At 43.0% G+C, this 72089-nt stretch overlaps 1 protein-coding gene across 1 annotated transcript; it reads left to right on the forward strand.

Annotated features, from left to right (window-relative positions):
* The first annotated feature begins 590 nt into the window (after positions 1-590).
* On the forward strand, positions 591-33402 carry TRIM36 (tripartite motif containing 36). Its single transcript, XM_059493129.1, has 10 exons — positions 591-653; positions 11919-12153; positions 19946-20271; positions 23501-23647; positions 24660-24755; positions 25618-25871; positions 26469-26593; positions 27383-27676; positions 27953-28250; positions 32323-33402. Exons 1-10 carry the CDS (start codon positions 591-593, stop codon positions 32675-32677), a joined length of 2193 nt encoding a protein of 730 aa, XP_059349112.1. The 3' UTR covers positions 32678-33402.
* The last annotated feature ends 38687 nt before the right edge of the window (positions 33403-72089 follow it).

Consider the following 72089-nt stretch of genomic DNA (forward strand, 5'->3'; position numbering starts at 1 on the left):
TGACAGGAAGATTTCTTCCTGTTTGAGTTACCCCACAAACACATCACCAGTAGAGTGCAAACACACGAGAGAGATCATGTATGCAATTATGCACATTAGTAGGTGTTCTCTTTTGAGACACGATTTGTCATTTAAACAAAAGCTTAGAAGATAAGAAAGCCAGATGGACCCTGAGTACAAATGAATCATTCTGTTCCTCAGCATACATCCACTACAACCTGTGCTTTGAAAGGAGGCATGCTCACCCCGGGTGTTGCCCTGTGGGGCATGCACAGCCACCAGCCCCACGCCACAGGCTCGGTGACTGACGCAGCCTCGCTCAGCTGGGACGAGACCTCCAGCAGGTGCAACTTTGTGCACTTTGGCACAGCGCCCGCACCTGGGCAGAGGCGGTGCCAGCCGCCAGCCCTGCCGGACGCTCCGGGATGAGGCGTTCTCGGCAGCATCCCGAATCCCGTGCGCGGGTGGGCGGGCAGAGCATCCGCGGCTCCGGGGCGGCCCCTCCGCGGAGCGCCGCGGCACCGGCGCCGGGCACCAAGGGAGCGCAGGGGCGGCCCGGGAGCGATCCCGCCCGGAGCGATCCCGGGGCCATGGAGGCGGCCGCGGACAGCGCCCGGTTCGCCTACATCCTGGAGCTGCTGCGGCGGGACAAGGTAGCGGGACAGCGCGGGGCACAGCGCAGGGCGGGCGGGCAGAGCCCGCGGGGAGAGACCGCTCCCTTCGCCAGCGGTTTGTCGGGTTTTCAGGGGAATGTCGGGGGAGGAATGACTCGTCTGTACAGCTAATGTACTCTGGAGGCTCGACTAATATTTGTCACACACTTCCGAGGCTACGGGGTGAAAACGTTAAAAAACAATTTCCACGCGAAGTGTCCCCCAGCCCAGCCCAGCACAGCTGGGCGCGCATCTGTCGCGTCCCAGCCGCGCTCCTGCTCCGTGCGCGGGGAATGCCCCGCTCCAGCGGGATGGGATGCGTCTGCCCGGGGGGATGCTGCTGCTGCTGCTGCTGCTGGCCACAGCCTGCGGGCAACGCTGCAGAGAAAGCTGCCTTCCCCAGGCTCCGATTCAGAGCTGGCACGTATCTTGAGGAAAACTTGTGCGCGCATTTCGTAGGAAAAAAAAAAAAAAAAAAATAAAAAGAAAGAAAAAAGAGGAAATCCAAATTCTTGTACTGCTGAGATGCTGATATGTGTGAAAACTAGGGAGCACCAAAGATTCAAGCACAGTGTTTTTTGGTTTTTTTTTTCAAAAACTGAAGCAGCCACAAGTTTAAACTATTGTTTAATTATTGTTTGCCGCAATTATTTTTAAACTTAAGAATAATTGTGGCAAACAATGATGCTATCAGAAATATTGCTTATTCCAGACTCATCCTGGTGGCTTTCCAGCATATCTCTAAAGGCTGCCTTCACAGCCAGGTGTTTGTGCACATCCTTCTCCCTCTCCCTCTCCTCCACTCCCTCTTCTAAAAGTTCTGGAACAACCTTTAGAGCAGGTGAATGAGGAGTTTCCTGGGTGATTTTCTGCTTCTCCTTGCCTGAGCATAATCATGAAAAGGAAAATTCAGTCTTGTTCTGTCCATTTTACACACCAAAGAAAATAATGAAGTGTTTCAGGCCAGAAACGCCTTGTGCCTGCAATGTCCCTGCAATGGGACAGTGCTACATCTGTCCCTTATTCCACAGTTAAGCAGTTTGTACTTAATTCAGACACCCTCTGCAAGAGCATATGGCTCGATAGACAGCAGAGTTGGCACAGTAGTGTGAAATATGCATGTTTATTACAAACAGTGCTGTTGTTTATACACAGACAATGACATTGCCAAGTCCCATCATCACAGACACTCGATGTACGTGAAGAAAAGGGGAGCAAGATCAGTTGTGTGACTCCCACAGACTTCCCATGGTGGCAGTCACTCTTGGAGCTTCTCCAGCTCCCTGCTCTGAGACCTTTTGCTCTCCACATTTTCCTTTTGCATTTTTTGAACCTTCAGACCGGGGTTTTAGATTACAGCCTCTTTGTAATTTATTGATGTTATCCAGCAGCTTGGAGGTATTCTGCTGGGATAATTAAACTGCTTTCTCAGATGACATAAATCATGCCAGCATGCTAAACTGTATTTGCTTGGGGTCAGGGTATTGCAGCTTAGAGGTTTCAGCACTCCAGTCTTCCTGTTCCCTCTTCCCCCCATCAATAAAGCTTTTTCAATAACGCCTGGAAGCATTAACATTCTCTGAGTTAACTGCTAAGCATCTGGCTTTCACTGAACAAAGATCTATTAGAAAATCAGGACACAATAAGAATACTTTACACTTGCACACTCACTCTCAATGCACGGGGTCCCTGCAGTACGGTGCATCAGCTCTTGAATCCTGGGCACATGACCCCTTTTGGCAAGCATGCTGTTTTTCCACTTAGCTGGCAACCTCCCTCAGACCTCTCAAACAGGGCAAATCATTATATATCACTTTTCCCCGGGGGAATGTCACTTCAAAAACCTGTTATCCCTTTTAATGATCTGTACTCATTATTCTCCTGTGACTCCCCTTCGTACATACAACTTGCACATAGTACCTAGAACAGAAAGATGCATGTAGCACTTTTAGTTCCAACAAGACACTCCTTGTGTAATCCATACATCCACAACATCTGTTTAGGCTCACTACAATACTCTCTGAGATATTCTGGGCCTCCGTGGCACCTGTCACAAATGTCACAGTAGCATCTGAGAACTCCAAAATACCCCTGAGAGACAGATTAACAACTAACTGTGTTTTGTATCAGAGGCACTGGTGCAGAAAGAGATTGTGTGACCTTCTTTCAGGACTCTGAAATCTCAGTTCAAACCACAGCAAGGACACTCATCTCTCTCAAAATGATATGTCATTCCAGAAATGGTCTCAGGCTTCTTCCAACCCTGCCTCTTCCCCACACTCCCCCAAATTATTCCCTGTAAGTTTACTTTTGCAGTAGAAAAAATACACTCACTCCTACCCCAGCTATTCACCCAAACTCCAATTCAAATTGGTTTACTTTCATAGGTGTATGTTTTCTTCTTTTGAAATGCATGGGATTATCTCGTAGCATTAACTCCAGAGAATTTTTAGATGTTGTAAAAAAACAATCATATCTGATGGGCTAAATGATACCAATGCTTGCCATCTGTTCCGTAAAACCATTTTTGAGCATTTTTCTATAAGCAGAATACAATCAATAAGCTGATATAAACCAATGGGAGTTTCAGATGGAAGCTAACGACGTGCTCGATTTTAATCAAGGTCCTCACTTGTTTGCTTTGTTTTACCATCTTTTCCTACACTCCACACGTTTGCAGAAACCAATAGTTTGTTGTGGGATCTCAGCACCTCAGGATGGAGGTGCAGAGTGGCCGAGAACACCCTTGGGGGCTCGGGAGTCCTGGAATGTTGCCAGAAGTGTCTGGTGGCTGGACTTTGATCCGACACAGGAGACGACACCTGTATGAGGACTGGGAAGGTTTCACTGGGTGAATGGTGAAGGGATAAGTTAGTCAAAGTGTAAAACACAGGGTTTAGGATTTTGGTACAGGGGGGTCTAAAGAAGTAAGATGGAGGAATTGGGGCGTGTCCTGTTCTTCTTCTTCTTCTTCTTCTTGGCCTCCATCTTCTGTGGTGGTGGTGGCACTTGGGGATTGGTTATTACTAAAAGTGCACCGGTTAATAAGGGTAGAGGGTATTGGGGAAAAATGATAAATATTGTACACGTAACTTCGGGTATAAAGATAAGTGACCGCCCAGGGGCTTGTGAAGTGTGCCCATGGCTGACTTGCTGTGCAGACCTCTGTTGGGCTGAAAGAAAATCTTTTAGATAAACAATTAATAAACACCAAGACCGAGACAAGATCAGAAGTCTCTCCTCGTCCTTTGAAGCGCCGGGCTCTTCAAGGCCATCCCTGGGCCTTCCAGGCCACCTAAACAGCTCACAGAAAACTTACAAGCCTAAACAGCCGAGAAACTGAACAAGTGGCATCCCTGAGATATCGCCGAACATAAATCAGCAAAGAGAAGAAAAACCTGAAAGTTACAGTTTGTTGTTTATAAGAAACAGCTTTAAAGGCTATTCTCCAGTAAAAGCATTTAGAGAAATAGATACTACTGGAAACAAGCTCTAAGCCCCTTATGTTACGAGCATGAGAAATATATAAAAATAATTTTAAGAGCATTTTAAATTGTGCATGCTCTCTACCTGCAACCTGCAGGTGACACTGATTTCTGTCCCTGCCTTCTGCCTGGTTTCATATAATGACTAATGTAAAATTCTCTTGTGGTAGCATTTCACCTTTTGTCCAGGTGACAAAAAGGGACACAGCTATACAGAGGTTCAAACTGAAATCACAGTGAGGAGCCAGAGAGGAGAAATGAAACATTTGCTAGTGGTGGCTAGCAGGTGGCTCTGGGCTGCCTGATCAGCCAAACTGGAGCTCTGCTCCACATGTGAAAGAAGATAAGGCTTTGCATATTTCTTGCTTATGTGCAGGAAAGTGCTTCTTTGGGATTTGGGCCCCTATGAGGAGAATTCTCCTCTAACAGCAATTTTCTTTCTTTTACAGAGTATTCAAAAGCATGCCAGAATATGTGGTATTTGTGCATTTGCACAAAGAAGTGACTCTGGTTAAGAGAATATGTAGAGATAACTTGGAGTTCAGTGTCAGGCAGCAGCATTAAGTCAGATACTTCAGGGGGGTCTGAGATGGAGATCTAACCAGTCAAGAGCAGTTAAAATCCAATTTGCCTTTCTTCACAGCTTTTAATCAGTTACTTGGCTGGGTTAGTCAGCCTGTGTGACAGAGGTGTGTTTCCACATTTTAGACATGTCCTCATCACTCCAACAGTTTTCCTGAAGCACCTAGAAGCACATGGGATGTGACATGGCAGGGGTGAGCTGCTGGCTTTTTCTTCTGTCTTTTTCCCTGCCAGCTTTTTCCCTGTCTTCTGTGACAGGGATATCCAAAGTCTGAAGCAAAGGAGAGAAGCTCCCCATGTGCTCCATGTGTACTATACTATTTATTGTGTCACATCTTTATAGCGTCAGAAACTGACCCCATGACTGATTTGCTTATATTTTTTTTTCATGTAAATGGTTTATATTCTAAACACTTTTCAAAATAACCTTACATTGTCTTTCTGCTAAACAGTAATAATATCTTTAGAGATAGGACTGTCTCTAAATTTAGAGCTGGGAGATATTTTGATTTTCATGTATTGTATTTTTGGAAAGCTTTTGCATTAGAATTCTTCCATTGCTTGGCAAGTGATTGCAAGATATGGAGGGAAAGAGCAGAGTCCTCTGTGTGGACTATTGTGTGTAGTTGGTCCTTGGATCCTTTTCTGCTTTCCAGGCATCGTGGAACTGAAGCAGAGTGCTGTGTATTTGGCAGTCTGTTAAAAAGTAAAGACACACTGAACCCGTTTAGTACACTTTGAAACATGCTAGCTACAAATCCTACTCAAAGCTAATTGCAGACCCAGTGTACTGGCAGTTCAGTGAGTGCAGTCTTTATTGCTCAGTCCTCTCTGCAAAGCAGTGGCACATGGGACATCCTGAACTTGTCCAGTCCTGCTGATCAGGTTATGGGATCTGTTAGGAAACCTGCCCAGCCTTCAGGATGATGGACCTGTGGCACTTCTGTGCAGAGAAGACAAACAACCCTGAACCAAGGGATTAGGATATTTTTATGATGAGATACTCTGGCCATAGTTATGTTCACTTTGAAACACCCAAGGTCTACAGATCCACGCTAGCTCTTCAAGGTCACACAGTTGAAGGGCAGCCTTTGTGAAGACAAAACTGAGCCTCTATTCCTGAGCCAAAACAGACACATTTCTCTGAGGCAGCATAAATTCCTGCCTTATTGCTGCCTTATTTTTTAGCCTGCGTGACTGGAAGAAACCTGTGGGTAAAAGTCATCTTCATTAGGTTCAGCTGTTCAGGAGAAAAGAAGTAAGTAGAGAAGCAAATTGCATCGCTGACAATTTACAGAGAGTGGAATGAGGGCTAACACCCCTCTGAATTCCTCCTGGAAGAAAACACATTGCACAGGGAGAAAAGTGTTTGTGTGTCAGGACAGTCAGTCATACTAGCTCAGGAAAAATTCTGTTCTCATCCTGCATATCTCCACAGTGATGCACTGGCTCCAATAATATTTTCAGGCAGAGGAAGACAGACCAGCAGGAAACGGATTCAGTCTCAAGCTGTGGTTGCAAAATCAGCACTAAAATGTCTTGAAAAGCTTTGGTTTGAGGACCTTCTGAAGGCAGGGGAGGTGTTGGCAGAACCTTTCTGGTGCTTTGGGACAGGCTTTTGTTTTTTCCTGCAGTAAGACTCTAGCTGCACTTTTTAACAAGTGTAGGATTTTTACAGCTTGTTGGAAAGCAGTGCTGCATCCTTCTTCAAACTATCTTAATAGTCAATGCAAATGACACTTGGGAGATTTCTGCATATCAATTATTTAATTAACAAGCATATTTAACCTGAGGTAGGGTGGAAAAGAGGATGCCAATGCCCACCCATCCTAGTTACTGTTTTCTTCTGCTGTCTTGGCAGCGCAGGGCCTGGTGTAAATCTTGGTCAGGCCCTGTCTGCCAAAGCAACTGGGCTGAATTTTGAGGGATGTGTAGAGCTGCTTAAACACTACCCAGGCATTACTCCAGGCAAAAAGTGTCCCCTGTGAGCAGAACGGGTGTACAATTGATGCACATCTTTGGCTGGAAACAAAGCAGAAAGATAGGCCTGACTTCTGTAGTCATGCTGATCTTATTAACCCCCTTTTCAGAAGCCAAGGACAGGAGTCTTTTCTGACTTTGGTTTGTGCTCTTATCTTTTTAATGTATCAGTCATTTCTAGCTTTTGCTTTTCCTCCCAACACTTGAAGCTAATGACAATTTTGGCACTGCAAATTCAGTAGTCCTGAGCTAGGGGAGGATCAAAGGCTAGTAAAAAGGTGTGTCCTGGTTTAGGACAAATTAGGGGAAATCTCCAAGAGGGAGCCCCCCAAAACAAAACAAACCTCCAACCACCCCTCCCCCAATACCGGGTTCGGGAAGGAATTTCTCGGAGGAGCAAAGTGGAAAACAAAACCTATTTATTTACAAGTAACAAAAGAACGCTCCCCAACACAAGAAAAGAAAAGAAACCAGGCAGTGTTGTGGAGGGCGCGGAGCTTCTCTCGCAGACTCCGGGGCGGGTCCTGGACGTCCCAGGTCAGGTCCGGAGCCGGTCCAGTATCTTCAGGGGAGGGTAAGAAAGAGGGAACAAAAGAAAAGGAAAAAAAAAAAAAAAACAGCGCAGAAAGCAGAGAGCAAGCAAGCAAGCGGCTAGCCAAGCCAAGCAGCCAAAAGCCAAAAGCCAAAGTGCCCGGTCCGGTCACACCCCCTCCTCTCTTCCCCGCCCCGCCGCAGCAAGACGGCCGGGGGGGGGAGAGAGAAAAGGCACAGCTGCCAGACACAACACACGACATTGGGATAAAGGCTGCCACCCCACGACAAGGTGTGAGGGCAGAAGAGGGAGTTTTGCCCTTTGGAGACCTTCAAGGACGTTTTCTTCCATGTAATGGAGGTGGTAATTAAAATCTTGCTCTAAACCACCCTGAAGCCAGAGCAAACAGGTACACAAACAAGATAATACCTTACTGACCTGTTAAGAGGTTGAACAAGGAATAATTCACAAGTCCTGGCAGTAACAGTAGCTGGCATTTTGGTCCACCTGAAGACTTCAGGAGGCCAGGGGAAAATGTGTGCTCCACGTTTGTCTGCACCGGCAACATCCACCTGTGCTGGCATCTACACCTTTGGCACGGAGCTCAGAATGGTTTTCCTTGCTGAGGCACCAAAGACAAAAGTTCATCCTACTGTTTCAAAGGCAGCCTTAGAGCCCAGGGGTCTTTGTCCTCGTCTGGGGGTGATTGTTTGTGTGGCCCTGCATCAGCCACAATCAGGGGTGGGTAGCGTGCTAGTGCAGACAAGTGCTCATTAAAAACTGGTAAGCCTGCTGGTAAGGAAAGCTGGAATCAAGGAAGCTGGGGAATAGCAGAGGTAGGGTGAGAGATAATATCCTTATTCAGAGGCTTGCAAATCAGTATTCAAAACATAGTTGGAAGGCTGACAACATATGACCTTACCAACCTGTTCTCCCCACGCCCAGTTAAGTGACATGTATCAGTTTGAATACACACACTGTACATTTGCTGGCATTATCAGAATAATTTCAACCAGAGCACTCTGTATTTTTATGAAACTGGTTACTAAAGTAAATGCTAAATAATATCTTTATAAGTCTTCTGTAGAAAGTTCTTCTTTGTTATACTGGAGATGTAAAAATATCACCTCTGTCTTCATGATTTGTGAGTGTAAATTTCCATTCAAGTTTCACATCCAGGCCCCAAAACCCAGGTGTAAATAATGTCCAAGCAAGGCATGTCAACAGTGTTTGTTTTATTGACTCATATGAAAAGTAGTTTTCAGGGGATAAGGGAACTTCTTATCCTGATGTTTTTCTTCAAATAAGCAAGTAGGTCAAATTTGGTGTTTGTCAAACTGGCAACATTTCATCATTCATATAATCCAGGGTTCATGTATTTTAATTAACTAAACCTCCTTCCCCTGTGTAATGTGAGGACAGTGCATGCTTTCACTCAAAGCTCTCTAACTGGTTCTTTCTCCCTTAGCTTAAGCTATGTTAACTATTGCCACTGCAATGGTTGTGTGTGCACCCTTGCCAAAACCTGAAAGTGCTGGAAATTTAAAAGTATTTTTAGTTTGTTCTGGTGGATGGTGAAAAGGGTATTTACTACCCCTTTTCCAATGGCAACGCGCTGTAAGGGAAGGGTAGGAGGTGCTGGCCATCATAATCACTTCTTCACCTCTTTTTCATCCTAGCTGCCACAAAACCTGCCTGGTGCATGCCCCTGCATGATATTTGAGAACTCAGGGCAGTCAGGCAAAGCCCCCAGTGACAGGAAAAGGGGAAACACCACACCTATTTTTGATTAGGGGATGAAGGAAGGTCTGGGTAATTACAGACTTTGAGCCTTACCTTGGTGCCTGGGAAGACCATGGGACAGGTCCTCATGGAAAAATGTTAATGCACACGAAAAACAAGGAGGTGGTCTGAGACAGCCAGCACAGCTTCAGAAAGGGGAAATTGTGCCTGATCAAACTGGTTGCCTTCTGTGATGGGGTGACTGCAAAAGTTGACAAGGCAAGACCGAGAGATGATCTCTGTAAGGTCTTTGACACATTCCCACATGACATACTTATCTCCAAATTGGAGAGACATGGATTTGATGGATGGACTATTCAGTGATAAGGAATTGGCCAGAGAGCTGTGGTCAATGGTTCTGTGTGCAGGTGAAGGCCAGTGATGAGTGGTTTTCCTCCGGGCTCTCTCTTGGGACTGGTGCTCTTCAGCATCTTTATTAATGACATGGACAGTGAGATCCAGGGCACCCTCAGCAAATCTGCAGATGGCACAAAGCTGAGCAGGGCAGCTGACACAAAAGAAGGAAGGGATGCCATCCAGGGGGACCTGGACAAACCAGAGAAGTGGGGCCATGAGAATCTTACGAAGTTCAGCAAGTGCAAGTGCAAGGAGCTGCACCTGGATCGAGGCAATTCCAAATGCGAGGACAGGCTGGGAGAAGGAGTCCTTGAGAGCAGCCCTGAGGAGAAGGACTTGAGGGTTCTCAGGATGAAAAGTTGGATATCAGGCACCAGTGTGCACTTGCAGCCCAGAGAGCCAATTGTATCCTGGTTTGCATCAAAAGAAGTGTGGCCAGCAGCTTGAGGGAGGAGATTATCCCCCTCTCCTCTGCCCTTGCTCTATCCACCCAGAGTACTGCATCCAGGTCTGCGATGTCTCAGCACAAGACAGACACAGATCTGTTGGAGTGAGCTCAAAAGAGGGCCACAAAAATGATCAGAGGGCTATAGCACCTCTCCTGTGAAGACAGGCTGACAAGGTTGGCACTACTGAGCATGGAGAAGAGAAGGTTCCATGGAGACCTTACTATGGTCTTTCAGTACATAAAGGGGGCTTATGAAAAAGACGGAGAGGGAGTTATTACATGGCCAGGTAGTGTAAAAAGGCATCATGAATTTAAACTTAAAGAGGGCAGGTTTAGATTATATGTTAGGAAGAAATTCTTCACTGAGAGGGTGAGGAGACACTGGCATAGGTTGCCCAGAGTAGCTGTTGGCGCTACAACCCTGGAGTAAGGCCAGGTTTAAGAAGGATTGAGCCATCCATTCTAGAAGGTGTCCTGGGGATTGGAAATAGATGTTTGGGTTGAGAGGACAATATCTGAAGCTGCATCAGGAGTAGTTTAGCTTGGACATGACAGGGAATTTCTTCAAAGCCCAGGGAGGTAGTGAAGGTATTTCAGGAAAGACTGGATGTAGCTCTTGGCACCAAGGTCTAGTTGACATGTGTCAACTCCGGGGCGCGGAGGCTCTAGGACACAGAGTGGACTCGATAGCCGCAGAGGTCTTTTCCAACCTGGTTGGTACTGTGATTCTGTGATCTTCGAGGTCCCTTCCAAGCCAAGCCGTTCTACGACTCGGCGATTCAATCACACGGGTACCACGGGGGGTGATCAATGGCTGAGCGGGAGAGCCCTCAACACTGCCGGGACGGGCGGCATTTCCGGCGCCGCCTGGCGAAGGACAAGGACCAGGACAATAGCAGGGCAGAGCGGCGGTGTCCCGCGGGGCGCGGGCGGCGGGGCCGGCTGGACAGCTCCGCTCTGCGGCGGCAGCGGCGGCCGCGCCCGCCCCGCCCCGCCCGCGCTGCCCCGCGCCCGCCCGCCCGCGCTGCCTCCGCTCGCCATTTTGCGCCGGGCGCCGCCGCGGGCGCTGCTCCTGCGTGTCCCGAGCGCCCGCCCGGGCTGACGGCGCCCCGGCGCAGGAGGAGGAGGCGGAGGAAGCGGTGCAGGGATGGAGAGCGATCGGCTGGAGAGCCCGGTGAGCGCGGGGGGAACCGGCGGGGCGCGGCCGCCAGGGCGGGGTGCGCCGTTGCGCTTCCTGTGCTGCGGGGGGCTGCGGGGTGTGTGCCTGCCCGTCAGTCCCTCAGCCCGTCAGTGCCCCGCGGTGGGCGCCGGCACGCCCGTCCCCGCGGGGCTGTCGGCGCGGCCGGGACGCCGGGCAGGGCTGGCGGGGAGCTCCGACGGGCGCGGGGCACGGAGGGGAAGCGCTGCCCGAGGGCGCCGGGCGGAGCGGGCGCTGCCGACACCGCGGCTCGGCTGCCCGGGGCGGCCGCGGGGGTCGCGGAACTGCTGAAGAGCCGCACCTACCCACGGGCGGCTCTTTGTGCGACAGATAAAAGACGTAAATAAACATATAAATAAATAAATAAATAAATAAATAAATAAATAAATAATGTTCCTGACCTCAGAATTGTTACCCCAATGAAGTCAAGACAGTTTCAGCCCTTAAACGTGAATTACACGTCAGGAAAGCCTGTTGTTTACCCAGTCTGACACTTAATTTCCCTTTTTCCCCCCTTCTCCCTCTTCCTAAGCCAGCGAGCAAGCCAAACATATGGACTCCTATTGTTGAGACGTATGGTTGCGTTCGGTTGCATTTCACTAGGTCCTTGAGTGGAATTAAGACTACTCCCCTCCTTTCCTCCCCTGCAATGCAGACATGACCTAAAGATGAACTGAGTTTGCCTAGTGGCAATGTTCACTTCAGTTGAAATGAATGCTGTCAGTGCTTTCATAAATGTTAATTGATATTTGTTTTATCCAAAGAAGTGCCTCAAACCAGATAAAATTGTGTGTATTTGTTCTACAGATCTGGGGTTTGGTGACATAGAGTAGTGCCATAAGTCTTGGTGGCTCATGTTTTCCTGCACTTAGACTTGTTTCTCCCTCTTTCTATCATGAAGATTGCCATTAAGGGTATTGAAAGAGAGCTTATCTGCCCAGCCTGCAAGGAATTGTTTACCCATCCACTGATCCTTCCCTGCCAGCACAACATCTGTCACAAATGTGTGAAAGAAATACTTTTTGCATTTGAAGACTCCTTTGCTGATGGAGGCTCTGAATCCTCTAATCAGAGTAGCCCTCGAATTAGAATCACTGCTTCTAGCGTGGACAGAATTGACAGGATTAATAGAGCAGGTATGTAAATTATGAAATTGTGCATGTTTTCCTGATTTTATTATTAGACTGGCATGAGTGGAATGGTGTCTGCATTGGTAAGTGTCTTCCTGGTACTCCTGATGCAGTTATAGAGATAACTTGGGGATAGTGCTACTCTTGTTAATTTTGTGTCCAGAACAATGGGAATATTTTTAAGGACAATGCACTCTGTTCGATCTTTAATAGATTTGTCTTTGTGGCATTCTGTAAGTCTTTATAACCATTGTGTTGTTAATTTCTGCATTTCAGTTACATGGACATGTAGTAGCATCATGTTCAGTAGCATGGAGATGTAGATTTTGATGATTTCATTGCCTGCCATGGTTTGCTCTGGTTTCAATGAGCCCCAATGCAGTACTTCTGACTTCCTTCTGAGCCTGTGTAGACTTTGCAAGCTAGTTTTGTCCTGCCCACTTCATTATGCATACAGTAAATAATTTTCCATTGGTTATGATTATTGCACGGTTGCAGATTTGAAGGGCAGATGACTGGAAGCAGACAGCCCTAACAGCCTCCTTCTTGCTTGAAGATTTAAGGAGTGCTTAGCTTTAGGACTACTCATGCTCTTTGTGGTATCCTGCTAGAAACATTCTTGCAGTCTTTGTAATCCGTGGATGAGTTGGTCTGCTCTCCTACAGATGCATTGAAAGTGCTTTGTGCATGCTTTACTTCTTGAAAGATATCTAATCTTGGCATTCAGGCTTTTTTCTGACATAATTATCCACTTTAAAACCACACTTCTCTGTGCTCAGGAAGAGTTACCAACAAGAGAAACTCCAAAGCTTTATCTTTAAAAGGCTAATGCTGGTTCATAGCTTCTTAATGATTAGAATGATATTAAAGAGGATCAGCTTTGGCGAGTGGGGTGGATTCTACTAAATTGGTATGAAGTTGTGGTTGGCTCTGAAGATTTCTGAGCATTGTCCCTAGAAAACACCTGGTTGGGAGGCAAGGAAGGAAGTTTGGTTGAGGTGTCCTGGGATTTTACACCTAGGCTGGAGACAGCTCATGGGTTATCTTATATTTCACGTTACTAAAGTTCATCCTTCCCAGTTTTCGCAGATCAAATGTGCAATTTCACCAGCTTCTTTTAAACAGCTGTTTAGTTCTGCTTAGTACTGAATTGTTAATACCGGTACTCTTTCAAATAAATTTGTTAAGCAAAAAGCCACATGGTACTTCTCCTGCCACCACCACCCTGTCCTGAGATACATGTACACAGGTTGTTGCAGGAGTTGTAAATCTTTAAATCCGCTGTGGTCTGCCACAGTCTCAGCAAACTGATGGGAATATGTCTCCTGATCTGACCTGCTAACAGGGAGGTGATGGCTTTCCTGAAGACCTGTTTGATGAGTAGCAAGAGAGGGTTGAGATTTAGAAATAATGAGCTTGCCCCCTCTTACCTCAAAGAGCTTTGGGCAGATGCACATCACAGGAAAATTATAATCTCAGACAGTTCAAATTTACAGAATAAAAAGCATATGGAAATTGAAGCATTAAAGAATAGATGTTTAAATTCAGATTATACTGTTTTTGCTTCTAATGTTATAGGCATTATAGCTCCATTGCTATATCAAGTGTGAGATTTGCTGTCAGTCCAGTTTGGTACCAGCAATGTTCGCCAGCTTGCAATTTACATTTGCATAGTTGTTCCCTTGCATCTGAAGAACTCATACTGTGCATTGCCTTGCTAAATTGGCTTTGTGATCTGTAGGGGAATTTGCAAGAAAACAGCTCCATAAGAGAGATAATGCAAGGAAAACATTCAAAGTGGGGTCTCACATGCATAACAAAAATCCACTAGAACTTGTGGGAGGCTTGTGCAGGGCATGTCAGTGTCAAGACCTTAGTGCCACATTTCAAAATGCATATGACACCTTATTCCCACTATGGGGTTTCTTTTTTCCCCCCACTTAAAGAATCCCTGATGTCTCTGTAAGGAATAGAATCTATTTAAAATGGGTTGGCATTTAAATTCTTGGTATGCCAGAAGGACTGTAGAAGGACTGTAGAAGGTCTGTGTTTGGTCATGCTCTGTATTTGTTGTGCACACACAGCTTGCATTTACAAGTACAATTTATCTTAATGTAAAAGCGACAGAACTCATTGAAATGGAGTGCTGCTTAAAAACCAGTGTATGTGCTGGTTAAAAATACTCTCCTGTTTGTATTATATTTAAAATAATTTTTAATTAGCAAAGCCTTGCTGTATATAACATGAAAATGAAGGCTATTTCTTATTGCTGTTCAGTTATCTCTAATGTTACTGTAATTACAGTGTGGGTGCAATTAAAGCGTGTAATGTGGTTATGTTGACACTCGTGTGAAAGTTTGAAATATCTTTCCCTATGCCCCCCCCCGCCAATGCCTTATTTCTCCCTTTTCCTGTTCTGCTTAAATCTTACTGTTGTTTGCTATGCTAGGAAATTAAACATTCTTGCCTTTCAACCCTGCAGGAGTTAAGCAGCCACAGGAGAGAAAAGAGTTGGTGCTTTTCATTTGAACCATTGTAAACCAATGGTATATCTCATTTTTTGATGTCTAAACAGCTCTCTGTTCATTGTTCGCAGCCTCACAGAGGAGGTCTTTTGGGTGCAGAGGTAGAAATGCTTCACTTCTTGTGTTGGCTAGAGATAGTCTAGCATTTAGATCTCGAGTTAAATATTGTCAATTAGCATATAGCTTTTTGTCAGTGGTCAAGTCCACAAAAATTCTTTTGCAGTGACTAAAGGTACAGCAAAGAAGTTCTATAAGGACAGCTTTTCATTCTGTGCAAGAATGATTTAAAGGTCAACTGGACTGGAATTCAGTTAAGGATTGGATTATATTTTTTTCCTTGTTTGTATATGACTGAGTATACATTGGTGGGTACAAAAATGCACACAGAACCCTAGCAATCACCACACCGCCTCCTCCACCCCCTGCTTTTTAATTTTCAGGAGTTTACATGCTCAAGTTTCAATGAAACTGTCTTACTGGTAATGAAGTTTGATTATTGGATTGATCTTCCTTACGTTTACAGGTGGTGTTTGGCCATCACTGCTAAATGGAATGTAATATTCATTCATTATTTTATTTAAAACTGCTTAATTTGATGAAGAACAGATTGAATTTTACACCATGTTGAAATGAGTAGGTAGTTATGAATCTCACAGTTTATCACAGCACATAAATGTGTGAGGAAAATGAAACATTTTACACTTAGACTTGTAGTATTTGGTGTGTCTAATGATACAACCTGATTGAAGGATTGTCAGTCTTTTAATTATATCTTGTTTCCAAAATTGAGCTTTGTCTGAGCAGCTCAACCACTGTGTGGACTTTTTTAATACTGATTACATTTTAAAAATGTAATTGTTGGCCAAAAATGGGAGAAAAAGTCCCCGAATTCTTTGTTGCCACAGTATTGGCAGACACATGAGTAATCATGGAATATGGTGTCCTTCAAGACAGATGTGAAGTGAGCTAAACACAAATCTGAATTTCACACTCAGTGGAGGACAAAGCAGCTGATGGGAAGAGGAAGTTTCAATTGCCTCAGTTGAAGGCTGAAAGTGTCATTAAACTGAGATACTGTACAGTGCCATCAGACCTCTTGGAAGGCTGTCCATGTCTGCTCTTTTTGCAGAAAGCTCTTTTGATTTGTGAAAGACTAAAGTATCTGAAAGTAACATTTTAGCTCTGCTGGCTTCTCTTAGGAGGCCTCTCCCCTTTCCCCTTGCCCCCTCTCTTTCTCTCCCGCTTCCGTCTTTACCCCTTCCCCTTGCTATACCCATCCCCTTTTTTCCCTTCCATTTTTCCTTCCCCCTGAAAGCCCATCCAAAAACATTAAATGAGTTATGGATAGCATATATATTTGTATTTTAAAAAAGATAATCCAGTTGCAAGAGAATCCAGTTGCAAGAGAATCCAGTTGACTTTTAAATCTTTTTTTATTAGACTTTCACACATTAAGTGTCCATGTCTTCCACAACCATAGAATTCTGGTAATACTTTTTACTTGAAAAACACAACTTTAAGATGTCTTATCCCTTTGCAAACCATTCACTGCAGCTTGGACTTTTGAACATTTTAAGTGTTGGTACCTCTCCTTGCGAAGATGATGTTTAAAAATTGTCTTTAAAGGACATACTTAAAACTGCTTTTTGACTTGAGTCTTTGCAATCTGTATGGTAATACTTGTGAGTCTGAGTGTATGTTGTGATTTTTTTTTTGTAAACTGATTGAGCAACTTATTGCAAGTGGAGCAATCAGTTTACAAATCACAGTGGAAAATTTCGTGTGGTGATTTCTAATATTTCACAAAATACATATTTGCTTGTTGTAAACTGAATTGGCAAGTCTAAAAGAGAGTGTGGGTAGGAGCTAACTTTCTCTGAGCTGCACATCTAAATATGTCTACAAAATCCAAGGGTTTTTTTTCTCTTTTTTTTTGTGTGCTTTTTTTTTGTTTGGATTTTTTAAAATATAACCAGAATTTAGTTTCAGCAAGTTGGACACCATACAGATAGGAAAGATAGTGTCCACAGTAATTCACTACTTCTTAAAATATGAGTATAGAAATCCTTTAAGCAGAAAGCAAACTAGAGTGTTAGTATTTTAACACTCAGTAGGCAAAAAGAGGATGTATCTCCTTATTTTTTATTATTGAAGTGGCAGGACACGCCAAGCAGCTTAGCAAATAAATTTCTAGAATTTAAAATGGGAAAAAACCCCCAACCTAGATTCTCAGAGTGCTGTCAATGAAAAGGGATGAGACATCTGAAGGTGTGCAGGACTTCCTTGATACTGGATTGCTTTCCGTAAAGAATGTCACCAGTCTTGGCAGAGCATGGCTCATGATGAGACAGTCTCATTTCAGTCCACCACTGGCAGAATGAAAGGCCTCCATTGGGATGGATAAGAATTTCAGATTGTATTTTTAAACTTGACCACTGCACCATGGTTTTTTTCCTTGTTTTCTTGCTTTGTCATTGTTCACTCTCTGCTCTAGCATACTACTTGTAGGCAGTCCTGATATGTGCTGCATTGTATGATTATTTTCGTAGTGTCAGCAAATGTGTGTATTCTAGATCACTTTTTGTAGCTGTTTTCTGCATGGCGCTGCATGTGAAGTCATCTTGTTGTCTAGGACATTGTAGAAGTCTGCATAGAAGATTTCTCTGTGTTCCTGTGTGCAGTGCTAGCTTGGAGCGTACACTGAAAATACAATTTGTGTTTCACTGTTGTTGCTGTGCCTTGCATGCGTGTGTTGCTGTGTATGCCAAGTTATAGGTACTGCAGGGTGTGCAGTAATTAATTCATTTCAAGTAAATATGAAAAAAAGTGAAATCAGGCAACAATCTCTGCTCCTTTAGGTAGAGATTTGCATACCTGTGCCTTGTGTCACCCATCTTCTTCTGTAAATGCAGCCTAGTTGTGCTGCTCGGAACTTACAGAAAAGCATGGGACCAGGCTGGGTGGGAGACTGTCAGTGCATGCACACTTATCCATGCTCTGATTGTGAGTTCTTAGCTGACAGTCATACATAACTACCACAGGTTAAATTTCAAAGATATTTAAAGGAACTGATTCCTCATAGGAGGGTTGGTTTGGTGTTTTATTTGAAGAGACTGGAAAGGGCATGATAGGAATGGAGGTTTTGGATTGTTAGGTGAAGGAGCAGGAGAGCAGTTCAAGGCAAGTCTATTTTGGGTAGCAGTACAGGACACTTCAGAAAGAAATAAAGCATTGGCAATTTTGATGGGAAAATACTGATTAAATACAGAGAAGAACAAATTTCTCTTTCTGAAGAAGAGCCAATTTCAACACTAAGATTTCAGCTTTAAGTCATTTAAAATTTTGTTAGTGTCCTGGTTTCAGCTGGAATAGAGTTAATTGTATACTGGAGTATATATTGAAGGGATAACAAAAATAAAAAAATAGTAATACAGAAGAGAGAGAGGAATAAAATCCAAGAAAAACAAGTGATGCACAATGCAATTGTTCGCCCAGTGCCCACCGTGTCACACCTGACTGCCCCTAGTTTGTGTCACGTCCGTGCCATGTTATTTGGCTGTTTGGATCAGCTGTCCTGGCTGTTCTCCCTTCTGGCTTTACATGCACCTGCTCTCTGGTGAAACATACAAAACTGGAAAGTCCTGGATTTAGGATGAGCACTACTTAGCAACAGCCAGAACATCAGTGTGTAATTACCTCATACTGAATCCAAACCACAGCGCTAAGAAAATGATCTCTAACCCAGATGAAATCAGGACAGTTATACAAATATGCAGTGCTCTTAAAGAGATCTTAGAGCAGTGCACCAGTACTACAGAATTTGGGGTTTTTGGTTCTTTGTAAGGGGAAACGGAGAGAATACAAGTTAAACCTAAAGACTGGCTTAGCCTGCTTTTGAAATACATAAAGGATTCTTTCTGGTAGTTGCAGCTTGTGGGCTCATGAGTGAGACAGGATGCACTCCTGGTTTGATAACCTCAGGAATATTACCTTGAGAATAACCTCTGAGTCTGTGTGAGCCATCTCCTTACAGACTCAAAAGGCTTCTTAAGTTAGTGGCTTTGCTTAAGCCTGTGATCTTACTGTGGAGAGAGGGGGAAATTTGTGGGTAGCTGTTTGGTAGGAGTGCAGCTTCCCTGCAGCTCCCCCTTTAGAAATTAATAGAGGTAGATGCATGCTGTTTAACATCCCTGTGGAGATCTGTGGTTCCTCAGCTGAGGGTAGAGTAACTTGAAGATATAACTACCTCAGATTCCCCTTTGGTGTGCAGGGCTGATTTGGCAACCCTCCTTTATTAAGGCCTTTCAGGAGGGGCCAAATGAGCCTCAGCATTTTTTGACAAAATTATTTGGCTGAGATGATGTTGCTGTTGAGTAAGAAATGACACAGATTCACCAGAAGGCTGGTTTGCACAGCATAGCAGCTTTACTTCAGATCCTCCTTTTTATACATTGTTCCAATACAGATAGACTTGATTGGTCAATTAATCAATGCATTTCACCTGATTGGCTAATTAAAAAAATGCCTTTCTTATAAACAATCTTTGAGAAAATCAAGAAAACAGAGAGTAGGAAAGCAACTATATTTTTAATTAATAAGCTATTTTTTTATATTAATAAGCTATCACTGTTTCTCTTCAACTCGCTAAAGTCTCACAAGCTGAAAAACTTACCTAGTTTTCTGGCAAAACTTATCTACTTTTCTTGCTCTCTGACCAGACTGTCACATCTACAAGATGTCACACTGTTGCCTCATTTTCCATTTTTTTTTGTGATGCCTCTTGGGATGAGTAAAGTAAGTTTGAACTCAGCCAAAGCAAGTATCAGGGATCTCAAGGTTAGCTATGTGTTTCTTTTGCTCTGGGAGTAAGCATCTTTCACTTCAATATGTTAGGAGGCTGCTGCTCTCTCTATGGGTAACCAGTTAGTCTTAAACCACTTGGCTTCCACAAAGTTTTGTGTTTATTGTTTCAAAAGGTTACAGCTTGAGTGCATCCAAAACTAGATAAAGAAAGTGGAATTGGAAGAGCTAAATTTATCTTAACATAAAATTAAGTTTTCGAGTAGTAGTTTGTAATGTTCTTTGGAGTCAGACATTACACTACCTTGTCAGGGCAATTGTATTCTCGTTGGCTTGGCAGACTGCGTATGAATTGGTGTTGTTTGGATGATGTGCTACAGTCTGGAATTGGTTCATAAATTCCTGTGCTTCTTTTAAAATCTAAACCAGTTTAGTTTACACTCATCCTAAATTGGGTTTTGGTGTCTACATAGGCAGAAAACGCAATTCACTGACTCCTAGATCAACTCTGTTTCCTTGTCCGAGTTGCCAGCGGGATATTGATCTTGGGGAGCGTGGCATCAATGGCTTATTTCGCAACTTCACTTTGGAAACCATTGTGGAAAGATACAGACAGGCAGCCAGGGCAGCCATTGCTATTATGTGTGATTTCTGCAAACCTCCAGCTCAGGAGTCCACGAAGAGTTGCATGGACTGCAGTGCAAGCTATTGCAATCCATGTTTCAAAATACACCATCCTTGGGGAACAGCAAAAGCCCAGCATGAATATGTAGGACCAACCACCAACTTCAGACCCAAGGTAAGTATACTGTACCTTACAGAATTCAGGTTGCAGCATTCTCATGTAGCTGCAGACATATCTGCGCAATGATAGTTGCTTTTTAGGACCATGATTGCTTTATTGACAATTGCTGTTATTTATTGAGTGAACCACAAGCTTTTGCTCCTTGCTGTTATTGAAGGGGACATTGAGAACATACTTAAAGGGTCCCGTAAAAATAAGGGTTTTTACTTTGTGGAATGGATTGTGTTACTTGTGATCTGAGTCTTTCTTTTCTTTTTCTTTTCTTTTTTAAGGCTTATTGATCACAAATAACAGAATATTCTAAGTTGGAAAGGACCCACAAGGATCATCAAGTCCAGCTTTTAAGTGAATGATTCATAGAGGGATTGAATCCATACCCCCCTTGGTGTTACTGGCACCTTGGTCTTGATCATCTAGAATGGACTGCCTAGGGAGGATGCTGTGTGTGGTAAACTTAAAAACCCCCACACACCTGGCCTCTTCCATGTCCCTTTTAGGTACATCCCCTTTGGATGCTTTGTGCTTGAGTTTGATCCATCACCAAGCATCTTCTTTCTCTCCTTCCTTGCATCTAACAAGAACAAAAGATGGAGTTATGTTCTCCATTGTTATTACACCATTTTTTTTAAATCTATAGCAGAAGAGATAAAAAAGCTATGGCAAAAATTCTACTTTATAGCCTGGTGCTGCTGTTACTGCATTCAGGCAAAACAGTGGTAACAAAATGCCACTACCTTTGTGTCTCACACTGAGCGTGGTGCAGTACATGGCAGTGCCCTACTGAATTTGTTAGATCACAGATGTTACATGTCACAGATATATCTTGCTAACCAGGGACCACAATAATGACCTTAATGTCCCAGCACAGGTTGGGGGACATGAAGGGGCATGTGCCTGTGCCTCCTTGCTGGACATCTCACAGGTGCCAGAAATGCTGATGGTAAAGGAGTCCTGATTAATTATTGTTAAATTAAGTAAATCTGACTAATGTGCAATGTGTAAGAAGCTCTTCACTCCTGGTGTACTTTGCTTCTGAGACTGGAAAAATTTGAGCCTCTAAAGTTAGCAGGCTGGGAGATACTGAACGTCCAGAAGTCCACTTGGTGGTATTTTCCTTGAGTCTAAAACACTAATTCCAGTTAAAAGTGAGCATGTGCTTCATATGCTTTCAAATGGGCTTGCACATTGTGTGAAATGTCCCTCTATTGGATAAATGAGAAAGGTGAAAGTTTGCATGCTATCTTTCAGCTCTTGCTTTAAAATGCTATACAGCTCCTTAAAAACTTTTCTTCTATGGCATCTAAATCCTCACAGCTGCTGGTCTGCTATGGGAAAATACCAAAGGCATCTTGTGATCCTTGTGCACTCCTAAAAGTGCCCTGTGGTGTTACTACATGCAGACTGAATTCAGGATTAAAAGTCAGTAGGTGAATTCTCTTGAAGCAGAGCAAGATGGGGTGAAGTGGTTTAGATTATTCTGACACTGATGTATTGAGTATGTGTGCACGTGTGGGATTTAGCATTTCTAATTGTATGTGAAGACAGGAAGAGGGGAAAAAAGGAGAAAAGCACAGTGTAGGTAACTTTAGATACATCTACTTGTTTTGAAAAACTTCCCAACTGCAGCAAGCTGATCCTTACTGTGCTCTTACAGAAACTTTTCTGAGGACTGTTTGAGCTTAATATAAAGTAAGAAAAGTGCATTTTTCATTGCACTGCAATTTTAAGACCTGAGCTGAAAGCATGTAGTATTTGTTGATTCCCTAAACAATGTCCTCAGTCACCACTTTAATTTACAACCAGGCTGGAGAGCACTTTGTAGGGTGTGTGGTGGGGATGGGAGAAGCACATACTGGGCTGATTGTTCTTGAGTTTTGAGAGAAGACAAGGCAGTCTGCTGACCTCTGCTGTCTCTTGCTTGCAGGCTGTAGTTCTTGCTTATATGAGGAGATGAATAAAAACAAGGATTTTCTGTGAGGTGTGGAAAATTTCCACACTGCTGTGTGGAAAAATTACTTCCGCAGATTAAGTGAATGACTGTAGCTTTTGGAGATGTTTGCCTGCACAGCTGATTTTCTTGGCATCTTCCTTTTTTCTCTTTTTTATTTCCTTCCAAATCCAGTAGTCAATCCAAATGGGATCACTAATTGCATATTTCGTTGAAGGATAGTCTTAACGTGCTGGTGAGCCTGGTGCCTTTAACCATTCCTTAGGATAACATTTGAGATTTGAAAGCTGGTTTCAGGTTTTAGCTTATTGTGTCCATATTTGTGATGCTCACAATTTTCTATTTTTATGCCCTTTTCTGACCTCTCTTGTGTGGGGGCATATTGAAACTAAAAAGCTTCCTCAAAAGTTCCTCTTTGGTAACTCCTATGTAATAGATGACCCAAATGTTGTCTTTCTCTAGAATGAGGCAAAGCAAGCATTGTTTCTTTTTTTAAATGAACACACACACACACACACACACTTTATATGTTTAATCTGTTGCCGGAACTTGGACTTGAGCAGCACTTTTTTAACTCTTTGAGCATTCATTTCAAAAAGTTCTGGTTTTGAAAGGTGATTTTTTTAGCAAACTCCAGCTTTCTTGCAATGCTGTTTGAGCTAATCCTGGAAGTAGCAGCCAGTGTGAACAGCTTCCAACCGGAGTCAGACAGAAAAATTGAAACACAAATTTGAAATTTTGTCTTTAAAATGACTGTAGCTGTAGGTGGTGGCTGCACTTCGTGGCTCCAAAAGCAATGGCTGTGTGGTTTATTAAAATGTAGCTTGGACTTAAATTGCTGCAATGTTATGTCAGCTCTTGCTTTACGAATCAGTTCGTAGCTCTTGCAAGAGATGCTGGCATGAGCATGGTTAAGTTTGACAGGCTGAGTGTGTTATATGTTGCATTTACAGCTCTGAGGTGGAGTGTAGTGTGCTGGAGGGATTGCAAACAACATGGGCAGGGTTAGGAAAAGATTGATTGCTATATGGAGGCTACACAGACACTGCTAGAGGCTTACTTACTGTAAACCTTGTGAAACTGTATGTGTTCATCTGCTGGCTTTCAATGGCCTTGACAAATGTAAAAGGTTGAGATAAACTGACTATAAAAAATTCACTGATGAAGTCACACGCTGCTTTGGGTTCATTGGATGTTTTCATTTTTTGTTGAGAACCTCCATTTTGGAAGTACACCTGTACTGTCTCTGCTCTTTTTTTTTTTTTTTCCCCACAGATTTTGATGTGTCCAGAACATGAAATGGAGAGAGTAAATATGTACTGTGAAATCTGCAGAAGGCCTGTTTGTCATCTTTGCAAACTGGGTGGAGGTCATGCAAACCATAGGGTAACAACCATGAGCACTGCCTACAAAACCCTTAAGGTACAAGAAAATATCATTGGACCTGGCCTTAAGAAGGGAAAGAATACTTCTGATGTGAGGGCAAATTCCCCTGGATAGAAGCCAGGATGTGTGTTTAGGAGACTCTGGACTAGTTTTGAGCCCTGTCATTGTGCAAGATTTGTTAATATATATATTAATGTGATATAGGGCATATTTTAGAAACCAAACTGTTTGCTATGATGCTTGAAATATAACTCCAGAAAAGTGCTGGCATCTTATTTCAGCTAATTGTACAGCAGTACAGACAACGCGGAAGGTTTAAGTAATTAATCAACTTTACAATCAATTTTTTTAAATATAAGTGTTCAGGTAGCTTGTGGTAGAGGATACTTGAGAAGCCGGTCTGAGAAATGTGCATCTGAAGTATCTGTTGATATCTTTGTATGTTTCTGAAGCTGCATAGCTTCAGAATGTTAATTTCCTAAGCAAAGCACAACAGTAAAGACTTGCAAACATCAGATAGCTATTGAAGGCAGCACCTACTTCCTCTTCTTCCTTTTCTTCCTCTCTTGCTCTCAGGAGAAAAAAAAAAGGAAAAAAAAAGATCAGATTAGCCTGCCTTGTGCTATATGGCCTCCTCACCAGTTTGTAAGGCTTTTCCTGTAACTCTTGCAGCTAAGGAAGCACTGGGACAAATCTGTGATTTGAACTACTCATTTTTCTAGCAACTCTTACTACAAATGAGTTAATAACTATCCTTTCTGTAAGTTTAATATCCTGAAGCCTCTTTTTCCCTATCCAAGAGAGGGTGATTCCTGGGTGATTGGGAGCCAGCTGACACTGTTACCTCTGATCCTTCAGCCTGTGCCAGCAGCCGCTCTCAGAGTTGCTTTGCAGGTCACCAAACAATTCTCCGCAGGACTGCTGCTCATAACTGGTGTCATGCTTTTGTCCTTGTGGCTAGATAAACTGAGGATAAAACAGGATGACCTGCTAGTGCTGGTTGTCAATTTGTGTGAGATGTCCTGTTCTTGCTGGTTTACTTCAACAGGAGAAACTTTCAAAAGATATCGAGTACCTCATCAGTAAGGAGAGCCAGGTGAAGGCTCACATCACACAGCTGGATCTGCTGATGAAAGAAACTGAGGTAAGAGTGGCTTCAAGGTTGTCTGGGGTTGGCCTTTGTACAGTCACAGGAAGGATTCAAAACTGTTTTCAGTGAAATGTTTCAAACTTCGAGTTTTTCAGTTAAGTAGTAAAACAATTTTTGAACAGTTTGTGGTAGACTGAGTCACACATGGTAAGACCTAGTCCTGCCAGTATGGGAAGCAGACAAAAGGAAGTTTATGTTTGTGTAAATTTAAATAAAATAAAGCTTATTTGGTACCTTAATCAAAGTGGGTTACACGTAGGGTATTTATGATGGTGCACTATTTACACTGCCTGTTTACCTTGAGAAAGGCAGAATTAAGGGCAAAATCTCCCTGCAAAAGAGTCACATACAAGCTGAAAAGCACAAAGGCAGAAATGAAAGAAGCTCCTAGTACTGGTGTGTCTTGATTGCAGACTGCCTCTGAGTTTTGCAGTTCCTTTTATCCAGGGCAGTATTCAGAGGTTCAGAGGGTGTACACGAGAAGCTGGGCTGGACCCTCATGTCAGGGTGATTGGGGAAGGTGGAAGAGCGTCTAGCACTTGGGCATGAAGACTTCTGAGACTGTTTTTACAGTGCTTTTTCATGAGCTCTCTAGACAAATGTAATGCATAACTCAGGGTGTAATCAGAGGAATACTTTCCTGCTCTTCATTCTCTGTTAAAGACAGCAAATGCTGACTAGCTTGGGTGGTGTGCTGATCTCATTTTCAGTGCTGAATAGCATAACAAAGCTCATTAGTCTTACCTGTCAAATGGATGACTGGATTACTGTGATATCTTGAACAACCTTAAGCATGTTTCTGTACAGAGTCACAGTGACGTAGAATCTGTCTGAAATGTCTTTTGTTTGCTCCTAGTGCAACAGTGAAAGAGCTAAACAAGAAGCATCTCATAGTTTTGAGAAATTATATTGTGTCCTGGAAGAGAAGAAATCTGCAGCTCTTAGGGCAATTGAAACTTCTAAGAATATAAGGTTGGAAAAATTGCAAACACAAGTGGAAGAATACCAAGGGCTCCTGGAAAATAATGGCCTTGTAGGATATGCTCAAGAAGTGCTTAAAGAAACAGATCCCTCTTGTTTTGTTCAAACAGCAAAACAACTTCATGTCAGGTATCTTAAATATCTTCTGTTTGAGACACAAGTACTGTTCCAGGATGTCTGTGCAGTTGTATTCTTGGGAGATGATCCTGGTTTAGCTGGAATTCCTGCATGAGAGTGTGCCTTAGGAAACAACACTCAGGAGAGGAGTGCTCTTGTCCTGCCACAATGCCTAGCCTTGCTCAGTGGGACTGAAGTGGGAGGGCAGTCTGTTTAGCTCCCTGACAAATTCCTTGTCTCAGAGATTTTATCAGGTATTTGCAAGTTAATTTACCAGGACTCTTCTGGCTTTAGGCTCTTTGATCTTTGTGTTCTCTACTGGCATCCTACATCAGTTTTGTTCTTTGAATGTAATGCTCCAGATTATTTAAATGCTTTGCCAACTGAATGACTACCTGTTCATTATCTTTACACTCATGTACAAACAGCCTTTAAATTTGGCATTTGAGAATCTTTCTAGAGATTCTAGAGAAAACTTCTGGGAGACATCAGTAAGTACATGAAAGCAAACTTTTTAAAAGCAAAACCTGGCATTTTTACTTTAAGGAATGTCCAACTTGAATTGCTTTTTTTTTTTTTTTTTGTGCTATCCCACTTTTGTGTTTTCAGAATCCAAAAAGCTACCGAGTCTCTGAGCAGCTTTACACCAGCAGCTGCAACTACTTTTGAAGGCTTTGTGGTGGACACTGCCAAGCAAGAAGACATCCTTGGTGACTTGTCCTTCTATTCCAATGGTAAATTCTGAGAGCATTAGGTCTTACTCAAGTTTTAGCTTTAAAGGCTTATCTGGAGAAAGGCAGAACTTGCATAGGGCAGCAGTTGCAGAGCTCAGTGTTGTGGCTTGCATTGTTCCTTCTGTCTCCATGATTCAGAAGGCATTACCTGGCAGCAGTGTTAGTTTCAGCTTTCATAAAGAAACTAAAATTACATTTCCTTTCCTACAGTACCAGTTTGCACTGGCTTCCAAAATATTGTATTTACATCACACTCAGTCTTTCTAAAAGCTTTTTGTTGCGTGACAGAAAGAAATAGTTTTTAAAGCTGCCAGAAAAAAAAAGGCTCAAGCCTTTCAAAGTAAAAACAGAAAATAGGGGATTTATTTAAGTGTATGAACAGAGAACCATCCTCATCTACTCCTTTTAATTGAGAGAGTCAGATTCCCCCTTTAACAGTGCTATAGCTCAACAAAGGGGTTATCTCTTGGTTTAAGACAGTTTTAAGAGGTGCATGCTTTAAAATGAGTTTCCTTCCAATATTGTTTTAACCAATCCCTTTCCACCAATAAGGAAAAAAAAAAATATGAGTAGATAGAAGTGAAGAAAATAACAGTTTACTAAAAAAACAAAATAGCAATGGGCCAAAAATAACTGTAATACTCCCTAGTTACAAAGTGGCTGAAATCTCACTGGGCACAGCTAGATTTGGAATACAATAACAGTTTGGGTTACCCAGGACTGGTTGTATGATTAACTCCAAAATAACATGTATCTAAATTTCAGAGCCTTTTTTCTCATGTGTTTCAGGTCTAGAAATACCAGAAATCAACGAAGAGCAGAGCAGAATGTACAACAAAGCTCTGATCAGCTGGGAATGCTCTGGGAAGACAGATTCAGCTGATATCTATGTCCTTGAGTATCATAAACTTAATAAAGAAGAGGAGAGTGTGATATGGCAGAAGACTGAAGTGTGTGGCAAGAGCAAAGTATTATCTGATCTCGATGATGACAGCAGCTACGCCTTTAGAGTTCAAGGTTACAAAGGGTCCATCGGCAGCCCTTGGAGCCGAGAAGTTACCATGCGTACTCCTCCGGCTCCGGGTAGGGGGTTTTCTTATATCCGTCAGTGTTAAGAGCTGAAAGCAGTTTCCAGTAGCTCCCAGATGTCTCCTACACTGTTACCAGTTTCATAAATGTTTAGAAGCACTGTTACAGATTAAGTCAGTAACATACAGAGACTGTTAGCTTGCATGACAGTCCTGGTAGCCTTTAAGAGTGGCAAATTCTAATGCCTGTATGACTTAAAATGTAGTTTATAAGCACAGAAGGCCAAATACATAACTAAGCAGAATTTTTCTCTGGCATACTATTTTTCAGTTTTCAGTTTTCTTTTTGATGACAAATGTGGGTACAACAGTGAACATCTCGAGCTGAACCCAAGAAGAACATCTGTGGAAAGTAGGGCTGGATTTCCTCTGCTTCTGGGATCTGAGAGCTTGCAGGTTGGATGCTTCACAACCCTGGATTACATCATTGGTGACACTGGGATTGCCAAAGGGAAGCACTTCTGGGCTTTTAATGTTGAAGCCTACTCATACCTGGTGAAAGTGGGAGTTGTTCCTGGCAGCAAGATACAGAAATTGTTCCACAATACCTCTGATGTAATCAGTCAAAGGTAAATTGCATACTCTTGCTTTAATGCATGTTTTACATATGAAGATGGGGTTTTTTTTAAAAGTAAATGAAGAGCAAGTCTGTTTTCAGTTAGTACACAAGGTGAACCTAACCAGTGAAAAGTTTGAAGGATATTGTGTAAGCAGTTTTCCCCATTATTAGCAGAAAGATGTCCTGATTATCCAGAGTCGTCCTATTTTCTTTCTTTTTGGGAAAGAAGTCAGGTTCCTGTAGATGCCAAGGAATGTCAGTTAAAGCAAGAAGGTTAAAAATAAGTAAGTTTTAAGACTGAAGCAATACTTGATTATCAGTAGTAAGGTTCTGCCTTAATTCCCTTGGCATACAAGGTTTGGCAGCCTTTCAGAGGAACAGTATTCACTGTGCATATTTGTATGTTTTTGCACTAGCTGTGTCACAGTGGATTCCAAGTCACTGGCTTACCCCAGGCTACATGCTTGCATGCTGCATTGGAGTGCTACTGAGCACAAGCCAAAGTACAGTGGACAAACCAATAAAAAGATTTCCATCTCACAATTAGAGCTATAGCAAGCCTGCACATATGTGGGAACTGCAGGCAGGAAGGCTATCTCCTGGGGACTCTTATTTAGAAATTTAGAAATGTTTGACTTCTTCCTGTATAACACATGGAAAATGTGTCAGCACAATCTTGAGCTGCTTGAAGCCAGATGGAGCCATTTGCAAAGTGAGAAATTAGATCTAAATTTCCTGATTTCTTTTTCTTTCTCTGCATAGAGAGCTGTAAAATTTTAGCTGACACAGAAAGAACTGCCCCCACAAGCACCCCAAAACTGAAATCCTAAGTAGGGAATGTCTCTACTGAAGAATGCGTGCTTCTCCATGCGTCTTTATCTGAGGACAGAGGTGGAGAGCAAAGCATGTAGACTGACCAAGTATGTCTGCAGACTCTCCAGTAACCATCTGAGAAACTTTCAGGGAAGTCTTCAGACAGAGCACTTTAAAAAAAGTCACCAAACTTAAACCACTAAAACACTACCTTTTTTTTTTGTGAATTTTACAGATACTGTAACATAGCAGCATCATGGAAAACTCACAGGACATGTTCTTGTCTGTAATGATTGGTCATATTTGCTAAGTTACTTCTCAAGTTAACTGATTTACTGTACCTGTAGATTCATTAATGATTGCCTAGCCTAAGTATATTTAGATACACCCACTTCTTAGTAAAGCCTTCTGTGGTTTTGTCCTTATTGGAGTTCAGGTGTTATTACTTGTTTGAAGTAACCGAAGTGAAATCCCACCTACTAAATGCCTCTTCCTTCCTGGCTAAGCTAGGTGTCACTGGTGGGATGAGTGCTGTGACTGGAGTGCCCTGTTGGTTACAGGCTCTTCAGAGGGACTGGGGGCAGATGAAGTGGGGGTGCCACTGTCTGTAACATGGTGCCTGGAATGTATGGAGCCTGCAGCTGGCAGTGCTGCAGTTGAGAACCTCTGGGTAAGGATTATGGCACAAACAAAGTTGATGTCCTTGTGAGAATCTACTACAGGCTACGCAGCCAAGATGTTGACACTGATTAATTATTCCTTAAGGAACTAAGGAATATCTCTACATCAACCACCCTTGTCTTTTAGGGCACTTCAGCTTGGCAGATGTTAAATGAAAGCACCACATAGATGATACAAACAGGTCCAGAGGAGTCATAAAACACCTGGATGATAACTTCTTGGTATGGGTTCTAAGGGAGCCAGCTGAGAAAGGTGCTCTCCCTGATTTTTTCTGAGTCAACAGAGAGGATCTCGTGAGCAAAGTGGAGATGAGCAGCCGTCTTGGCCACAGAAACCATGAAGCAATTTAAAATCTCTGTTGTCAGGAGGAGAAGTGCCAGCAAAACTTCAACTCTAGACGTGAGGAGAACAAACTTCAGGCTGCTGAGGGTACTAGTCAGGAAAGACTGGGAGGCCACTATTGAAGGTGCTAAAGTCCATCAGTGCTGGTCACTTTTTAAGCACCACCTCCTAAGGGCACAAGAGCAGGCAATTCCAAAATATCATAAGTCAAGCAGGTGGGATAGAAGGCTGCCTTGGGTGAGCAGAGAACTTCTAGAGCTGAGGCAAAAAAAAAAAAAAAAGGTATGGCAAATAGCAGCAAGATTGGGCAATGTGGGAGAAATAAAGAGATGCTGCTTGACATCTGAGGGAAAAAGTTCATGTAGTCAAATCCCAACTGGAATTGAAGCTGGCCAGAACGCGGGGAACAATAAAAAGAGTTTTTTAAAAACACGATAATAGCAAAAGGGAGTCAGAAATACCATTGGCCTATTACAGGAGGAGGATGGTCACCTCACTAAAAGAGACAGAGACAAGACAGGAATGTTTAATGCTTTATTGACAGTTTCAACACCAGTAGAGGTCTTTGGGGGTCCCAGAACTCAAAGACCATAGCTGTGAGAATGATAAACTCCCAGCCAATCCCAAATTTGTGCAGGATTTGCTGTTCCACCCAAATCCCCATAAGTCTGTGGAGCTTGATGGGATTCTTCCTAGGGTACTGAGCTGACTGATGTAATTGTGAGACCTCTCTGATGTTTCAATGGTCTTTGGAGGTGCCAGTCAACTGGAAACTGGCAAATGTTGTCCTAGTTTTCAAGACTGGCAGGAAAGATGACCCTGGTAACAACAGGGCTGTGAGTCTCCCTTCAGTGACTGGTAAATTTATGGAGAAGATTATTCTAGGAATTACTGAACAACCCCTGAAGGACAGTGTAGTCATCAGGGGAAAGTCCTGCTTTAAAAACTTACTTTCCTTTCATGACACATGTAACCCACTGAGCTGACCAAGGGAAGTTGATGTAATCTCTTTTGATTTTAGTAAAGCTTTTGATGCTGCGTCTCCCAAGATCCTTCTGGACAAACTGTCCAGCACACAGCTGGATAAAGACATCACGTGATGGATGAGCAACTGGTTCAGGGGCCAGGCAGAAGGGTCACAGTGAATGGGGTGACACCAGACTGGTGACCTGTCACTGGGGGTTCCACAGGGCTCCATGCTCAGCTCTGTGCTCTTTGTCTTCACAAATGCCTTGGACACAGGACTGGAAGGGTTACTAAGTAAGGTCACAGATGATACAAAACTGGGAGGAGCAGCTGACTCCCTCAAAGGCCGGAAGGCCGAGCAGAGACACCTTGACAATGAGAGGGCTGGGCAGGCACCAACTGCATGAAACTCAGCAAGGGCAAGTGCTGGGTTCTGACCTGGGATGGGGCAACCCTGGATGTACAGACAGACAGACGAATGACAGGCTGGAAAGCAGAAATGAGTGCAGGAAAGGGACCCGGGGATCCTGGTTGAAGTTGAACATGAGTCAGCAGTGCCCTGGCAGCCAGGAGGGCCCCCATGTCCTGGGGGGCATCGGGCACAGCATCACAGCCAGGCAAGGGAGGGGATTGTCCTGCTCTGCTCTGCTCTGGGGCAGCCTCACCTCGAGTGCTGGGAGCAGTTCTGGGTGCCACAACACAAAAAAGACACTGAGCTGTTAGAGAGTGTACAGAGGAGGGCCATGAAGATTTTGAAGGGTCTGGAGTGAAAGGCTTATAAGGATTGACTGAAGTCACTTGGCTTGTGCAGCCTGGGGAAGAGGAGATGGAGGGGAGCAGAGAGGAGACACTGATCTTATCTTTCAGGTGACCATTGCCAGGACCCAAGGGAATGACATAAAACTTTGTCATGAGCTCCTTAAGCTGTATAGTAGAGAAAGGTTTTTGACCCAGAGGGTGGTTGGACTCTAGAGCAGGCTCCCCAGGGAAGTGGTCCCAGCACCAAACATGCCAGAGCTTAAGAGGCATTTGGACAATGCTCTCAGGCACATTGTGTAACACTTGGGGTTGTCCTGTGCTGGGCTAGAACTTGGAATATGATGTTTTTAGTGTTTTCCTTCTAATTCAGGATATTCTATGATTCTGTGATTTTTTTTTAACCAAGATTTTTGGGTGATCATGTGGTGTTGCCGGTCTGACAGAAATGTTCTTCTCCTGTTCACATCACTGATCCCACTTCAGCATTTGTCAAAAGCACGTGGGGTTTTTTTGTGTTCCAGATACGAGCAGGACAGCGGTCATGACAGTGGGAGTGAAGATATCTTCTTCGACTCATCGCAGCCTTGCACACTGGTCACTTTAGGCATGAAGAAGTTCTTTATCCCTGCCACACCTGCTGCTCCCAAGGATCCAGCCAGCAGAATCCTTCCCCTGCCGTCGTGCTTGGGCGTCTGCCTTGACTGTGACAGAGGCAGGGTGGGGTTTTACGATGCAGGCCGCATGAAGTGCCTGTATGAGTGTGAGGTGGATTGCTCCGGCCTGATGTACCCAGCGTTTGCCCTGATGGGCAGTGCGGCAGTGCACCTTGAGGAGGCTGTCACAGCCAAGGACAGGGAGTACCACGACGACATCTAGTGCAGTAAACTCTTCCCATTGCTGTTCTGAGACAGAAAATGTAAGCAGAAGAATTCTACCTTAGCTTTTAGTCCTGATAAATTATATTCCACCTACAAGTTGCTCACAAGCCTCTGGCCTGTGATTTTTTTAAAATAAATGGTCCAGGCACTTCTGCACCAGAGAATTCTCCTGCCTTTTTTGTCATCTGTGCAATGCTGTTCTCCACAGACTTCTTTTCCTGGGGGGAGCAGGGAAGAAGTCTGACTAGCAACCAAAATTTACTTTTCAGGACTAGCAACCAAAACTTACTCTTCGGGGTAGAAATCTGCCTTTTATTTCACTTAAATCCTTACATAGTCAGTTTTGTATTTAATGAAGTCAAAGCTGACGGTGTGTGATTGCCATTCTCCTTTTAAGAAATCTGCCTGAATGCCTCTGCAGGGTTAAATGCTGTCCAGTTAACCCCTGAGCACCAGTTTGGCCTTTCAGCACAGAATAGAACATAAAAAATATAATAGGAAAGAAGAAGAAATTAGAAATGGTGTTGAATGTTTAACTTATACTTGGAATGATGAAGGTAAACTTGAATCTCATTGCATGTTGTATACCCTTAATGTGATTGTAAGTTAAAATTCAAGTTCTGACACTCAGTGTCATATAGTTGGTGGCATAATGGTAAGTTTCTTTATTCTTCTAGGCTTTAACTATAAGCTATCTAAAATAAAGTGCAATTTTCCCTTAAATGTCAGAATTTGGAATTAAAAATCAGAAATGTTTGCATGTGTGAGTAATGGTACCTGGTATTTAGGAAAAGGAAGTGAGTTGCTGACATGAGTAATTATATGTGAATTTAAAAAATTAACCTATAAAAGCAAGTATTAAAGAAATATCTGATTTTTTTTTAATCTAGTAGCAGCTTGGATTTTTCTTAGTAAGAATGTTAAAAATGCACTGGTTAAGTTTTGAGACCTAATTTCTGCCTTAAAGGATGTCTCCCTTCAAATTTCACTTCCTCTAATGTTAAAACTGTATCACATTAGCAGAATCATAGAACCATGGGAACAACTTGAGTTCAAAGGGATCTTTAAAGACCATCTAGTTCCAACACCCCTTGCCCCAGGCAGGGACATCTTCCACTAACCAGGTTGCTCAAAGCTGCATCCAACATGAAATTGAACACTTCCAGGGATGGGGCATTCACCACTTCTCTGGGAAACCTTCTCCAATGTCTTACCACCCCTATTGTTAGAAATTTCTTCCTTTAAAAAAAAAAATCTCCAACCGAAATCTATCATATTTTAGTTTAAAACCATTGCCCTTTGTCTTGTCTCTCAAGGCCTTGGTAAAAGACTTCCTCCATCCCTTTTTAAAATCCTTTTTATATATTAAAAGGCCATAATAAGGTCTTTCTGGAGCCTTCTCCATGCTGAATAACTCCATCTCTTACAGCGTCTTCACAGGAGAGGTATTACAGCCCTCTGACAATTTTTGTGCCTCTTCTCTGGAACCACTGTGCTGGGGGCCCCAGAGCTGAACGCAGTGTGTGCGAGCACACATTGCTGGTTCATGGCCAAGTTTTCATCCATCAGGATGCCCAAGTCCTTCTCTACAGAGCTGCTCTCTATCCCTCAGTCTGTATTGATAGTAGAGATTTCCTGGATTCAGGTGCAGTACCCTGCTTGGTGAACCTCATGAGATCCACATCAACACCAGTGCCAGGACAGACCCTCGAGGGATACTGCTCATTACTGGTTTCTGCTTGGACATTGAGCTGTTGACTCAATGGATAGCTATCCAGCCAGTTCCTTATTCACTGAACAGTCCATCCACTTAAACCTTTCTCTTTCAAGTTTGGAGATAAGAATGTTGTGGGGGATCTTATCAAAGGCCTTACAGAAGCCCAGGTACATCTCTTAGCTCTTCCCTTATCCACTGTTGCAGTCACTGGGTCACCGAAGACCAGTAGGTGAGTCAAGCAGTTCTTGCCCTTGGTGAACTCATGTGGCTGTCCCTGATCACTTTCTTTTCTTCCATAAGTTTTGACCTATCTTCCAGCAGGATCTGTTTCATGATCTTACTGAGAATGGAGGTGGACTGCCTGTCTTTATAGAAACCCATGTATAAAAATAGTAGGGTGTGTGAACTGTTGACTTACGGAAAAATAAGGATCTAAAGTGAAGGATGTTTCTAGTAAGTACTTGGTGCTTTCTGATTTGGGGATATGCTTTCTAATTTGGGGATATGCTTTCTAATTTGGGGATAGTATTGCATCTTGATGAATGTGTGTAAAGGATGCTTACTAAGTACATGTATATACAGCTTCAGAGCTCTGAAACGGGACCTGAAAATCACAATGCAGTTAAGTGAATGTAGGTCATAATGCAAATCTTTTGCAGGCTTTGCTGTCTGAACTGATCTGACCTCGAGTCCACCTCTCCCAGTGTCTTCTCCCTTAAGCCTCTGACTGTGGCCACTGTTGGAAAAAACTGTCAGAAGCAGTTGTCTATACCAGCCAGAAAGGCCGAGCAACCGCAACTTCTTTTCTGCATCTCATCTGCAAATGTTCTGTCTTGATGAGACTGTGTAAAAGTGCACTCCATAAATTCACTGTGAGTTGTGTGAGAAACACACAGCAGCAGGTGTGAAGTATGGGGTACCTTTTGGAATTTTCTCCCCCAAGCGAAAAGACAAAGGGTCTCTCACTAGTTAGCCTTTTTAGTAACTTCTTCTGGTTTAGATGGTTATCATTATAGCCTTTAATTTCTGTCATTCCATCCCTTTCATCTTCCCTCTTACTGGATTGAAGCCATTGCAATCTTCTTGCCTGCTGAGGCTGACAACAGTCTGTCCATAAGACACCCTGTTGCTGTGACGGATGACAAAGTTTTGTGTTTTCCTTCTTGTAGTCCTAAAACCTTAATTGCCTTTTATTTGATTGATACCTGATACCATAGTCATGATGAAGCTTCTTCTGCATTGTTTTTCACGCAGTCCTGATGGTTGTGCAGGGTGCATGCAGGGTTTTCCCCACTGGTGGGCTGTTTTGCATTTATTTATGTCGATCATGCTTGTTTACCTAGTCACTAAGTTCTGAGGGCCTTCTGCAGCTCTTCAGTCGCTTCTAGACTTGGATGTTCCTGAGTAGCTTAATTGGAAACACAAACATGCCCATGTTTTTGTTTGCTTTTCCAGGTCTTGGAGCAAACTGGTTGTAGTGAGACTCAGATGATCTCTCTGCTGTTAAGATTTTTGTTCCTTCCACTTCATTTCCCCCTCCAATATTTATTAAACCCCAAGTCAAACACTGAAAACTCTTACATTAGTATACTCTGCTGAGTATTATGTGAGTGCAGCAGTCAGAGAGAGCCAGGAGAAAGGATTCTCACTTCAGTAGCTGTGACTTCTCCCCTTGTATAACTGGCATGGTCAGTTCATCTACCACACCAAGAATCGGCTTAGAGTTGTAGGTTGTAGGGCTGAACTTTCTTTTCCAGACCAAATCTCCTTCCATAGACAAATATTTCATTTTTGATTCCTCTGTTTCAGAAACTGGTCTAAATTAGATGCTTTATGTCATGGTTAGCACTCCACATTTCCACATTAAGATTTTTTATAAGCATCTGGATTTGTATCCCCAGACCTTTTTTTACTTTATGGAAATATTTGTAAAGGGAACAGTCTATTGCAGATATGAAGACAGTGTCTCAGACTCCATGATCTAAAAAAAGATTATTGGTTTGAGACTGTAGAAGTAAGAAATTCAAAATTTAGGGGCCTTTTCTACTAGAGTTTCAAATTCATTTAACATGTGTTCTGCTATGCAATTACTCTACTGGACAGAAACTGATGCTACTTTAAACATTTATCTACCTTTTGATATATCTATATTTATCTCATCCTGAGTTTAAAAATTAATTTGACTTTTGGTGTTACTTGAATACTTAGTATGCATTCCAGACAGTACTCTTTGGTGCTTACTCCAGCTTATTAAATAAAAAACACACTGTCAAGAGGCACTGACAACATGCTGTGATCTTTTTTTCAACTACTATGGAAGTGTCAACTTTCAGAAATGCAGTTCAGCAGTACTTGCCTATCCAGATAATTATTTTTTCAAGTTTCTCCCTATGAAACAGCACTTTACAATGTAGACTAAGCTAAAACTGGTGTGGTATTGTGTGGATCTTTGTGCAATATAGCTGTTTGGTGATTATGATGTGACTTGCAAAGCTTCATACAGGTGTGAATCATGTAGACACTTTTTAGATACCTAAAGCTTTAACAAAAAAAAAACTTGTTTGAAAATATTCTGAAATGTAAAAGTGATGTCCTGGGTTTTTTTTAATAAAAGCTGAAATAAAGTATCGTAGTCATTCACATTATTGCATCCCAGCTCCTGAGTATCCTGGTTGAAACAATTTTTCCTACAAAACATGACAATAGGTGACTTGTGGGGAGAAAGCATTGCTTTGGTTCTCAAGTGTGCTCATATACCAGTTTCTCTGATTTTAGGAGGACTAAAGAGTAGTTTGGACTGACTGGCAAGTTTTTACTTAAGATGCTGATGTTAGGATCTTGGCTGCCTGAGCCTCCCTCTCTAGTCAGGGAAGGAAAATGTGCATCCAGAAGGAACTTGGCTCTTGAGCATTTTCAAGGGAACCTACCCCTTCCCTAGTAGAGGAAGCAAATGCTTTAGCTCTTCAACCTGTACAACTCAGCCAGAAGACCTCAGGTTGGGTGGACCTGGCACTGCTTAAATCTGCATTCCTTGTTTAATTCAGTGTTTACATTAGTTGATGCTGTTTTTTCAGGGTGTTTTAAAAGTTCCAGCTTCCAGTGGTTGCTGCCTTCAGGCCAGCTGTGTGTGCATATGGAAGCAAGAGAGGCTGTATCCACAGGAAATGTCCCTTGAGCTGTGCCAGGGCAGTGAAAGCTGCCAATATGTAGATGTGTATGCTCTAGGGAGGCAGACTGATACTCCTGTGAAAGCAGGAGTATTGAAACCAAGAGCAGTATTCTGCTGAATTTTCACAGAATCACAGAACAGTTAAGGTGTGAAGGGTCCTCTGGAGATCATCTAGTCCAACACCTCTGCCAAGGCAGGGTCACTGTCATGGTTTAGGATTGGTGTTCTTCAGTTAAGTGTTCCCAAGGAAACAGCCCATACATACGCTGCTTTCTCCCTTCCCCACTGTGGCAGGAGGAGCACTGGAGGCATAAAGAGCTAAAGATCACGGGTTGAGATATGGAGAATTTACTAGGAAAAAACAAATAAGAAAATTACCAGCAACAACAGCAATACTAATAACAGAGTATACAAGACAGGTGAATAATTGACATGGGATTGCTCAGCACATGGAATCCGGTGCCACCTGCAGGCACATCCGACACACCTCGGCAAAAAACCCCACACCTGTCTGTCCCCACTGCACAGGGCCTGAGCTGCTATAGAATAACCTGGCTGTGCCATTCATGGCTGCTGCAAAAGTTAACTCTGCCTGGTGGAACCAGGACATTCACCCAGAGCCAGGGAGAACAGGAGCACTTCCAAGTGGGTTTTGAATGTCTCCAGTGATGGAGACTCCACAACCTCCCTGGGCATCTTGTTCCAGTTCTTTCCCAGTCTCAGGTGAAATTCTTCCTCATGTTAACATGGAACTTCTTGTGTTTGATTTTATGGCCATTATTCCTTGTCCTCTCACTGGGCACCACTGAAAAGAGTCTGGCACCATTCTTTTGTCTCCCACATCTGAGATGTTTGTATTTACGAGGTCCCCTCTCAGTCTTCTCTGCTCTGGACTAAACAGGCCAAGCTCCTGCAGTCTCTCCTTGTGAGAGAGATGCTCCAGACCCTTAATCATCTTTGTGGCCCCTGCTGAACACTCTCCACTAGCTCCTTGTTGTTCTTGTACTGAGAAACTGGACACAACAATGCAGATGTGGCCTCACTAGGGCTGAGAAGAGGGGCAGGATCACCTCCCTATTGACCTGCACTGCTGGCAGTGCTCTTCCTGATGCAGGATCCCATTAACCCTACAAGGACGTTGCTGGCTCATAGTCAGCTTGTCATTCATGAAGACTCCCAGGTGCTTCTCAAAAGAGCTGCTTTCCAGGTCAGGCCTTGACCTGCGCTGGTACTTAGGGTTATTCCTCCCCTGTTGTAGTACACTTGCCCTTGCTGAACCTCATTAGGTTTCTGTCTTTTCAGAACTCTCCAGCCTACCAAGGACTCACTGAATGGTAGCACAGCCTTCTGATAACCAGCCCCAGTTTCATATCATCAGCAAACTTGTTGAAGCTGCATTATACACCTTTGTCTGGATCATTGACAAACAAGTTGAACAACACTGGATCCAGTACTGATCCCTGGGGAATGCTACAGACCACAGGCCTCCAACTGGATTCCATTCCACTGACCCTCTGAGCTCTGACATTCAGCCAGTTCTTGACCTGCACTGTCCACTCCCCTTTGCACATTTCCTGAGCTTACCTACAAGGATGTTATAGGAGACAGTGTCAAAAGCCCTGAAGCCAAGGTAGACAACCTCCATAGCTCCCCTCACCAGTTCATGCTGCCATGCCATCACAGAGGCCATCAGACTAGTCAAGCATGATTTCCCCTTGGTATATCCAAACTGACTTCTCTTGATCATCTTTTCTTTTACATGCTTGGTGACTTCTAGAGAAAAGGTTCCATTACCTTTTCAGGGAGGGAGGTGAAGCTGACTGGCAGGTAGCTTCCTGTGTTCTCCCTTTTTGAAGATGGGGTAACACTGGTCTTTCTCCACTTATTGGGAACCATTCTTGTTCTCCATCATTTTCCAAAGATGATGGAGAGAATCTTAACAGTGATATCTGCCAGCTCCCTCAGCTCCCAACCCTTTTTGACCATAGCGAAATCTTCCTTTTTCCAGCATTCCTCTCTTAACTCTGAGGTCTGGGACTCCTGAGAACCAGCCTCAGCAGTAAAGGTGGAGACAAAGAAGGCATGCAGTAATCCTTCCTGACCTGTGTCTTCTGTCACTAGGACACCCATGTGGTTCAGCAGCAGCCCCACATTTTCCATAATGTTTCTTTTTCTTCTTCAGCCCTTAGAAGAGGCTGAAGTTAGCTCTCCAGAAGTTTGGGGTTCTCGTCCTTAGTGCTTTGCTTCCTCCACGAAGAATCCTGAGTTCCACCATCTCATAGTCACTATAGCCAAGACTGTTCCCAGCCTTCTTATCTGTGACCAGTCCCTCCTGGTTTGTTAGTACAAGGTCCAGCAACATATTTTTCTTCTTGGGTTCTCTTTCACTTCTGTCAAAAAGTTACTGTCAATGGTCAACTTCCTGGACTGGGTGTGCTGAGCCATGCTGTCCCTCCAACAGTATCAAGGTGTTTGAAGCTCCCTCGTCTGTGACTGTGAAGCTGCTTCCAGCTGCCCACAGAAAGCCTCATCAACCTCCTCCTGATCAGGTGGCCTGCAGCAACTACCCACTACAGTGTCACCCTTGTCAGCCTGCACGTTAATTCTCACTCATAAATTCTCAACTCTTTCATCTGTCCCTGGGAAGTGCTCAATACATTCCCAGTGCTCCCCCACTTAAGGAGCAATGCCATCACCTCACCATGCTGAGCTGTCCTTTCTATACAGTACACATGACAACATTCCAGTAATGTGAGCAGTGACATCAACCTGTTTAGGTTTCTAGTTCCTTTTTGTTCTCCATGCTGTAAGGATTTGAGTACAGGCATTTCAGAGATGTGATGCAGCATCCAGGTTCCCTAGAAGGGATTTACCAAAGCCATACACACCTTGATGTAGTTAGCCCTGTGGTTCTCAAATTGAGAGGCAGCCAAGGGAGATTTGTCAATGCACTGGCTCCCCAGGAGGAAGCAGTGGCAGGAGCATTGCCACTTCAGACACAACACATCCCCTGCCCTCAATCCTTCCATTTAAAGCCTGTCTCACCAAACTGGCCAGCCTGCTGCCAAAGATTCTCTTGCCCCTTTTAGACAGGTGGTTCCTGTTTCTCCCTGATAGGTTATCATCATTAAAGTACAGCCCATTGTCATGAAAGTCAAAAACTTCTTGATGGCACCAGTCATGAGGGGATTCCAATTCCTACTAACTTCTTTTGCCCCCTCAATTTTCTCCTTGTCCTTTTCCTGTTTCTTCAATTTGCAAATTTTTAAACTTTCGTCACCTGTGGCCTTTTTCTGCAACAGGAAGCATAGGCTAGTTGTTCCACATTTGGACTTCCTTGGGTTCTTAAATGCTGACTCAATTGGGAGCACATCCACTGATCACATGTTTCATACCAAGGCCACTCTCCCTGTAACTTTTAACTTTGGCCGGACTTCTGTACAATAATGAACCATCTTGATTTGGTCTAGGCTTTTTGTGGCCTCCTGAGAATCCCACTTGTCTAACAGCTGCTCAAGTGGGCTATCAAGGGGGATACTTCTCACTTTCTTGTTTCTTCTTAGGCAGCCTCCCTCTTTGCTAACACATTTACCCATTTTTTTAAACCAATAAACTAAAACTTCAAAGGTGCCCCTACCCGAACAAAAATATACTGACGGGCAACATAAGTTCGTAAGCAATTAAAAATTTCTTGACTTCCCTTACTTAACTTACTTCACCTCAAATCCTTAATGCTTAACACTTAAACACAAATCCTTTTACTGGTCTGAACCTAATGCTTTTTCCACTACTCCTACACCTTTCACACATTCACTCTCACACAGGGAATAGGGTATTGGAATAAAGGATAGGGCTTACACACTCTTCTTTCACTCACTTTCTCTCTCTTTTGCCCGGGCAGCTTCTACTCACACTTGGTTGGCCCCTATGGCAGTCCCCTGCCTCTGCTTCAGCCAAGGGCTTGGATTTTGTGCTGATCCCTAGTGACCCAACCCCCTATGTAACCCCACGCCTCTCCTCTGAGACTCTGAGCACACTTTGTGGTGCACGATGGGGTCCCTAGCACTGGGGTCCTCTCCTTAGGCCCCAGGACCTTCCATGCCTAGCCACCCTCCAAGCCAGACCTATAGTCCAATCTCTGGGCTAGAACCATCCTGTCCCTAGTGCTGTCTCTCTCCTGACTTTTTTATGCAGAGGTAGGAGGTCACAGGAGACTCCGCGGGGTTACCCGGATCAACCCAAGCGGGGTCCAACCTCTTTGCCTTCCACCATGTCTGGCTTGGCTATCCCTCCCCTGGCAGAGTAGCCTCAGCGAAAGGGACGATTGTGTGTATGTATGGTGCCTGCCTTGCCCCCAGCACTGACTCCTCCACCCTGTGCTCTCAGGCCATGGGTTTGTGGTCCCCCTCCCTGGGACCACGGCAGTACACCACCTACAATACATCTGGCCCAGTCCTGGGAAGCAGGTACCTTCTTGGGCTCTTGGTATCGGCAGTGTCTAGGGGACACACTGTAAACCCTGGTATGCTCTGCCTGCCCCTCCAGGGATGCGCGTGACCCACACCACGCCTAAGGCTCTCCAGGTGCCTGCCGCCACCTAGGTTGCTACGGCCTTACCAGGGGAGGCCTAGCCCTAATGCGTGTGGCTCACACCCAGTTATTCCCTGCCCTCTTTGTCCCCAGGAGGCGCCTCACTCACCAATTTCTTTCACTTCCCCTGTTCCCAGCTGTGCTCCTCGCAGGAGTCCGGAACTGTGGTACGAGGTGTCCACACTCACTTTGAGGGTCCGAGCTGCCGGCTCTCATCTCGCTCACGCACCACTCGCACACCTCCTACACCCGCCACCGGAATTTCTTACCCTTCCAGTGCTCCTCGACATCGCTGGTCCCAGGCTGATTTCTCTGATCCAGACAGCCAGCTGTCCTGGAGGCCCAAGAGGGCAGGTGGCTGTTCCGTCTCTGGTCCTCTTCAGGCGAGGCTATCCCAGATGAGTCCCCAGCTGAAATAAATGGGCAAGGAGACCTGCTCCTCTTTGATGCCTTTATTGTGAAATCAGCTCTGGGTGGGGGCCCAAAGGGTCACACACACCACTGCTGCTCCCTTTGGCGATGTGGAGGAGGTGGTAGGCAACTTTGCTGTATAGCAGAGCTGGGGCTTCTGCCCTCATGAGCATGCCTAGGAAGACGCCTTTGGGTTCGTTGTCTAAGGTCCTCATCCTGGTCCAGTTCTTGCTGGGTTATGATGACAACCTGGAATTACGCCAATGGAATAGAAGGACGGGTCTCAAGCATGACAGGTCACTTAGTCTCTTGAATTGCAGGTTGGCTCGTCTTTTCTAGGGTGTTATTCCTCTGAATGGTACCGGGTGTCTCTCAATTTACATATACGCCTGTGATGTTACCTTCCTCTTTATAACTAGGACCATTTTGAGATGCAGTGGGGGTAATACTTGATGGATAAAGAAAAAGGGTACAGGTAAGGGACTGTTGGCTTGGGTGATTACCAATATAGGTAATTAACAGAATCAACACATTCAACCTGGTGATTAACATTTAACAACCAACAAACATCACAACTATTGATTAACTGAGTTAACCTATAAACTTGTTCATAACAAAGCCAGATCTTTATCTGCACCATGTCTGCTTCTCTGTCTCTATTTCTTTCTCTCTGTCTATTTATTTCTCTTTTGTATCTATTTCTCAACTGGTAGCATAGATGAGAAGACGACTTGGGGCACTGATATTTTCCACATGCCTCACCAGGAATTTACAGTCTTCCTTGATGCTGCCTATTTTTTGGCTTGTGGCATGATTTGCACCCACATGAAACAGTAGTAGTGGCTACTTGGCAAGTTGAGCTGCTCTCTAGGCAACATCATGGATCTTAGCCTCTAGCAGGCAGCACAGATGTTCTGCCTCTCCATCAGGCTGGCAGATGGGGCATGCAGTGCCCCTTAATAGAGAGCTGCCCACTATGAGTAAGCTTTTTTGATATGGCTGCCATTCTTCAGTAGGTTGTTCAAAGGTATGAATGACACCTTTGTTTTTTGACTGAAATGTAGTAAAACAGACAGAAGGGTGTCTGAGGAAGCACTTGAAAAGGGCTGTGAAGAATATTTTGAGTACTCCACCAGCACATGAATGCAGACCTGTCTGGTGCTTTCCAGGGTGTTTGCCATCAGGGGAAACCTGAGATGGTTTGTGGTGTCTTTGGCTCAGTTCCTGCTCAGAACCAAGGTCTGAAAGCCTATTTTGAGGTTCAGAAAAACAAATGGTTCATCTGTGTGAGAGAGAATTTCAGTTTGCACTGAGTCTCAAATTAGAAAGAAGTAGCTTTAATTCGGCCTGAAGGATATTTCTAGCTCCTTGGCAAAATAGTAAGGCTTTTTGTCTATTTATTGCCTAACTATAAACATTGCACTGAGAAAATCCAAATTAGCCTGAAAGGATCCATTTGTTTTAGCAAGCCTGCCTGGTTTGACAAGCTTTGTTCTTGTTCTTAACCCTTTTATTCCTCCTGTATCTGATAAGACACTTGCATGGGAGAAGTGGGGGGCTTAAACACTATAAAAAATACTTTTCTCAAAAATTAATTTTTTTTTCCTGCCTGTTTGTTAAATTCTTCCTCTCTTTTGCTCTATCATAGCTGCTTTCCTGCTCTTTTCTCAGACCTGAAAACAACTAAAGCAACTAAACACTAAATATTCTGCTCCTCTGTTCACTCTGACTGGTGAAGAAAAGAAAGAAATAAAATACAGAGCTATATTTAAACTAGATGAAGATGGAGAGAAAGTGCCCTAGGTAGAACAGAAAACTCAACTTGGTAGGAAAAAAAAGGAAAGAAAGGGCAAGTATTTTCAGAAGACAGGAAAAATAATTATTTTCTTCCTTGGACTCTATGAGTGACCATTCTGCATAGATGGTTCAGCACGGAAGAGGAGGCTCCCACCGGTGCTGCTAAACATGGGCAGCCCACAGAACAGCTTGACATATTGTCCAGAACTGTTTCTGGGGTTGATAAGCCACTGCAACCTGGTGGGCTAAAACACGGGAACATTCAGTTTCTTCCTATATGGTATAATGTGCAAGTGGCTTTCTGTCTGTCTGAACTTGAATAAAAAGACTATATTTAGACTATGTTAGTTGATTTAAAAGATGTCCATCTCCAGCAAAAACATTGTTTCCATATGGATACATATGTATCCATCCATTCTTAAAAAGAGAATTGTGGTATAACTTTTAAGAGTAGTGTTTATAGCAATCTAATTTAAGTGAGTCATCATGCTTTGCTATATAGCACACCACAAAAACACCATAACTAAATTGGTGAGAGAAAAGAGCTTGAGAAATAAACTCATAAATACTCCTTCCAAACCAAGATAAGCAATAAATGAAGGTTGAAAAATGAGAATTCATTTGAGAAGTCATTTCATAATGGAATTGCAGGGATTTGAACTAAGTACTTGGCTAGGAACAGCTAATTTAATTTCTCGTAGAACCTACTGCTGTATATATCTTGGGTAAATGTGCTTATGTTTGTGCTTAAGTGCATGTATCTTTTTTTCTGGAAAGTTACTTGACTACTCACGACATTTTTAGGAAAATCAGAAGACAGCAGGACTTACGCAAATAATCCTGATAATTGTTCTTAGGCCGATCTTACTCAGAACTGTGCATATTGTTGGATTAAGTGTGCTCACTGCAGCCAGGTATTTACATCATGAAGATGGCAGAGGATGGCCCTTTCCTTTCCTCACCTGGGAGTGAACAGGGTGAAGAGACTTTACTTGAGGCAGAAGGAGCTGGGTCTGTGCATCCATCCCCTCCACCTGTGAACATTAAGCCAAAAGAAGGTGTGAAGATGTGGAATTGTACCCCAGTGGAGCTGACAGGATTACTTTTTCTCACTTTTTTCCTCACCAAGCCTGTAGACAATACAGACACTTAGAGCTCCCTCCCTGCCATTTCTTGGGAGTCATAAGACTCTACAGTTGGGAATGATGTTAGGGAGCACCTTTCAAGCCCAATTCTTGTGTATCTCTAACCTGGCAGAAATTCTCAGTGGCTATGTCCATATGATTCGCATTCAGAGTCTGGAAGTAACTTTCTTTGTAGACTGCCTGGAAGCTAACTAGCAAAGGAAATAGGTTTCCCACAGAATTTGTCACTTCTTTCCCTATTTAGAAAATGCTATAAATCAGGTGCCTCCTGGTTCTCTGGGTATTTATGAAGGTGTGAATTCATTCATTTCTGTTTTATTGTGAATTTTTCCTGCTTCCACAGGGAAACAGGAAAACAAACCCTTACACAAAGTAAATGTAACCCAAAGTGCCAATTTATATTTTTTTTAAATGACAATAGAGATCGTTTTAGAGACTCATTGAGACAGAAAAATAAGGACAAAAAAGGATAAGACTGGGACTTACTATGAGAAAAAAAAAAATCACATATAGTACCAGGTTTGCACTATTTTAATTTTATTTCAGAGCCCTTCATTTTTTTCCAGACATAAAAAGGAATGAGAAATGTATTTCCAAGACACTAGAGAGAAAAGTAAGATTTTTCTATGTAAATCCTATTTGTTGTCCAAATATCGCAAATCCTTTGCAAACTCAGATTTTTCTTTTAAATTTAGTTTGGGTTTCTTTTGGGTTTTTTTTTTTTTTTTTTCTTTATGCGGTTTGTATTTTGTGAGGCTGCATGGAGGCAAGCTGGCCAGCTCTAAGTCCCATCCAGTTCCCCGTGCACTAGCCAGGCACGTGTGCACCTGGCAGGCACAGTGCCCACAATGGTGCCTTACTGCTCTGAATCAAGGGGCAATAACACCCACCATACAGATTCATGGTGTAAATGCATTCAAGAGTAACTGAGTAGGAATTTATCTTCCAGCACCCCTTTTGTGACTTGCTGTGAGAGCAGTGAGTACAACAGGACACATTGTCTTGTTGAGCTTTCCACGGGGCACTGCCATGATTTTTTGTTGGGTCTCGGATGCTGATTTTGGAGCAGAGCAGATACCCTGACTGCCTCTTATCCTGGCTGCTTGTGCTCTGCTGTCCTTGCTGGGGGATGGCCACTATCCCTCAAGAGTTTCAGCTCTCCCAGCTCAGGGGTTTGAGATCCCTCTGTTGGTACTAACACTGAGGTTTTGACAGTTTATGACAATTCCCCAAGGTGCGCTGGTGTGATCCTCTACTCCACGACATGCATGCCTGGGCTAGCTCCAAGTTCACCCTAAAAAAGCCAATTGTGTGTACTGGTGAGCCTGGAACACATAATAGGGCAGCAAGGAAGAAATACTGAAATATTTTTAAGAATGCACAGTCAAAACATATTGATGGATAAGCAGAAACTAAAATAGTTAGGAGAGATGGGCTATCTGTTTTCACAGCAGCCATCAGCAGTTTTTTCCTCCTCTCCCCTGGGAGACAGGCTGACCCTTCTTTGTTCTGCTTCATGTACAGTCAGTGTGTGCTTTGCTTTCTACAATCTGCAATCTCACAAGTACCCATTTACTTCTCAAAGGAGAGGAGAAAGATTTAAAGCTTTTGTGTGAAGTGCTCTTTGACTAGGGACCAAACGAGGCTTTCTAATTTTCCAGTGCTGCTGGTAGCACTGGGTTGTCCTCAACAGACCACACAAGAAAGGCAAAGGCACAAGGGCTAGCTGCTTTGAAGTAAATCTGGGAAATTGTTTTTCCCCTTTGAAATGCAAACCCAATGGCAAAGCCATTGCTCCAGTGACTGCCTCTCTGCTCCCTTTGATATGGCACAATAAAATGCAAATGTATTCTAGAGAGTGACTATCAAAAGGTTTTGAGAAGCAAAGGAAGAGAGAAATCATATTCTTATTTTCCACAGCTATTATGCTAAACAATATTCAGCCTGTTGAAATAGAGTTCAACAAGTAGGTTTGCAGAGACCAACTTGTTGAAAATTGAGTTAAAATCTTGCCCTTCTCCAGAGTGACTCAATGGATGATTGTACTGTTTTTCTCTGTTCACATCAATATTGTTCCCATTTGCAATGTTTTTGCCAGAAGAAATTTAGGTTTGGCTTCTAGACTGAGAAATCTGCTCGAAGTCCTTATGTCATCATTAGGGAATTTGAGAATAATATTCTTTATGAATACAAGAAAGCCAACTTAGTCATTAAGTTGAATTCTTAGTTGCCATTTGTTATTGCTGTGGAATTAGCAAAAAAGTGAATTTTTTACACTTGATTATTTCTTTTTAAAATGATACAGTACTTTTTTCTCCCCGTGATTCCCTCAATTGTTGAGAATAAGAAAAAGAAAAGCAGGTTCTATTGAGAAAAAAAGCAAATGGACAAACCTACATTTTTTCTAATTTCAAAATAAAATTAAATTTTACTTTAAAATGGACAAAACTCTAAGTGATCTATTAATTACATCTTCCTGAACTGAGACTAAGGAAGTAGATATCTGATGCAGACATAATTATTTCTCCTTTTCAGGAGAGACAGGATTTTAACCATGTTCTTCAATCCAGCATATCTGTCTTTCTGGCCTGAATTTTCCCAGTTTCCAAAGCAAGTTTAGGTTTCATTCACACATTTACTTTGTGTGTGCCTATGATGTTCAGTCCAAAACTGGTTGAAGCTCTAAATTAGACTTTGTTCCATAGCTTGCTGAAGAAAGTAATAGATCAGAAAAAAACAGCTTTAAGCTAAGATACTGAAAAATGAATAAAGGAAATGATTATTAATATTGCAGAAAGATTAGGTAATGTTATAACTTTGTAGTACAAGAACCTGACAATTCTACTTCTCTTTTCTGTAATTAAGTTACCAGAACATTTTTATCTCTCTGCCCTTCCCCTTCTTCTAAAAGATTTACTCTAAATGCCTTCAAAATATTGTATATGTTGACATAAATAGCAGTAGAAATACTTAACAGATAATTAATGTTAGTTTGCTTTGTTTTACAGCTAGGGCCTTCTATCTTAACAAAGTGCTAAGACTACAATATTCCAAGTTACCAAACTGTTGAAGAAAAACCCTTTCACATCTTCATTAACAAGTTCTGATCTGATCCTTGGGTAGTTCATTCAACACATTTAACATCAATAAGATTCCAATTACTTAAGTTTTGTGTTAAATTTTTTTCATATTTAATTATTAAAAAACATTGCTGGATTCAACAGAAGAAAGAAAAAAGCCCATGTGTTGAGCCTTGGCAGTGAAATACCAAATAATCATTCTCATTTTGAAACACAGCTGTGTTTCAAAAGTAAAGTCTTTACTTTAGAAAGTACTCTATTAACAAAATACTGATTGATCATTTCCTTTTGTAAAAACTGTTCCACACAGCAAGGGTGTCAAAAACAAAGCCAAGCAAATGGAACAAAAACAGCTTTGAGAAAGTAATTTAAACCTGTCTTGATTGTATTAGTCTCAAGACCTTACCACTGAGCTTTCATATCTTCATAAATTCCTCAACAGACCCCAAAAGAGGACAAGAACAACACATTTCATTAAACTCCAAACTAGTTTTCTGCTGGAGAGATGCAAGTGTATGCCCGCATGGATGTCACAGAATGGTGAAGACCTTAACATCAGACATGAAAGCATATCATATTAAAAAGAAAACCTAGGTTCTTGCAAATAAATAAATAGTCTTGAGTTTCTTTGTGTTTCAAAAAAAATCTCTGCCATTTCCCTTCTCCCTCACCTGCATGTTTTACTTTCCATAGCATGACTATTTTTACACACAGTTATGAGAGGTGGCTGGAGTTTTAACCTCTGATATCACGGCAGTTGTTAGCATGATCATCTCTGCTTCTACTGAATCACTAAGGTTCAGTTTTACATAGGTATTTCTTCAGCCCAAAAGCCTGGCACTGTGCTCTATGCAGTCTTCCAGATCTGACAATTAATATAATTTAGTAGTGAGCTTAGTTCCATTAAACTGTTGTCATTAAACCATCGGCATGGCAATCACAGCAACTCTTGTGAACTATTGTGGGTACAGCCCAGAGAGAACCCTTTCAAACAGTGTTTTAGTGAAGTATTTAGTCCCTTACTCTTCAAAATGGTTATATTTTCATTAAGTAGTATAAAGAAATAGGTAGAAGCTGTAAGTTAGTGCCTTTTCCTATTTTTGTAAGGTAGTATCCTGCACTTTTCCTGAGGAAAGCAAGCAGCGAAGTCTGCTGCAGGAGGACCAGAGTCCATTTGCTGGGCAACTGGCAGGATTGTTGCCCACTGCATGTTGCATACAGAAGTTGCAGACCTTTGCCTGGTTGGTTTGTCACTACCATTTTCACTACCAGGCTGAAGTTAGTAGGGGGCAGAGCGGTCCATGGTGGGCAAGACGGATTATAGTGGGTGCCCTCCCAGAGTGTCTATGGAGCAGATGCCTGGAATGAATTATGAGAGAAAGATTAGCTAGAGTCATGGGAAACTCTTCTGCAACTATACCATCAGGGCCCTGCCTGTGTCCTGGCCAGCAGCTAAGGGGCACTGCTGGACCAGGGCCAGGGACCCCTTCTCAAGGGTCACCCGGAGATCCAGAGAAAGGTTGTGGATTTGTGCAGACAAGCAGCTGAGGTTTAGATGTGTCTTCTTTCTGCTTGACCTTATGACAGACCTTAATGCCATAACGAGGAACCTGTAAATGCCAAGGAACATGTGTTTCTACTTGGAGTGCCATGAAGGGCAAGGAAAATGGGATAAGAAAGGGGAAGCTGGAAATAGGATACCTGCTTTAAGCAGGTAAAACTTTACATTTACATTTACATTTAATGTAAAACTTACAGCTGAAATTAATATACTGCTAAAAGTCAGTTATGGGATTGCTGCAGGTGGTAGAGATATAGATGTATTAATTGTGCTGTAGGAATAGAGGAAGCTCTCTGTTAGGATGTATTTAAATGCAGACAAATATAAATTTGCTGCTATAAAGGCAAAACATTTCTAAATGTCAGTGAGGAAAAAGGAAAAAAGTACTTAGAAGGTCAAAACTGACTATCTGAATAGTCTGTGCAAAAGAATGTCTGGTCTCAAGCACCCACGGTACCAATCAGTTAAAAACTCTGTTGCTTTACAGCAGAATATATTTGCTTCAACTTCCATGTGTTTGGCCATCCATTGGGATGAGATATGTGGGGTTTCAGGGATGTGGCCCTTCCAGCGACCTTGGAAGGAGTCATGTGAACAAAGCTTGTGGCCCCAAACACCTCTTGCTGAGAAGCGCCCGAAATGAAATCCTGCCATAGCCAGAGCCAGCTGTTCCAACGTGTGATTCAAGGGACCCAGCCAAACGCCAGGAACACCCAGTAGCAGGTCTGTAAGCGTGGCAGGAACTCCTGCCTTGCAGCAAGGGGCGGCAGGCCGTGCCTATTGACTCAAACCCCCGTGCCCAAAAAACTCCCACCACCCAAACCACAACACGAAACAAACCAAACCAAACGAAAACAAACTAAACCAAACTAACAAAACCCCCAAGCAACAAACACCGTCCAAAACATAACCCAACAAACCAAACGCAGTTAACGCAGGCAGCCCGGGCAGGCGGGCCCGGCGCGCTGTGGCGCTGCCGGCAGAGGGCAGGCCTGCCCCGGGAGCCGGGAGCAGCTCCCGGGCGGGGAACGCGCGGCGCTGCCGGGCTGCTCTGTCAGCGCCAAACAGGCTCCCCCACTGCCCAGGGACACAGCTGGGGCCCAGGGACACAGCCGGGGCAGCTGCAGGGGGCTAGCGAGCGGCAGCCGAGGCGCTGGCTTGCCAAGTTTCACCTGTGTGCTCGCTACTTGCCTTGGACCGGGGAGATCCCCAGCCCTGTCAGAAGCACCTGGGAGTCCTGCAGCCCCTCCCAGAGCTGGGCAATAGAGGAGGAATGCTTTGCCAGCAGGTTCCCAGAGCAGAAGACAGCAAAGGCCAAGTTGATTGCCAAAGACCTGCCGAGTCTTTGCTTACCCAGCTCCCCATGCAGAAGTGGGACAGGCGAGTCTGTGATCCGTGTCTCTGGCAGAACTGGGCACTGTCCAGGTCTGGCCATCTCTGGGCCATCTAGGTGAGACAGAAGATGCAGTATTACCATCTCTGCACTGTGCCTGCTTTTGTTGCACTGGTGCTAAGAGAACTGCTGCAAAGTGCAAGAACAAACTGTAGGATGCATGCACTAGGTATGCACCAGGTACTAGGCAGGATACATCTTACAGTGGTAAAAATCTGCTGTACCCTACGAGTTGATGTAAATAAGAGATTTCAAAGGCCAGCCAACAGGCAAAAACCCAAGACCAATGTAGTGAAATAAAATTGAGGAAAAAGCGTATGTGTTCACTTGGCAGTGCTGAGGATCAGGCCTATGTGTACAAAAAGACATTTCTATCTGCACTCGGTTAATGCATCGACCAAACATGCTTCAGATGTACAGTTCTGATGTCTTTAGAAATGCCAGAAGCACTCACCTTTGCGCCACCATCGCAGGAACAACTAAAGTGGCGTTCTGCACTGGCACTAGGTCTACTTTCTTGACTGCTGTATCAGCAGGTGGTCGGGGGTTGCCTGTGTGAGTACATGTGCCAACCAAAAAGATTACACACCTTTTCACTTCCTGAAAGAGTGCTGAGTTCCAGGCATGCTTTTGAATCACCATTTTCTTTCCACTCAGGATTAAATTTGAATAGATGCCAACTACCTTCCCTTCTACATCCTTCCCACACATGCAGCTGAGTGGCAGTGTTCTGCTCACAGTGCCTGCACACTGCTTTTGCTCCCCCGGCCCTGTGCAGGGGAACAATATGGTCTGTGGGCAGCAAGTCACCCCAGGTGAGGTGAAGCAGAGCTTCCTCTGGCTGAGCGCTGGTTGTCTCAGCTGGAGGCTGCTCTTGGCATATGTTCACTACATTCCCAGAAGGACACACACCTTGTTCTAATACCTGACACTCAATTTGCAGGCACTCTGTGCCTGAGACTATAAATAATTTTAAAACCAAAGGACTTGGAGAAGATCACACTACCATTTCTTAATCTAGTGATGAATCCATAGGTGGAAAGAGGACACAATGCCCATTTACACAACAGGCTTCTCAGTCGAGAGGACATTTTTGAAAATTTCTTGCTGTTGGGGGCTAGGTTTCTTTCCTTTTGTCCTTTTTATATGTAGAAACTTTTCCCATAAACTGCTAGGAAACTCTAACAACCGAGTACTTACGGAAAACAAAAGAAGTAGCCAAGCTTAGGGGAGGACGGTATCTGGTTTCACTTTTCTTATCTGGGAGTTTCTCTCCGAGGGGCAGAGATACTGTGGGAATTGGATAGGTAAAGGACGGGCTGGGGCAGCTGCTGGCTCTCTCCTCTCTCTGTTTCTCTCTCTCTCACAGCTTCAGAGGAGGACGGTCGGAGCTGCTGCTTGGGGAAGGGAATTCGCTGCTGCTGCCAAACCCCAGCCCAGAGCTGCTGCTTCTCCTGCCATGGGGTGAGCCTCTGCTGGTGAGAGCAGCCACTGGACTGGGAGCTCATTAACACCGACCTCACTAAAAGAGAGACCTGCCCCATCTGCTCCTGCCCGGGACCCTGAGCTCGGCTCTCCCTGCCCTGCTGCGAGCCGGGCTGCCCATGCAGCTCCTTCAGCACTGCTCCGAGCTTTCACTGGACTGTAGCCCCCCACCCCTGAATGCCGAGACGTCCTGCGATCCCAGCCTGGTGCTCCCGAGAGTCCCGCCGGGTCCCGGGATCGGTGCCACGGGGTTTGTGGAGCGAGGCCTCTCCCGCATCCCGGCCCCTGTGGGCCGAGCCGCCATCGCCACAGCGCCCCCTGCAGGCGCGGGGGAGGCACCGCCCCCGCCCCGCCCCCGGGAGCAGCGGCGCCCCTGCCGGCCGAGCCCGGAACTGCAGCAGAGGGAAAGCGCCGCGGCCGAGCAGGCCGGGCCCGAGCTCGGGTTCTGTGTGGGGTCAGTGCCGGGGCTGGTGATGTTTGTGTGCTTTATTGCACACACGGGTCATGAACTGCTCTTCCTATTGTCTTACCTTTGCCTAAGAGCCCCTTGGGTTCAAAATTATAATAATTCGCAGGGAAGGGGGTTACATTCACTCCAAGGGAGGCTCCTGCCTTCCTTAGCAGAGTCCTGTCTTTCAAACCGAGACAGCTGTTGAGATGGGGCTGTAGCCATCTAAAGCAGTTTTTTGGGTATCTGAATATCTGGATCTCCTACTAAGCAATGCAGCTATTCAGCTTTGGAAAGGCTCTCTACTGACAAGTGTGTCAGAAAAAGTATCTTTGACTCTTTGCTTTATTTTATGCAACACATAGGAGACAATTTTTTGCCATGATCAGCTCAGTAAATAATTCCTTCATAATGAAAAGTCACATACCAGAATATTTGATGCAGAAGGGTCTCAGCCATGGTGTGAGTAGATCACTGATAACTATGTCCTGACATAGAGTAACATGACATGTCCTTAACCATTCCCAACATCTGGGAGTTTCCACAGATTCTCAAGAAGGTACTGGTAGTGTCTCCCTCTCCTGCTGCAGCATAGCTTGCCTGGTTGAATTTTTTGCATGATGGAGTTCAACAAATCACCCTCTTTCCTAGGCAGAAGTTTCTTGAAGTTTTAAAGATCATTATTACACCACTTCCATTTTTGTCCTTTCTTTTTAAGTACAAGTTCTCTGCCAAATTCTTTAATCTGGCTCTAAAAGTCATGCTTTCTAGCTTGCTGATTGCTTCCTTCACCCTCACCATGCTTCTAGTTCCTCTCAAGTGGCTCCTATTTTTATGGAAAGACAGGCCTGAAACTGAACACAGAGCCAGGGAGAGCAGGCAAGTGCCTCACATCACATCTCATATTTGCAAGTATGCCATGTAAAGTCTGAATTACATATATCTGTTTTTTCACACTCTTAACAGCTTCTTGCCTGTAAGTTTCAGCAGATATATTTTTTTTTCTCAAAGAGGGAAAAAAATTAATTCAAGAAGGACACTACTTCTCTAGGGCAGTCCAGAAACCTTCTAATTAATTAAACATATGAAAGTTATAAAACTATTGGTTTTGAAGGTGTCAACCAGAAGACTGTTCACCTGGCATTACTAAGCTAGTTTCAAAACATCTAGGGGTTGATATCTGCTGGTTTTATTAACTGTGTGCTTGAAGATGGCCCTGGGAGAGGAATGGATTGTTTTGGCATGTTCAGCTACTGCAGTGTCCCTGAGTATTTCCTGGCTCATATTTCCAAGAGACAGATCATCCTGATCCTCTATTTCTCATGCATTTTATCTGCTGTTTATGTCTTTGTGCTTTTTTTTTCATGGCTTATTACCTCAGCCTCATTTAGTAGCATCAGGAGTTTATCCTACAATTAGCCTAAAAATGGTAATAATTTTCTCCTCTCTGACACATGGACACAGATTTCTCTGAATCACCTGTGCCCCGCTTAAGGGCACAGTGCCATGCTTATGCCATCAGTGCTGTGTCATGATTAAGTGAAAAAGGGATCTGTTTCAGGCCAAGGCTTCTAAGTCACATTTTCTGTTAAGAGCAGTGATGTAATTCTGTATTACAGTTTTAAGCAGCAAAGCTGATTTAAGATGCTTCTGACTGCACTGCCACCAGCTGCCTGACTGCTTTTTTCACACCCCCAGAAGACATTTTGTAAAGGGCAGTGACTGATACTGCATGGGTGAGAATGAGCAACACGCGATGGGAAAGGGTGAACATCTTTGGCAATTAAACCACATTATGAAAAGTTAACATGTGATGATGAGCTAGATACTCTGTAACCAAGTACCAGAAGAGGCAACGGTGATTTCTTCTTTTTAATTTTTTTTTTCCTTGTACAATTTGTTTTTATTTAGGTCTCTTCTTGTTTTCTTGATAAACAATACTGTCCGGTTTGTGGAATTCTCTCCATTATTATGCTGTAATTTAACTAGATATGCAGTTTTCTGATAGTCACACTAGGAAGCCTCCTGGGAGCATGAACACTAGTCATCAGCACTGACTTCCAGAGTGGAGTCCCCTCTAAAGTTTGGAAGACTTATTTTATTAAAAATAGGTATTTCTGTTTTGCTCAATTTGTGTATTGACTGGGAATAATTTTATTAGCAAAATTGATTTGATAGGTGCTTTGAAAGATTCCTTTGGCAGTGATTTTTAGCAATATGTTGCTTACTCTTTTGATCTGCTGATGCCAACCCATCAAAGAGGGCTTGGTTACAGTTTTGTGCCTGCCTCTGAATCAGGGCGCAGCAGAGGATTGCCTCCACAGATGGCTGAGTAGTTATTTTGTGTTGGGAAGTGCAACTAAAATAATCCTGATAGAGTGGCAAGAGAGCAAGCAAGCCTCTGCAGGCTTCTCCATAACGAATCCTGCCTATCCATGGAAATACTGGTAAACTGAGGCAGTTGGTTCCCGGCAGCAGCTGTAGTGGAGTGGCTGCATGAGTCCTGGCTGGTCAAGTGTGGCTGCAGGAGCCCACCCTGTCAGGAAGCACAAGGCAGTGACAGTCATGTAGAAGGGCTCTGTGGAACCTGGCACTGACAGTCAATGTTGTACAGCAGAGATCTTTCACTTTCCATAGAGGCGAACGTTCATTTAGTGTGTGTATATGTGATGGAGCGGTAAACAACAGAAAAATCCAGTCAGCTTGACCTCTAACATCCCAGTCTGTGACTTTGCATAGAAATGTGGGGTTTGTTTTTCAGGTCAGTTCTGAGATCCACATATTTTCACATGCATGAATCACACAAATGGGACCTTGCAACCAGAAAACAGCAGGAAACAAGAAACAGGGTTTCAAATTTGCTTACACGTTACAGAGGTTGTACATAAATGCAAATGTTGAATATACACTTTTCTGTGAGGGCAAGAACATATCACTTAATACATCTCATTGGGGCGACCTTGGAGCAAAACAAAACCTCCAAAAATTAGACCATACCTCTAGACCGAGAGCAACCCCTCAAGGTGCTAATAGCATCCAGACCCACTAGAGTTGATCCATGGACCAAGCTACCCCAGGGATAACAGTGCAGTCTCCCCCGAGAGTCCGTATCGACGGGGAGGCTTATGACCTCGATGTTGGATCAGGACATCCTGGTGGCACAGCTGCTACTGAGGGTTCATTTGTTCAACGATTAACAGCCCTACGTGATCTGAGTTCAGACCGGAGCAATCCAGGCGGTTTCTGTCCATGATGAAGATAGAGATATGTTTTTTCTTGGATGTTTATAAAGATACCTTCATAATGGTCCTTTTAAAATAAATCCCTCCTTTAGCAATTAGGTCTGTTTGCTATCATTCACTTACCTTTGGAAAATTTTAATTCCAGACTGATAAGCAAAGGAAACTTTAAAAAAATTACATTATTTCCCTGCTTTGGGAGTTGATATTGTCACATTTACTGCTCTGTGAAGGTAGCTGGTAAGAGGAATAAAAATGGATATATTTTTAAAAGTTCTTGCATTGTGGAACTTTGGTCTTTGCTTGAATTGCAATTACTTGTTTTAACAGCAGTCAGTGTTGTTTCCACAAAAAATGATTGCATGAAGCTGTTGCTTTTTTTGAAGGACTAGCACACAACTGATTCCAATCAGTTTCTTAATGAGTATATTCATAGTCCATATACAAGATGTGGTATTTCAGGTCACACAAATACTAATTTGTTAACCCATGATCAAGTACCTGTGTGCCAGGCAGCTGCCTAATTGTGCTCAGGAATAAATTGCTTCAGTGCTTTTCAATCACTGTGTCTTAGCCACCTAGTGTTTTGCTGATGAACTTAGCAAGGTTGGTACCTTTTTAGTAAGGCCTTTTTAATAAATGTATGGATAAAGCAAGATGCATGGGATGGGGACACTTGTTTTGCTAAGCTGTCTTTTAAGTATTTAGTGTCCTGGGATGATTTTTCTTAGTAGAAAATTGTTCTGGAGGCTGAAGTGCTTCTTCATCTTGCTATACGTCTAGTTTGGATAATAACTATATAAGGTTCTTTGTCTGTCATGGCCCTCACTAATGCCTTCTTCATGAGGAGTGATGGAAAAAATTGTTGTACTTTCATGATCAGGCTTGTTCCTTTATTTCCCCACCTTGGAGGGTCCTATGATATCATTTCACAGTAAGGTTCCCCTGGCAGTGGAAGTGATATTAACCCTTTCTTCCTTGTTGCTAGTAGCTGTCCATGCAGTGCTTACTCCGGTCATCATGCAGCTCCACTAAGGATGTCCTTACTTAAGACTGATCTACAAAGATTTCTGCAATGTTCAGAATATGCCTAAAATTCAGCACCTGCAGTCATGATGGCCAAATTAATCTGATGATGGCATTTCCAACTCACCTGAGTTTTTAATGCTAACTGTGAGGGAAATTCTCCCATAGAAGTAGAGAGTACTGTAGTGAGGAAGGGAAGTGCTCCCCATTGCTCTTGATGTAGTCCAGGAGTTCCAGAGAGCTCAGGGCTCAGGTCCAGCAGCAGGCCTGTCAACCAGAAGGGGTTAGTCAAGGGGTGAGGCCAAAGGATTTGGCTTGACACTCCCATTAGAAGAGGCAGAGTCCACCAGTGCACTCAGATGAGTCACCCTCTCCATTTGAGTGAAGACACCCTGATTTGTTTACATTGATTACTGTCTGAAAAATAATTTGAATACACAAAGGGTCCTCAGGGCAATGGTAATTTTGTAAGCTGGGTTTTGTGCTGTGACACTGAGAAGTAGTGTTTACTTTGATGGTTAAAAGAAAAGTAATTCCATGAGATATAAAGGGCTGTGTCCACTTACAACAACAGTGAACTTGTCCCTGTTTTGCTGATGACTGTGCACCTCTGCATGGCAGATCTTCAGCTTGGGTGCTGGCTTTCTTCTTAGATTTGTTACTACTCCAGGGGCTCTTTTCTAAGTGCAGAAAAGAATGAGGTTCTTCTCTTACTCCCCATTCTGCCTAATGTGAAATTCTATGCTCATGTCTCCTATTTCCGAATTTAGGGACTAGGTCAATCCATTATCAGCAAATGTCATTTCCCTCAAACAATATTGTAAAAATTCAACTGGCCAAGACAAGCATGTCTGTCTGAACAGCCAACCTGACCAAATTCAATACTTTTGCTCCTTAGCTTGCTTCCTGGCACAGTCTGAGTATGGGAAATTCATTATCCTGGCAGTCCACACATTCCCTTGATGTTTGAGAACACAGGAATGATTATTAAGTTGGGAAGGAGAAGGCCTTCCCTACTTACTAATCACAGCAATTAAGTTAGCAGACAGAACCAGTCACTAGTGTTTTTCCTTTTAGGTCTCCCTATATTGTTAGGATTATGTATAAAGATTCATGGAAGGTGGAAAATAGATATTTTTCAAGGCCCAGTCCTACTGTACACTTGTCCACTGTCCTACGAACTAGATGAACAACATAGTGGTCCATTAGATAAACTAAAAAGAAGTTCAAAGCACTGTTTAGCCATTCAGATCACTTGAAGAGAGAACGTCCACAGTCTGAAAGGCTGCCTGTACCATGATGTTTCTAATAGATGTTTAGTGCATTGTAGTCAATACTGTCCATGTCTTTAAATAGAGATTGAAAACTAAATAAAAATAAAACCATTGAACCAGCTGCTGTCTGCTAAGGGTGCCATTGCTGAGCAGGCAGCAAGCAATGATTTACCATGAAAAATACATTTATTTGCAGTTACCAGAAACTGACAAAATAAACCTGAAGTTTGGGTCTTAAAAGGCCTCAGCAGAGAGTTTCAGCTTTGACTTTACTGTGACTGAGATATTCCTTACTGTTCTCCCTCTGGCCTTACTGGGTGAAATGAGACATATCACATCATGGCCTTGGGACCTTGGTGCAGGGCTTAATTCATATCTTAGCATGTCTTTGCTGGAAATGCTGCATGACTGTGTGTAGTTTTGCTTTCATCTTATGTAACAAAGTGAGTTTGACTTGTGAAATGCCCTCTGAACGTGTCAGTAACATGCTCAGTTTTCTGGACTGTCTTGAAAGTTAGAGATAAGTCTAATATGAGGAATCACTGGATAAGGAAATATAGCAGCTAGGCATACCTGAGTATACCCGAGTCTCTTACTTTCAGGCACTTTCATTTAATGGTTGAAATTTTGAAGCCTTCTGACATGCATTTTATCATAAGTGCTAATTATTTTAAAGGGACTAGTTGCTCCCCCAGTTTGTTTTTCCCTTCTCAATGCTCTTCCTGATACACTGATTTTTTTACTATTAATGCTGTCATCACTGACAGCATTAATCTGTTAAATTTGGAAAAGAATAGTTTTGATGGCAGTGGTTGTTGAGGTATTCTTTATAAGAGAGGCTCTTTTGAAAGAAATGAGATGGTGTTCAAAAATCAAGCAAAGACAAAGCCCTATCTTAGAAGAAGTCGGAAATTTAGTACTACTTCAGCCAGAAGGAAGACGTGTGGAGAGGGCTGAATTTAAGAACAAACAGCCTGATAATGCTGTAAGATGTTAAGATTCAAGTGTTGGTTCAGAAGAGTAATAGGATGTAAGCAGTATATAATCCAGAGTCATTGCAAATTATGTTTGAGAGAGACTTGCTTATTTTACTCAGTGGTATTACGTCTTCCCTAATCCACAGCACATCCTAAGGGACAAATCCTCTTCCCCCAGCAGGGTATATTGATTCACACTGCTTTCCTGACGTTCGCATTCTTCTTCACAGGGACAAGTGACAAGCCTGAGGAATTTTGCAGAAGTGCAGGTTGCAAATTCCTTACCACAGGACTGACTGTGCCCATTAAGATTTTGGGGAGAGAATGGCCAAGTGGGATGTATGGGAATAGTAGGGATAAATGAGATACCACCTCCATCTGCATCAGACAACACTGGTTGGAGGCCCGAGTTACACCAGTCTCTTCCGTCCAACAAAGGTACCAAGATGACAAGAAAATGCTTGTATTTGTAGTAGACGTATCTGAGTTGAGTCTGCAATTTCTTGTAAAGTTATAATTGCATGTGTTCCAGGAGACAAGGGAGAGCATGAAAGCCATGATAATATTTTTAGAAAGGTAAGTGAAATGACCTGTGTAGTTTTAGGTCAATCTTGCATTGATTTGTGGCCAGAAGATGGAATGTTTAAAAGATTGAAGCAGAATTAATGACAGTCAATAGGGCTTAAAATAAAATAGGGTTTGTCAAATGTACTTCATTTCATTGCTTTAGATCATGGATTCAGTTGATTAGAAGTACACTGGTTTTCTTGGACTTCACTTTTTTGGACGCATGATGGTCTGCTATGTTGCTTCCACAGTCTAGACCATTGTCTGCTTTAGGATTTTGTGGAGATTTCAGGTATTGTCTGTAGTTTGGTAGCCTTTATTTGCAGCCTGAGCCCTGGCATGCAGCTGAGAGGACAGCCTTTCCTGTAAGTCACAGATGCCTTCCCTGAGAACCCCAGCTAGCTGGGCAGCCTTTTGGAGTACAGCAAATCACAGCAAATTTTTCTTTTGCAACTATTATTCGTGAAATTGCAGTATACTCTTCTGTCATCTAGTGTGGATGCAGTTACTCACATTGGTTGTTCTGGTGATTCAGGTTGCTCTGAATTTAGGTGCTGTCACAATGAAATGGATGATGATAATATGTGAGGTTAGGAAAGCATCATGAGAACATTTTGGAGTCTGGACAATGGCCCTACCAAGGGAGATTTATCAGTTTGGTATCTAGATTACTTTCATGATATAAAAGTCCTTTCTGGGGTATTGTATCTTGTCGCTATTGAGTAAGAAATGACACAGACTCACCAGAAGGCTGGTTTGCATAGAGCACGCTTCTTTACTTCGGATCTTCTTTTTATACATTGTTCCAATACAGATAGATCTGGTTGGTCAATTAATCAATACATTTCACCTGATTGGCTAATTAACAAGACACCTTTCTTATAGACAATCTTTGAGAAAAACAAGAAAACAGAGAGTAGGCAAACAGCACCTGCAGGTTGTTTATAATAAGCTATCATTGTTTATCTTAAACTCCCTAAAGTTTCTCAAGCCTATTCTGGGAAAACTTATCTAGTTTTCTTGCTCTCTGACCAGGCTGTCACATCTACAGTATCTAACCTTTTATTTTCTTATAATGTATTCATGAAAACCATAATGAGAGAGACAAAAAAGTGAGAAAATATATGCTTTGAATAATCCTACCAAGGGTTAGGGTAAATAAAAGGTCAGTATTTTATGAAGAGTATGCTAGTTGTCTGGTGTCTTTCTCCAGGATGTATGTAAATTGGTCTCAATTTTCAGGTTTCTGGCAGAAGATACTTGGTGTCCTTTTATAGCTTCTGCTATTTTTGACTTGAATTGACTTATGAATTGATCAAACCTACAGCAGTAAGCACCCACCAATAATTACAGAAGAACTCATGTTCTCAGGTGTGATTCTTGGCTGAAATGCTTAAGCTCATACTAAGATATGCATTATGTTAGATCCTCAGCTGTTAAGGTTTTATTTAGCACCATTAGCTTATCTGCGCCTAAGTCATTAACACCAGTTTGATTTTGCTTATGAAATGCCAATTCATGTCATTTCAAGAATTCACTTATCTCTGGTATCTATATTGAGCATCAAATGGAAAATTTTTTAAAAGCAGACATGTCATCCCTGGGGAACAAAAAAAAATCCTTGACTTCCCTCTAACTTCAGTAAACTATTCAATTCTTATTTTATAACATGGCTGACTAGATTTATTTATCGTGTGCCCTGGTAATTAAATACACATCCAAACATGACAAAAGGGAAATTATAACCTTTGTTATGCCCAAATCCTCCAAAGTGTTTTTCAAAACTGATACTTTGACTATAGCTAATGCTTTAGTATAGAATAGAAACAAAAACCTGTGAGGGCAGTCAGCTGTTCTGTCAGTGCCACAAGGCCAATATTTGACACAGACAGAGGAATACAAACACGCAGAAAATACAACCATTTGAAAGAATAATCCTTTTGGAAAGGCAACGTTCAACATCTATCTAGAGCATGACAAGTGCTATATACCAGTGAGTTTCCTATAGGCACTGATAGAGCTGATATATTGACTACAGTTTTAAGTAAGAAATAAGCAAATGTCTAGAAGTTTTGCTGACTACAAATTTATTTGAAAACATATCTGAATAGAAATAGCCAAACAAATCAAGGGCCTATAAGGTTTTTGCTGGTATTGCGTCCATAGCAAAGTATTATGTGGAAAATTGTGTGACTTATCATGACACTGTCCTCTACTCAGAATCTCTAAATCCTTTCTTACTTTTACTTCCTGTCATCTCATACTACAGTAACAAAGAACAGATAGTTGAATCTGTTTAATAAATTATAGTCTGAATTTTTTTACCTATATTGAGTAGATATGCAACATACATATTCATTTCTCTAAACAAAAAGAAAATAAAAAGTAGAATATTCTGTATAATCACACTATCATAAAATTCAGTCATAGTTTTCTTGAAGAAGATAAAATTTTACATTTGTAAGATCATCACATGTATTGTCACTAGTCAATCTTGCAAGATGCATCTTCATTCATTGTGCTCAGGGGAGTGTCTGATTTCATTACGATAATTTTCTAACTCAACATATTTTGTATCAGCACTTTTTGTGAATAGGTATAATATCTACTTATTCAGATTGGTATCTGTGTTTACAGAGAGAAGAGGGCACCACAAACAGCAGAGATTTATCATTCAGTTCCCCACAGAGTGGTTGCACAAGGCTTCTGTTCTCTTTTATCCAAAACACACTTGCCTGCTTGTCATGGCTAGCAGTCATGGTCTTTCAGCCAGTGAGTTCAATGCTTAGTTCAGAGGCCTGTTTTATTTCTTCAAAGCTGTGAAAAGAACTTGCAGTGGTCAGTGATCTACATGTGTATCACAGTCAGGTTCCTGGTGGACAGCCCAGAAAAAAAGCCACTAGGAAGAGCTCTGCTGAACCCACAAGTCTTTGGACAGAATCTTCAGTGAGGGGAATGGCAAGAAAAGAGAAATGGCATACTAGTTCTAACTTTGAGTGAAGAAAGCAGGTTACTAGGTCATACTAGTCATCTATCTGATGGGAATTGTTCTTTCATGCTTTATGGAGTTTCACACAGCTTTTTATGTAGGGCGTATGCACAATTCATGAGCAGTAGAAACAAATAAAGACAAAATTTAACACATAAACCAAAGAAGACATCCAAATATAAAAGAATATAAGGCAGTAAAAAGTGAAAAATACTATATTAATACTATCATAGCAGAGGCAGTCCTTCACTGCTATTATGCCTGGCTGTATTTATGAATATTAATAAACCCAAATAGCTGCATCTGTAAGCCAGATTATATTTTAGAAAGGGATTTCTGTCATCAAAGACTAGTTCAGTATTCAGATATTGTAGGGTGGAATCAGTGAGACAATAACAAGTGAATCCTCTTCAGGGTTCCTGAATTTTTGCCTGGTGGTGGTGAAACATATTGATTTGTAAGGTCTTGGCTTATAAAGTGGTATTAGAGGAGGAAGGAGAAAAATAACAGGCTGTGAAAACGGGAGCTTTGAAAAACATTCCATTACAGCAGAGGGAGAGAGGGAGGAAGGAGGGGATGGGACAGGATTGTGGGTTTTGAGATACCCCCATGTAGATTGTTGCAGAGCTCAGAGTCCTCTGGGAGATTTGCCAGCCAAAAAAATTGCTCCACTCTCCTCAGGAGAGGCCATGTCAGTGTGTGTCTGTGTGGAGAAGCTCAGGCAAGGAGGAATCTGCCTTAGATTGGGCCTAAAACATAGATGTAACAAATTGTAGCAGAGTTGTGGGAAATAAAGCAGAAATCCTCCACAGACAGCCCAGTTCTGCACACATATCAGGTTTTGAATTTTGACAGACCTAAAACCAGCCCAGCTCCATCCTATTGTCTGCTTTATATTAATATTTGTGGCTAGAGGCCCATTTAACTTTTAATTTGATAGGCATCAAATAGGAATGGAACAGAACTGTATCTTTCATTTCAGAATGAGCCTTTATAGCTGGGGAAAAAGAAAAGAACTACAGAACTGCAACCTAAAAATGAACATTTAAATCTTTGCAACTGTAAGCCAGCCACTTCAATGAGAGAATCATTCATCTCCAGGCCAAAATTTCCAAGACCCTAGAACCTCTGCTTCTTTTCCCAAACAGCTGCTCCATTACAACTGTTATATATTAAAAGAGATATCTGCAGGGACCTCCCAGTCAAAAATGAAGGTACAGAGCAAAGCAGTAATTGAACAGGAATGCTGTGCTGTGAGCTGAAAACCCAGGTGATGAACAGTGCCTGATGTCTCTGCCAGGCCAGGGCAGGAGCAGGTATCACCTGTCCTGCTGCAGGTATCTGAATTTACTTCATAGACGTCGTATACTGCTTTTGATTTTTATTTCGTTGTTCTGGTTTTGGCCAGGACCATCTTAATTTTTGCAGTAGTCACGAGAGGGAACAGCCAGAACCCAGAGGTCATTCTTTACCACCTCACATTATTGTCAGAGGCAGGGGAAAGGGAGTGTGTTTTGAGGAGAATGGGTTCCTGCCAGGAGGGTGAGGCAGACAGGCTCTAAACGGAGAATTTTGTATGTGAATCACTTTCTCTTTTGTTTAACGCTTTTGTTATTAATATTGTTGCTGTTACCATTTGTGTTGTTGTCTCATTGCTGTTTCCAGTAAATTGTTCATACCTCAACCTGTGATATTCAACTTTTGTGCCTCCATTTCTCCTCCCCAGTCACCCGCAGAGGGAGGAGAAGGGAGAGGGGGAGCAAGTGGGTGGCAGCATGGTTTTAGTGGGAGCATGAAATTGGAGAGCACCATTCCCAAATCACAACACTTCTCAACAAGCTAAATGTGCTGGGAATATGCCCAGTAAAAGACACATGAAAGTTTGAGAGTCTACTTTGCAAACTATTACATTCAAACTGTCATTGACTTTTCCAAAGTGAATTCATTTTTTAGGTATTTTCCTTCTTCACAAATGATTGATGAATTTGTTGCTATCATTCACATTGTTTCTCCCAAGAAAAGGACACTAAAACAGTATGTAAACATTAACATTTGCATATAACATGCATATCCAAGTGTGAAACATAAGACAACCACAAAAACATTTTAGGCTGTCCCTCAGTCTTGATGAAAAGGTCCTATCCCTTCTTAACACAAGTAATCCCCTTCACCTGACAAAAACCATGGCAGTTTAATACTAAATATTTGCTACTTAAAGGATTTTTTGGCATAAAACCTTGTTTTATTGCCATTTTAAAAGATGTTGGGTTAGGAAATGGACTAAAGCAAAATGTCACATTTTGGACTGTTTTATGAGTGTTTATTTTTGTAACTCTATTCTGCTGATGCTTTCTTGATTTATGCTGTAACTTAGATGTGAATGCAGCAGTGCTGAGGCAGTACAGTACAGGACAAAGGATCAACAAAGACTAGAAGTATTTCAGCATAACTTTCATGCTGTGAAATGAGATAGTGCCTGCATGAAAGACTAGGCAAAAAAAAATTCTGAATACCTCTCATGTTTTAAGAGCTATATGATTTTAAATATTTTCTTAAGGATATCTTCTCTTTTTTTTTGTATTCACAATTGAAATATTATGTATTTTCTTAAGCCTCTCAAACTTTAGGCAGAGAAACACAAGAGGGCACTTGAGTCCATTTATTTATTCAAGCTGGTATCAAGGAGAATCCGCTCCACTATTCTAACCCCTTGAAGAGATAAACCAACAAAAAGGTATTTTTAGCACTCACTTTTCTTGCCCAAAAGAACAAAACCGAGGACCATTAGTAAAATCACTAGAGCTGGTGAAGTAGAAAAGAGAGAAAATGTGTTCTGTGTCTTGGGAATGGAATTTGCCTCTTGTTGAACAACTGGTGATCACGCCTATTTAAACTGAAATACTGGGATTAAGCACAGGTATAGAAAACTTATAAAAAACATCTTAAAGAAGGTTTTAGAAAATGATGCTGCTGATTAGGTGACTTGCTTCCCTTTAGGTCTAAATCAGGCTGTGAGTATTAAAGTTCTGGAAATGTAAGCACATGAAATATGAAATAATTTTTTTTCTTAGACCTTTTAAAAGAAATTTTCCTTAGGAACAAAGTTGAAGCCAAAGGTCCAGTAACAGTCATTCTGCAGTGGAAGTTGTTCTTAACTTCTGAGTTGTACTGTCATTATAAAAATGGGTTTATTCCAGCCAGTGAGGCTATATTCAGCTGCAGGATGTCTGCTACAGTCATCAGTTGATGCATTAAAAAAAAAAGCCCTGGAAGAGGGAGCAAGGATAATGGCAATAACCTATTTTCTCAAGGACCAAAAGTTTCTTTATTCTGCTTGTAATGAGGTACTGCCAACAGCACCACACAACCAGAAAATACTTTTAATGCACCAGAAAGCTTTATTATCTTTGCTGGTTTTCAGTGCAGAGGATTTCGCATGTATTTTATTTTTTTTTTCTCGTTCTCATGCCCATTTTCAGTCTTTATTGTTTTGGAGTGAAGGAGGATATTTCAGGCTCCCTGAGGTTCAATTGTCCTTCATTATGATTCTATATAGCCAGGGACATTTTGCTCATAGCGATATTACAAGTTCCCATCCTTTCTGTGTCTTCTGTGTCTCACTACAAAAACATCCTTTTCAGGTTAGTAGCTGGGCAGACTCACCTTAAGTGTTGCTGTTGTTTTAAGCCCAGCTGGAAAATAAACACCATGCAGCCCCTCCTCAAGTTCCCCCATTTCTTCTGCACCACCACAGTGGAATAGGAAAGAGAATCAACTTAAAACTTGTATGTTGAGAAAAGAACAATTTAATAATTAAAATAAAATAATAGGGGATTATAATAATTATAATAATAATGGAAAAAAGCCAAGTGATGCACAATGCAATTGCTCACTGCCCACTGACAGATGCCAGAAGCCCCTCCTGGATCCAGACTGGAGGAGCTTCTGGGTGACTCCCCTCAGTTTATGGACTGGGCGTGACATTCTGTGGTGTGGAATATCCCTTTGGCCAGTTCAGGTCACCTGTCCAGCTATGCTCCCTCCCACTTTGTTGGGTTTTTTGCATACCACCTCACTGGCAGAGCATGAGACAAGGGAAAAACCAGTCCCTGACTTCAGATAAACAAATCAGTGAGTTATCATCACCATTCTCATTCTGAATCCAAAACAAGCACTGTAACAGCTGCTGAGAGAATTCTGTAGCTGAAACCAGGACAGGTATTTAGTTGCATGGCTACCTGCCACAATGTGTTGCGTGCCTTGTTAGGCCATGCTGCTGGGGGCTTTTCACCTGTCGCCAAAATCCCTGGGCTCAGACTTCCCACAGTTAGGGTACGTTTCTGTCTCAGTAATAGCACTTACTCCTTGAAGACATATTACTGTTTCTCGGTTTGATTAGATTAATTGACAAGAATGCGCTGAGTGTTTGTAGAATAATTTCACACTTTTCTTTTGGCTTGTCAGAATTACCACACAGTCAAAGGTTATTTTTAGGACCAGAAGGGAAGACAAATTGACAGGAGCTCAAAGGAGCTAGAGGCTCTGTTGCACAGGATACAGTGGATTTTCTCTCATCAGTTCTCATTGGTATTGCTAGTTGCTTGGCAATGCGTGAAGAAATATGAATGTGATATAACATAAGCTCTTACCAGTTTAAATTCCCTAACATTGTACTTACCTAATTTGTTGGACATGAGCTTGATGTATCTTGAATATGAATCTATTCATTGAGAAACTTGTTATCTTAGTTCAAGCTGTAGAGACTCATAAAGGGAGTCTGAATGATAAAGGTGGCTACTTCAATTCCTAGTGTCAGCTGTGTTGAAGGTGCATCTTATATCACAACAGCAGTACAACATGTACTGTATATGACTGAAGAATTCCTTGAATATTAAGCAGTGCATAGTAAAGTCAAAGAAAATTATACACCAAATAAAAAGACAATTTTTTCATCATCACACAGGAAACATTAATAACAGGCATACATGCAAGGTACCGAGTATTATATTTTTCAGAGATGAAAGTTTCAGAGAAACTGTCATTATTTTTTTCTAATAATTAGCTCTCTTTTGTAGTAAATTGTCTCTTGTATATATTTTTAGTAATCTGTAGAAAAGATGCTAAATTTCCTAAGGCACATCATTGATCTGAAAAATTCTTTTTAGCCTGTAAGATTTAATCTAGTTTCATTTTCATTGTTTATGAAGTGAGTGGCCAAGACAAAGTTTTTAATGAAATCTCACAAAGATGATAAATGTACACCTGGAAGGGAATAATTTTTAAATCTGTATCACTGAAATTAATTAGAGTGCCCATGGTACATTTTTTTTAAGCATTCTGAACTTGGCTGAGAATCTCCTAGTGAGTTAATTAGGGCTGAATTGCCAGAGTGAGCGCAACAGAGGCATGACCCTTAGCTTTGAAAGGCAAGGTCATGTATGTTACTATGGAATATTTCTCAGTGTACAGTTAGGTTGAAAACCAGTTAATATACCAAAAAGTACTGCATGTATAATACATATACACTGTATATCACAGACATACAGAAAATATAGTAGTGCATATATACATACTATATAAGATACAGTATTTATCTGTAATGTCACTGTGCTGTTTTAGTGTCAGACAAACAAAAAGCAAAAAATAAAAAAACATTTTGTAAATGATACTCTGGATGTTAACAGCTTTTGTAATGTAACACATTTATTTGGCTCACAGATCATCTCAGTCAACTCTGCAGAGCTACAAGGGATTAAGAGAAGATGTGAATCTAGGAAAATACTGTTGTAGCAGGGTTTATTCCCAGATTGTATTAACAGCAGACATATGTCTGAATGTATTCACATTTTCATGCTGGCGTTAAGAATGGCTGGTATGTATTAGTTATTAAAATGTTCTTAATTTGTCTTGCAGAATAAACTACAAAAGATTAATCTTGGTTCCATTATGAAAAGGTATATATGAAGAGTTTATGAGTAGAAGTTTAACTTGAATCAGTAGTAAAATATTTGCATTTAGATAAAGCTGCTTTCCATTTTCCTTTGAAAAGAGGATGGGATTGCTTTTCTCCAAACTTCACTAGAAGATGGACTCTCATTCATACAAAATTCTCATGCTTTGGGCTCTAACAGAGTAATGGGGTATTTGCAAGTGATGAGGGCAATGCTTGCTGATGCCTGCCTTACAGTCCATGCAGACCTGTGTTTTGCTGCTTCTCTGCTGTATTATCAGCTGAACTGCTGCTGGCCTTTCCCTGTGGGCTTTTCTCCACCTCTGGGGCTGTTACATCTTCTCTGCAGGAGAACTTTAAGCCAGCATGGCCAGCAATTGCAAAAAACTAATTTATTTCTCTGACTCTGTCAGCGGTGAGCTATGTAACCTTGAGGAGGAGGTTTTTATCACATAGCCTCTGAGACAAAGAAAAAGCAAAGGGGGCTGCAGAGCTGCTGGCTTGGGAGATGCGATAGCACAAACCCTTGAGCAGAGCGATGTGATTGCTATCACCACACTGCTTGGCAGCACAGACAGCCCCGCCGACTGCTGCAGTCGGGGGTGGGGAGCGAGGAGCTGGGAGCAGGCTGGCACTGGGGCACTGCAGCTTGCAGCAGTGCAGGCTGGCATTGGGGCAGTGCCGCTTGCAGCGGTGCAGGCTGGCATTGGGGCCCTGCAGCTTGCAGCAGTGCCAGCTGGCATTGGGGCCCTGCAGTTTGCAGCGATGCAGGCTGGCGTTGGGGCAGTGCAGCTTGCAGCAGTGCAGGCTGGCATTGGGGCCCTGCAGCTTGCAGCGATGCAGGCTGGCGTTGGGGCAGTGCAGCTTGCAGCAGTGCAGGCTGGCATTGGGGCCCTGCAGCTTGCAGCGGTGCAGGCTGGTGTTGGGGCCTGGCAGCTTGCAGCAGTGCAGGCTGGCATTGGGGCCCTGCAGCTTGCAGCAATGCAGGCTGGCGTTGGGGCCCTGCAGCTTGCAGCAGTGCAGGCTGGCGTTGGGGCCTGGCAGCTTGCAGCGATGCAGGCTGGTTTTGGGGCACTGCAGCTTGCAGCAGTGCAGGCTGGCGTTGAGGTGCTGCAGCTTGCAGCAGAGTGGGATGGCGTTGGGGCACTGCAACTTGCAGCAGTGCAGGCTGGCGTTGGGGTGCTGCAGTTTGCAGCAGTGCAGGCTGGCGTTGGGGCGCTGCAGCTTGCAGCAGAGGGGGATTGCGTTGGAGCCCTGCAGCTCACAGCAGTGCAGGCTGGTGTTGGAGCACTGCAGCTTGCAGCAGTGCAGGCTGGCGTTGGGGCCCTGCAGCTTGCAGCAGTGCAGGCTGGCGTTGGGGCCCTGCAGCTTGCAGCAGTGCAGGCTGGCGTTGGGGTGCTGCAGCTTGCAGCACAGGGGGATGGCATTGGGGCACTGCAGCTTGCAGCAGTGCAGCCCTGCGCCACTGGCCTGGCAGGTGACCTGCCGCGTGCAGCTTCCCTTGCTGAGGAGCGTACTGCAGCCGGTGCAATTAATTATGTCCAGGCTGATTGCCACAAAGCAATAGGTTTAAAAAGGAAAACACTGAAGTGTGCTAACATTCCAACAGCTTTGTCACACCACGTCTGAGAGTTGCCTTCTGTTGACACAAGTGCCGAGGGTAGCAAGCTGACAATTACTGCAAACATTTTCTTCCTTTGCCTCGCTGTAGCATGTGATCCCCTAAAAGCTGCAGTAGTGATGTGTTTTCCTGCTGCTTTGCACTTTCACTGGGGTGTCCCTGAGCAAGGATGATTGTTAAGACAGTCATTGCCTTTTTTCAGTTGCCTTCCTGTGAGACCTGGGGAGCAGGGGGGCTTTCCTCTGCTTGGCCCAGCAGCCATGCCCCACTTTGTGAACCCTCTGGTGCTGACATGGAAGTCAGCAGACCTTTTCTTCCTCTGGAGAAAAGCCATAACCTTAGCATCTTGGCACACTCCTTTAGGATTCCCTGGAAGACTGAATCTGGATAGATAAGATGACACTGCCATTAGCTTTTAGCTAACAAAATCAAAGTGCTCATAAATTATCTTCTTGGTAGCAAAGACATATGAATGAATTAATGTATCAGAGTATTTGAGCTATACTTTTTGTAAAACCCAGAGGAGGAATCAAAACCACATTGAGATCTTCCTCTGGGTGCCAGGAAATCCAGCCAGGCTGAGGAAGGCATACCTGGTCCTGGCGCTCCCCTTGGGGTAGAGAGCAGAGGGGCCAGAGGAGCCAAGGGGAGGGTCATGCCATGTTCTGAAGGTCTTTAATCGGGTTCTGGTCCTGTTTCCCAGACTGCATCGATGTACTTGGCTGGGGACAGCGAGGAAAGCTGCTGGTGCAGGGGAGACGGAGGGGCAGGGGCTGGGGCAGCACAGTCCCTCACACCTCTTGGGGGGAAGAGGAAAGAAAATGCCATAGTTTCCTTGGTATAGAGAGAGAGCTACTTCAGTCATTGTCACCAAACAGCCAGGATCTGCTGCCTGAAAAGCAGGTAATTTTGCTGGTTAATGAATTAGTAACAAAGTCCTTCAAAGGCTGACTTTTCCTGTAAGGAAGAAT

The sequence above is a fragment of the Ammospiza nelsoni genome, chromosome Z (genome assembly GCF_027579445.1).
Source record: "Ammospiza nelsoni isolate bAmmNel1 chromosome Z, bAmmNel1.pri, whole genome shotgun sequence".
NCBI classification, from domain to species: domain Eukaryota; kingdom Metazoa; phylum Chordata; class Aves; order Passeriformes; family Passerellidae; genus Ammospiza; species Ammospiza nelsoni.

Bases quoted from the DNA above. Each gene is read 5' to 3' on its own strand.
- TRIM36 (XM_059493129.1), top strand. From the start codon at position 591: ATGGAGGCGGCCGCGGACAGCGCCCGGTTCGCCTACATCCTGGAGCTG. The intron at 654-11,918 runs GTAGCGGGACAG...TCTATCATGAAG, and splicing joins AGCTGCTGCGGCGGGACAAG to ATTGCCATTAAGGGTATTGA. The intron at 28,251-32,322 runs GTAAATTGCATA...TTTGTGTTCCAG, and splicing joins TCTGATGTAATCAGTCAAAG to ATACGAGCAGGACAGCGGTC.